Genomic DNA, 72,089 nt, shown 5'->3' with positions numbered 1-72,089 from the left:
GTCAAATGCTTGCTTATTTGGCCTTTTTTTCATGGTATAGTTGGAATCTATCTATAAATTTGAGTGTCTGTTTGTAATATTAAAATAGCTCTTTTTCACTCAATGCTTATGTATGTATGCACAATACTTATACCAAAATAACAAAAAATAAATAAAAAAATTTCTGTCTGTCTGTTTGTTCTGTGTTGTCTGGCTAATCTCTGGGATGGCTGGACCTATTTTGACGGGACTCACTGGCAGATAACCGATATAATAAGGAGTAACTTAGGTTACTATACTATATTTTTTTGTTAAATTCAAACGCGTACAAGGTCGCGGGTACAGCTAGTAGGGTATTTGCCTGATAATCTAATCTAAAATAAAGATAATTTAATCTCATTACAGTGAATTCCGATTAACCGGATCGAATGACACCGGGAATATTCCGTATTCGAAATTTGAAATCCGAATAATCGATTTTAAATTCAAATCGAACAATATTCAAATTATAATGAACTTCTTTTTTTAAATGAAAAATAACGGTTGAACGGTTTTGAATGAAATTTGGCACAGTGATAGATAAACATCTGGGATAGTACACATGTTATTTTTCATCACATAAATATGTAATTATAATCTAACACAAGCAGAAATTACATCACATGATTTTTCACCACGTGATTCCTCGTGATTTCACACATGTGACATAATTTAAATGAACCGACATGGCCTAGCGGTTAGAATGCGTACATCATAATCCATAAATGCGGGTTCGAACCCAGACAAGCACATGTTTTCATGTGCTTAGTTTGTTTTTATAATTTATCTCGAGCTCGGCGGTGAAGGAAAACATCGTGAGGATACCTGCATGTGTCTAATTTCAACGAAAATCTGCCACATGTAAATTCAACGCATTGGAGCAGCGTGGTGGAATATATTCCTTATATTCTCCTCAAAGAGAGAGGAGGCCTGTAGCGATGGAAAATTTACAGGCCGTACGTGTTGTATTTTGTATAATTTAATTGTTATAACTGATACATACATGTTACGGTGATGTATTATAAACACAAATTAAGCACATGAAAATTCAATAGATCTGGCCTGGGTTTGAACCCACAACCGTCTCATAACATACGAGCCTTCTAAAACCTGAGCCATCTCGGCTTTTGATACTATTAAATTTAAATTAAGGCTGTATAAAACTGGTAATAAGCCCTTGTTAATTAAAAGAAAAAAAAAACCATTACACAACGAAAAATCTCGACTCAGTAACTATAGAAACAGTTTTGATACTTGAGACACATTAAAAATAACTCGAACGACGGCCGTGACGTTTATTTACTGAATGTTTTGTAACTTTACGCGATAATACGATAGTAAAAGTGATAACAAGTTATTTAATATAAATTTATATGTCATATACTGGCTGTTACGCCGTGACTTTTGTCACAGAATAAATATTTAAAATAAAAAAAAAAAACGTCAGCAACATTGACCATGGACGAAGCAAGATTAATATTAAAGAAAAAATAACAATTAATGTTAATGCAAACACAAAAAAACATCCCCATAAACAAGTATTACTTACCCTATATTTTTTTTAATTTAATATTTATTTACAAGGTTTTATATCTATGACATTGGCAGTTGATTAGTTCCTTTGTCTGAAGTCGATACTAAATATTGAGACTTGAGTCAAGTCAATAAATAAATATGAGACAACATCACATACATTACTCTGATCCTAATGTAAGTAGCTAAAGCACTTGTGTTATATATTACGGTACCACTAACACCCAGACCCGAGACTACATAGAAAAGTAATGATAATCTACATTGACTCGGGAATCGAACCCAGGACTTCGGAGTGGCGTACCCATGATAACCACACACCACTCGACCACGGAGGTCTCGTTTTGATTGTTAAAGGGTGGACAGGAAACTTCTTTTTTTCTTGAGTCGAATGAATATAAAACTCCAAACCACATTGGAGCAGTACGTTACAAGCTAAGCCGAGCGCGACTACTACTCATTAATAAAATAGTGTTATGATAATTAAAAAGCATTTTAGGAAGCTAGAAAATTATAACGTAAAAGACCCCTGTCTAGCACCCTTGATATAGTGGTACGGTTTTGTAAAGTAAAAAAGTAAAGTAACAGTCTGTAAATTTCCCACTGCTGCGATAAGGCCTCCTCTTCCATTAAAGAGAGGTTTTGGAACATATTCCATCACGCTGTTCCAATGCGGGTTGGTGGAATGCACATGTGGCAGAATTTCGATAAAATTAGACACATGCAGGTTTGATCACGATGTTTTCCTTCACCGCCGAGCACGAGATGAATTATAAACGCAAATTAAGCACATATATATAGTGGTGCTTGCCTGGGTTTGGATCCGAAATCATCGGTTGAGATGCAGCTCACGGTTTTGTACTAGCTTGTTAATTTATTAGATACCATCCACACATCCTATACTGTACGGTCAAAAACCAATACTTAGTATTATTGTATTCCAAAGAGTGATTTTGTCACTGCAAATACATGCACAAAAGACATAATATTTTAGTTCCCAAGCTCAGTGACGCATTGGGGATATAAGTAGTTTTTTTACAGCGCCAGTGTCTACAGGCAGTATTGCATTTGCTACCTGGTCCACTGGCCTGTCCTACAACCTATACCCAATAAAAAAACATGGCGAATCCGGTTTTGAGAAACCACATAACCTTAAGAACGAAAAGTAGTCATAATATATGATTAAAGCACAATGGTGATACTGGCACATAACAAGTGGGTTAATTGAACTAATTAAAAATAATTATAACACCACAGACATCCGAAAATTACAATTGTGTTGCTGGCATAAAATTATGCGTACAAAAATCAATCAAAATAAAAGAAAAAAAATAACAAAAGCACTGACAATATTTCGTTGATATTTTTTTAATAGAACGAGAAGAAAGATAAAAGAAAGATAACAAGCTGCTTACGACTCTTTAAAACTTTTTTTCTTCAAATCGCTACGCACAGATATTGTATATTCAGTCTTGTAAGCCAATATCACGGACAGACAATTCTTTATTATATATGCATGTTATTTGTTATGATTCTTGATCTTATAACTCGTAATAATTTATAATATAATCAATAAACGTGCTTATATCATAGTATTGTTTTTTAGTCATTCAAGCAAGAACGTATTATATACTTCCAGACTAATAAAAATAAGTATTTAATATCATTAATATTATTTTGCTACCAGTATATTTAAATACAGAAAATACAATTTTTGGATTATGTAGTTAATTTTTATTTTATGGATATTTCTTAGTCTAGACAAACTAGAATCTAAACTACTAGTAAACAAAAAATTAAATCTAACTGATAAAGGAAACATTGGGAAATTATTTAAAATTTCCAAAATACTACCAGTAAGCATAAAACATAAATATATTTTTGTCATAAATAACCATAACTTTCAGGAGCACGGCTTGACAGTGCTGAATCAGGAAGTCAGTACATAACCGGTATCTGAGGGTAAATTTGAAGTACCCAAAATAAATACTTTGGAGACAGAATGTTAAAAAAACGACTACCTTATTTACTAAATAGTCTACCAAAGGAAGTCCAAACTTGAGAAAGTATCTTTCGTCAATCTTCTAATTTGATACAGTAAGAATAATATATTTATAATTGAACTATTATTACAAGTAAAGCCTAAGAAGAGACTGATGATGCCACTATCAAACTGTGTTAACAGTTTTGTGGGGGCAACCTTTTCGAAATTTGTTGTACACTTTCCTTTGTGATAATAATTAAATTAAAAAAAGTTTTCCTACTAAATTAAGATTATAGAATGGTACAAATGTATATAATTTATCGTAAAAATCATAACAATTATTTATCGATCTCTTAAAATTTCTAATGGCGTCTGGTCTTTGTGATAAAAACACAGATAAGTCTACATCGATGTCAAGTTTAATGAGCTACGTAATTAACCTACTTATTTAAGATGTTTTAAGTCATAGCAAACATCATAAAGCCATGATCAAATTAAAATAAATTACTATTTCTTGTGTGTATGTAAAATTAAATCTTAATTATTCTTATGTTTGCAAAATATTAAAATGTTCTTTTAATTTATTACAAAATGTTTTTTTCATTGAGAATTAACAGAGGTCTACATGTACACAGCCAAATTGATGTTTCAGAATTTAGGATCAAAGTTCATACCTACTCAAGGCTACCTGACGTCACCGGTCACCACGCAGCCGCAATCCTGGATCCGTATTGCTTGTGACGTAACAAGCAATTTCATTCATGACTGCCCGTAACTTCGATATTTTTATATATTTTTTTGTCATGAGTAGTAAAATATATGTATTTGAATATTATAATTTCATCCTTAGGTTTGTAATTAAAAAAAAAAACTGTTCTGTTATGTAAGAAGAGTCATAATATAAGAAAATTGAATATTGTACGTTTATAATGTATTCTGAGTTTAATGGAGTTAATTAAACACTTTAAAATCTATTACTTTTCATTTATCTCGTGAAAATCTTTCTCTTTTTGATGATTTTATCAAAGGGATGATTTTGTTATCATTTAAGGTAATTTAAATACCAATATAAGTTTTTTAAGTTTCAATTATTTAATTATGTATTGCTTGCTTAACAGAGATATCAATAATGTTCTAAAGTTTAAGGATAACTAAGTAGGCAACAGTAATTAAAACACATATCAACATTTTCATATTATAATCACTCGTTTCGTATGAATTTTATTCAAAAAACTCACACCGAGGAACAAATCACAATATTAATGCGGCCCACTCACACATACACTGTTACCTACTGAGTTACATAAATCCCTGAACACTGAGCACTAGAAATGATATTTCACTCACACCCATAACCATTCAGGATCAGCGTTACATAACAGCTGCCCTCATTTGATTAAGATAATTCACAGCAAAATTTAATTCAAGCATTACATAACAACATCAGTCGCTACACTTGTCACTCCCTTTATGTATATTTAGAGGTTATGATTAGTCTAGAAGAACAGTTAATATATCACTTTGACTACACTAAGATACTTAATGAGTTCACAGTGAACTTGAATCAAACTTTGACCGATATACTAATATGAGGTTGTTACATAACTGTCACAATTATAGAAGAGAATTTTCATATAATTCTAAATTCAAATTTGGAACAATTACAAAGTTAAATTTCAAGTTTTTAATTAAGCATAAAAGAACATGAAAATGTTTTCAATTATTCAGCCTATGTTGAACAATTATGTAACAATAATTTTAAATATTAATGAAACAATTTTTTTCTGGAATCATCGTATAACACTTTATTTAACTAAAAATAAGTTACTAGGATGTTATTTCGCGTCTAAATAATACATGATTTCAGGAGAGTGCCTATCGGTGATTTTAAATCACAATTGAAATTATGGTAACAATTCTTACATTAGATTTAGAGGAGCTTCTTGATCTCGTCATATAAGACGAGTACGAAAGCACCACCTGTGCCTCTGAGGACGTTGGAGAAGGCACCCTTGAAGAAGGCGGAGCCTCCCTCAGTCTTCGCGATGGTCGCCCAGCAGTGGATGGTGTTCTTGTAGAGGATATCGCCCTTGGCACGTCCAGACTGCATCATCATACGCCTACGGACCGTGTCGAAGGGATACGAGATGATACCGGCCACTGTGGTGACGGCCTGTGCGATGGCCCAGCTGATGACGATGGGTGTGTTCTTGGGGTCGGGCAACATGCCGCGGGCGGTGTCGTAGAAGCCGAAGTAGGCCGCACGGTAGATAATGATACCTTGTACGGACACACCGAAACCCCTGTACAGACCGGTCAGACCGTCGGATTTGAAGATCTTGCTGATGCAGTTTCCGAGACCGGTGAACTCACGCTGTCCGTCACCCTTACCGACGTCGGCGGCGAGACGGGTACGGGCGAAGTCGAGTGGGTACACGAAGCATAGGGAGGTAGCTCCGGCGGCACCACCGGACGCAAGGTTACCGGCGAAGTAGCGCCAGAACTGGGTGTGCTTGTCTACGCCTCCGAGGAAGACCTGCTTGTACTTGTCCTTGAAAGCGAAGTTTAGCGCCTGGGTAGGGAAGTACCTGATGACGTTGGCGAAGTTACCACGCCAGAATGAGAGCAGACCCTGCTCTTTGGGAATGCGGACGAAGGCGTCGACGATACCTTTGTAACGCTGGTCTGCGGCGATTTGTTTGCTGACATGCTGGACTTGGAGCAGCAGCTTGACACGCTCGATGGGAGCTACTGCTGTTTTGGAGACCGCGGCAGAGATACCACCGGCGAGGAAGTCCTTAGCGAACGCGACTGGATCGGCGAGGTTCGACATTTTGTTTAGTTGAGTGAGCTCTTCACTGGATGCTTGCCTCGCGGGCGTCGGGTGGAATCTGCGAGTTCACACGCGGAATGACAAAATCACGAAACACGAACTCCCGATCTATTCAATCAGGAGATATAAAGTAATTCCGTGATCTCGGGAGCACAGGGGTAGGTGTGTGCCTTTTTTGAAATTCGATCGATCACGTTCTCTCGCAGTTCTGCCTAGAGGAGCGGCGCAAAAGAAGGAAGGAAGGGGTAGATGTTGCCAACTTAACGACAAAGTACCACGAGGTCAGTGTTTTTACTTCACTGTAACTAATTTCCTTATTTTTTTTTAATTTTATATGGCAACATTTTAAAGTTATTTTTCAGTTTTAAGCAACAATATGATATAATGTAAGTTTAAAAATTCAATTACTTTATGGTTTTATAAAATGTATTGGAGATTTAGTCAATTATTTTCTTCAAATAATTATTCTATCAAAGTTATAAATCCAATTTCAAAAAAAGTCTTGTTATAAATGAAGTTTAACACAATTATTTAAAAAAATATTAATTTAATTTTACTTTTGTTACTTCAAAATATATTTGAAAATAAGGTCTTACCTCATATATTTTTATTATTAAGTATCAATAGTGGGTAATCATGTAACAATTGCAACACTTAAATGATAAGCAATTATGGTTCTATATTATCTATATTTTTACGTTAAGATAATTCGTGATTACGTAACAAAAAGAGCAAGTATATTATATATTTGCTAAAAAAAATAAAGTTATGATCAAAACATGATTTCCCAATACACATTTTAAATATGCAATACTTGTAAGAAGAAAATGAAATCCGTAATCACATTTATATTAATATCGTAGTAGAAACAAAACGCAATTCGTTGTGTTGCCATTATACAAGGCAATCAATAATGCTTGGTCATAGAACTATTTTATCTTCGTTGGTATACTTGCGAAGATAAATTAATAGTCTGGGAAAATTGACATTTCTTTTTTTTTAAGACTATCTGTCAAAAATCCAATTTGTACAAATTCGTAGGTAAGTGAAATCGATGTTTTTTTAAAATGTTCTAATTCTGGTTTTATTTATTTTGTTGTAAAACAATTAGTATGCAGATGAGTCGTATGAGTTCGCCGTCTATCGGGATGGATGAAGACAGCGGCGCTGGTCATGCATTGACCGATTTTCTTCTTCAACTTGAAAACTATAGTCCATCGATCCCAGACTCTGTTGTTGCATATTACTTGAACATGTCAGGCTTCGAATCACAAGACCCAAGGTATGTATAGTATAAAATATTTAGAACGAATTTATTTTTATTTTACATACAAAAATAAAGTTTATTTACAAAGCATACAATAACAACTCAATTCAAACATTTCATTAATCTATATAATATTTGGATTCATATACATACATTTATCGTATCTTTTTTTTATATAATCTATTCTCATTTAATTTTATGCATCTGTATAATAGCCAACAACAACATTTTTATATATTACATTTTTATAAAATTTTTAGCTTATTCCAATCTTAGACTGAAGATAAAATAACCTCAGATTAATAACATTCCATTACAAACAATTAGCTTAGCTATATTGTTCATTAATAATTTGTTGATTCATGTATCTTTATTTCTAAAACAACCCTATTTCATTTCACAAATGAATATGCACTTTAATTTTATTACTAAATGGTAATGCTTAAATTTGATGTCAAATGGTGTTTGGTTATGGACATGTTATGGTTGTAATATGGGCTACAAATATCAATTATTAACTACCAAAGTGAAATGCCTCATATGAAGACTTTCCTTCTGATGCTAGTTTTACATGCTACATCAGCTTTAAAAATGAGGTAGCAGCTGGTGTAAGTTGCCAAGAGCTTGCATCCCTAGAAATATTTAACAATATTTAAACTTGCATGTTTATTCTTTCTATTGTCAAATTTTAATATTCTATAATGGTATTTATTTCAGATTGATTAGACTTATAGCATTAGCGTCCCAGAAGTTCTTATCAGATATAGCGAATGATGCATTACAACACTGTAAAATGAGAACATCGAGCCAAATTAATCAGAGCTCTAAGAATCAAAAAGGACCAAAGGAAAAGAAATATGTCATGACAATGGAGGATTTAGTGCCCGCCCTTCAGGAATACGGAATCTCAGCAAAGAAGCCACATTATTTTGTTTAAGTATAGGTTAAAATTATATCTTAGCAATCAAATACAATATCTAAAGAATGTCGATTTACTTTATATTATAATCACAATCTTTAGATTATTCTAAAAGAACAACGGGCTGTAAGTGGGAATTTAATATTAATATTTAAGTTTTAAATGGCATGCACCCACGTTGAGACTGGTATAAATTTAATTTTCAAATAATTAATTATATTTAACATTTGTGACAAAAAACTGTAAATATAAAAGATTATTAATATTTGTTTTTTTTGTCTTGAATTTAAAAATAGGTTAATGTACTTTTTTTCAATTTCATGTCTAAAAATAACAATTAATTATCTGTATACTATTGTTGTCCTGTACTGATTAAACTTTTTTATGAAACTTTTTTTATTGTACTTTTTGGAGGTTCTGTTTGTAAAAATATAAGGAATACTATTTATTATTTTTATTTCATAAATTAGAATAAACAATTTAAAAGCAGAATAAATCCGTCCTTAGCTTCTTTCAAAAAAAAAATATCTACACACACATTCAAAACTAAAAGATAAGGTATCTTTTTTAAATAATTTGGTAATTTTTGTCGAATCATGGCTCCACTTCGAAAGTACTCTAATTTTTTCTATCGATCTTTATCAGCAGTATGTAGCTGTGTAGTGTAAGTGATGAATGTGTGTCTGGTTACAATTGGAACTCGCAAGCCACTGGGAGAATATCATTCACGTCATAATTACATGACAATAAAATAATTAGAAACAAATTTTTTTTTTTGAGTTTTTAATTTTGCCTAAAAAGTCCTAAGCCATGCCTGATGATTATTACGTAGAATTCTACATACTACTGGTAAAGAACAATACAAAAAAAATTGCAACACTTTCGAGGTGGGGCCGTGATTCCACCAAACACTTAATCATTCAAACAGTCTACTGTACGTATTTTGTTATTTTAAAAAGTTATACAACAGAAAATTACGATTATATATTCAAATATAGAAAAGTAAATTGTTTGTTCATATGTAAGGAATAATTCCTGATACTCAAGGCCAGGTCAATTTTTTTTTGTGGTTGGCATATAATTTTATTCTTAGTGCTATAGGGTTTTTATTATATTTGTCATGTCATTTTCCTTTTATAGTCTGCTCTCATGCGATGCCAAAGCAGATTGCTAGTATTTTATAATTGAATATACTCTTTTTAGTATATGCAATCAGTAATTTATATATTAATATCGTAAGCCAATTTTTGACAGACTGATTATAGGACGATAGCTGCACATAAAAAAAAATTGAGAAAAATTAGAGAAAAAAAAAGATACTGGCCGGTTAGAGGGAATTATTGCAGCTGTATGAGAAAAAAATTAAAACTACGTTACATATTTTTTCATCAAAATTAAAGCAAAAACTTTTAACTTTACAAAAATGTTATTGAATTGTAGTTTTGAATGAAATCAAAACAAAACCTGTCAGTTTTCGAAATTAAAATAAAATATTTTTGAATAAACGCGAAGTTTCGCGGGTGACCTAAAATGGACTTGTTAGTGGGTATTTTGATTCAATCAAAGTAGGAATAAATAAAACCTACTTAAATGATGCTTTAAACAATGAAACTACAATTTTCCTAAACAAGTAACAGATCATATAAACTTTATTTATAAACAAAATACACTCATCATGCAGCAGATAATAAATTAAATTTGTTCTTTACATAAGAACTCAAAATAGTTTTTTTTTAATTATATTAAAGGAACTGACAAATAAGACACCCAAACACTGTTCCACCTAACTACTAATATACAACACTCATAGCCCAATTATTTTACAAATCCATAATGAAAATCATTATTATCTTTTTTTTTTCTACTTGTGCCAAGAGAGCACAGATTATTTCACCAATTTCATGTGTGATGGAGATTGAACAGTACAGGCTAGATTACAGGCTTAATTTAATTTTGAATGCATAAAAGTAATCATTTATATCAAAATCTTGAACAATGAGAATCTTACATTGTGACTTGAATATCAAAGATTTGTGCCTCCTTTTACTCTGCTAATTGGAGTAGGCTAAAAGTATTGCTACTTGGTTGTAGAATAAGATCTTAGACTTTTTTATAAATTGCAGTGAGATGTTCACTCAGCGGTGTATTGTCAGTCTCCATATAAAGTACTACTTGTAAGGTATCTGGCTGCAACAATCGTATTTCCCTTTTGAAGCTTTTAACATAGGGCGGTTTTGCAAAAGAAGCCCTCGATACATTAGCTGTGACGAGTTTTATTTCTTTCTTTTCTGGATCACAGGCACCTTCTTCAAGAGATGTGAGGCCAAAGTTATGACTGATGAGAAAGGCTAGATCATGCGTCCCGGGATTTATTCGGAGAAATCCCCTTTCTTGATGCATAGGCTTCTTCGTTTCAGGATGTCTCGATATTGAGGTGTAATTGAACATAGGCTGCCCTAGAATTGGAGATTTGCATGCTAAATATTATCAGTATAATTAAAAATAATTTAATAACTGATATATATGCACCCTGCATATTTTAGGCTGTTTGGCATACTAAAGCTTTCTCTCCTTTCCAAAATGGGATTTGGTATTATATTGGTCAGCAACATAGCTAGTCCCATACCCATTTCATAAACACATTTGTTCTAGACCTTTTACCTACCAATGTAAGCAAAAATTAAACAAATGAACATTATTGAGTTATGCATGTATTGGGTATTTGTAAAGATACTATTCAACTAATAATAATATACTGTGTTTTCAAACTAAATACAATCAAAATGAAATTGCCAAAAAGATATTTAATATGGGACCCTAATGGAATAATAATTGTTTTAATTGTTGTAATAATAATTGTAATTGTTTTTTTTTTACGTTCCTATCCCAGATTAGTTGCCAGGAGTTGAATTATTTTTTTATTTAAAAATAGGTTGGCAGAGTATGTTATCACCACTGCCCTTATATAGATATAAACATTGTAAAATAAACAATCCCTTACCAATACATATGAATTCTATTTCTTCATGATATTGAAAATCTTTTAAGGTAGGGTAGTGGCCTTTTCCCTCTTCAGTGACCCAGCGTCCAGAGAGCCAAGAGATTGGTGCAAGAGCCTCGTGAATCTCTTCGTTGGATTGCAGCATTTTTATTTTCTGGAATACCAATTATTAAAATACATTACAACATTTTTTTTTTTTAACTAAATGTTTTTTCCTCAAAGCGTCTAATTACGAATTATTTAAAAGTAATTGTTATATTCTAATATAAGTTTAGTATATACTTTTACTTTACTTAAAGTAAGTTTCTCTTGTTTAAAATTTAAATTAAGTAGAAAAGGAAGTCTTACGTAAAACATAAAGTATACAAGTATGTATGCACTCAATTTTATTATAATATATTCTTACCGGTAATTTTAGTTATATGAGATGAGTAAAATGTATCCACTGATAATTTAAAATAAACATAAATTTTTTTTTTTTTTTTTTTAATATATGGCTTTTATTTGTGCCAAGAGAGCACAGATTATTTCGCCAATGTCACGTGCGATGGAGAAGACACGATGGAGATTGAACGGTGCGGTCGAGATTGCAGGCTTAAATTAATTTTAAGGGCACAATAGTAGTAGACTCTCTGTTAACCCATAACCTAAAACAATACAATATATAAATAATTAGATAAACATATTACAATATTATTAAGACATCAAATAAGAACGATCACAAAAATATTTACAACTTAATTTTATTACGCTCAATATATTTACATAAAAATTTACAAAGTGGACTAAACACACACATTAACAAACATTCAACATTAATAGGGCGAGGAACTTTGGGAGGGAGAACGTCATATACGGGGTGGAGGAGATTGGGGCAAGAAAACAGTATATGGGATAAGGAACCTTCGTCAAGGCCACATTCACACAAAGAGTGATCTCTAACTCTAATTTTACAAAGATGAACGGGCGTACATGCATGTCCAAGGCGTAAACGGCAGATAGTTGTGGTGACCCAACGTTTAGCTTGCCTGTGATGAGAAAACCAAGGTCGCCTCGGAATAACTGGTTGTAGACTTGCGTAAAATCTACCTTTAGATTTTGATGAAACTTCCCAAACAGAGTTCCAGGATTTAACAAGATGAATTTTCGGTAGAGCACACAAGTCCTGTGTTGAGTTTTTAAAATGATCAAGAGAGCCAGTCGATATCGCAGATTTAGCAAATGAATCTGCTGCATCGTTGTCGGGAATACCAGAATGGCTTGGTATCCAGACAAGCGATAAATCTAGCCCTTTTTGATGACAAGAAAACAATGCTTCCCTGATCTTAAGGATGATGAAAAACTTTCGTTTACTACGAAACGGATTTTCCTTAATTGCCAACAGACAACTCAAAGAGTCAGTCAAAATTATCGTGTGTCTGAGGTCATGGGAGTGGACAAAAACGATGGCTTCTAAAATTGCAATCGCTTCACCGGTAAAGATGGATGATTCAGGAGGGGATTTAAATTGAAGGACAATTTTGAATTTGGGGATCCAACAGGCTGAGCCGACGCAGCTTTCAGGGGATAGTTTAGAGGCATCAGTAAATATAAGTAAATGATTTGACCAATTTTGATGAAGAAATCTTTGAAATTTAGAGTTTGTATCAGGGGCCCCTATAATAAGACCAAGATCTGTAATGATTGACGGATTATAGACTAGAGATCTAAATGGAGTGGAAAAAAGAGGATTTGACTGGAATCTTAAGATAGGATGTGGGAGTGTAGTAAATTTTAAAAAACTGTCTAATAATAAGGATGGACTTCTAGAGCGAACGCAGAGTTGGGACAGTTCGCTTAGACGGGACCAAAGAGGATGAGAGGATAACTGTAAAGATTTTACTACAAAACGGTCGCATAAAAATTGTCTTCTCAGTTGAAGCGGAGGATCAACACATTCAACCTGCAGAGCGTTAGTGGGAGTAGTTTTCATAGCTCCTAGGATTATTCTGAGGCATTTGTATTGAATTTTATTAAGTTTTTCAGAAACGGATTTACTAAGTGGTTCTAAGACAAATAGTCCGTAGTCTAAATGACTACGAACTATTGCATTGTACAGTAGTTTAAGAGAATAGGGGTGAGCTCCCCACCAGACTCCTGAGACTGCTCTCAGGACGTTAATACCCTTTTCACATTTTTTAATAACATGCTCAGAGTGACAAATTCCATTCAGTTTGTTGTCGAGAATAATGCCTAGAAATTTCGTCTTGTTGGCAAAGTTGATGCGTTGATCCCCAAAAAACAAGTCGAAGACAGGAATTTGTCTTTTTCTAGTGAACACAACTGCCTGAGTCTTATCAATAGACAAAGACAGGCCATGGTCAGAGAGCCATAGGTCAAGATAATGTAAAGCAGAGTTTAATCGCAAAGTTAAATTTTCAACAGATGTAGATTTAAAATATAAAACGATGTCATCAGCATATTGAAGTATGTTACAGAAATTATTCACAGACAATTCGAGATCATGGGTATAAATGCTATAAAGCAGAGGGCTAAGGACTGAACCTTGCGGGAGACCTTTCCAGACAATCCTGGGGGGAAGAATACAATTTTGGTATTTAACAGAAATTGATCTGCAAAAAAGCAGATTACATATGAAATGAGTAATCCTCGGAGGGATACTCAGCTGTTGCAATTTTTGCCTGAGTACCGGAAGAAGAACATTATCATATGCAGAAGTAATATCTAGAAAAACACCCACAAGGTACTCTCCGTTAGAGAAGGCTATTCGAATGTCTGTCGTAAGAATGCTGAGACTATCAAGAGTGCTCAAACCCTTTCGAAAGCCAAATTGAGAGGGCGAGAGAATATTTCTGCTTTCCATTATCCATTCCAAACGGTTTTTTAGGAGATGTTCAGTAACTTTCACTAGTGTAGACGATAAAGCAATGGGTCTATAAGAATTGGGGTCCAAAGGGCTTTTTCCCGGTTTTAGTATGGGGATAATAATTTGGGACTTCCAAGATTCCGGGACGATTCCTGTTGAGAAAAAAGCATTAATTATATTCAGATAGACGCATTTAGCTTTATCACTGAGGTTTATTATAAAGGAGTAGGGCACGCCATCTTCCCCTGGTGACGAGTCCTTCAGTCCGTTCAGAGCTGTGTGTAGCTCTGAGATAGTAAACGGACTATCCATATCATCTGAGGAAGATGATTGAGTAAAATTTATAAAACTATCCCGACATGGAACAAAGGGGGGAGCAAGTTTGGTAGTAAAATCATTAAGCCATACGGATGGATTATAGGCGTTTGGGTTATCAGAATCGAGGGAGCGGCGAAATCTCTTAAGATTTCTCCAAACTGTTTGAGGGGGAGACCGAGGACTAAGGGATTCACAGAAATTGGTCCATCCCTGTTTTTTCTTTCTGGAAAATAGTTTTTTAATTTTGGCATCTATATGCTGATATTTGATAAAATTTTGTGAAGTCATAGATACATTATATGACTCTTCGGCTTCAGATCTCTGTTGGACCAAGGAATTACACTCTTCATCCCACCAAGGCGGAGAGATGCAAATTTTTTTATTAAGATTTTTTTGTGGGAAATGGGAATCAGCAGAGGATTTAATAATATTAAGAAAAAGCTCGTAGTAAGCAAGAGCATTTTCACCGTTCACAAAATCAGGGAGAGAGCTTAACATGACATCAATAGAGTTAGAGTATGCTAACCAGTTAGCATTTTTAAGTTTATATTTAAGGAGAGGGGAGGATTTGGATGGAGCAATGGATCTGTTGTTTAATGAAAGAAGGATAGGGAAATGATCACTTCCAAACGTAGATGGAAGGATATTCCAAGATATTTGCGAGGAAAGGGATGGGGATGCTATGGATAAATCAATAGCAGAATTAGGATTCTGATTAGGATAAACCCTACGAGTCGGCGAACCATCATTGAGAATGCAAAAGTTTACATCATCAACAATGTCCACCAACAAGGGGGCAAATCCATCACAGAAATAGGAACCCCATAATGTATGGTGGGCATTAAAATCCCCCATAACAAGAACAGGGCTTGGGAGGGAAGAAAAAATGGAGTGTAATTCAGGAACAAGTGAAGGGTTAGGATGAGGAATGTAGATAGATAAAAAGGAGATGTTGAAGGCTTTGATAGCTACAGCATTGATTTGCTGGCTAAAAGGAGGTAAGGAAATTTGGGAGAAGGGAATGGAGTGCCTGATCAAGATGGCACAACCTGCATACCCATCATTTCTGTCATCCCTCAAACAAGAGAAACCCGGTACCCGAAAACGAGAGCCGGGAATCAGCCATGTCTCAGAGATGGCAATAATGACAGGTTTAAATGAATTAATAAGTGAGAGGAGTTCAGGTTTCTTACGACGGACGCTTTGACAGTTCCATTGAAGGAATCTGATTGGGGCCATTATTAAGGATTGTAAATAGCTGGGATAAATCATTGGCAACGTTGGACGGTAATGGGACATCATTACATGTACTGAGGATATTTAGGAGGATTTTGGTGAGTAATTCCAATAAATTAGGATTATTATTAGGTGGGGAAGGCTGAGGAACGTTTAGAGCGCAACCATTAGGAGAGGAGGAGGGGCAATTGGCAACTATGGCCTGATGGGCATGTTTATCATACCCCTTTCCTTGAGGAAGTCTAGGGGAGGGAGAGCGGACAACGGTTTGTCTGTAAGATTTAGTAGGACTAGGGGTGGACCTCGAAGGACCAGGGATGGGTGGGACGTATGCAGGAACAGAGAACAACTCTTTTGCTACCTCAGCATAGGATCTGCGGACATTAGGGAAGCGAGAGGCAGCTTCCATGTATGAGACATTATCTTGTGCCATTACAATTTTAATTGATTGCTGACGAGAATACTCAGGGCAATCCTTATCTGTGGCAAAGTGTTTGCCAGAACAATGTAAACATGTAGAATTATCTTTAATAACCTCACACGAATCACCCGTATGAGATTGAGAACATTTAAAGCACCTGGGAGTAGATCTACACTGAGTCCGAACGTGGCCATAACGACAACAGTTTAAACATATTATTGTGGGGAGATTGTATATTTCAACGGGAAGGGATGTATGAAATGAATATATTTTGCTAGGAAGGATTTGACCTTTAAAAGTTATGACTACCGATTGAGTTGGTACCCAAGACACAACTCCTTCGTTAATAGTCTTCCGGTTAAGACGCCTCAATTTTATTACTTCCCCACATCCATGAGGAAGCTCAATTGATTCAATGAGATCCTCCATAGACCAGTCCACTGGGATGCCTTTTATTAGTCCCATTCTGGTAATGTTATAAGTAGGAAGGCTAGCCGTATACTTACACAATGCTAAGACTGGGTTCTTTAAAAAACTATTTGCAGCTTGTGCTGAAGCAAACTGAATTTCTATTTTGTTCCTTCCAACATTTTTGACACCATCATTCATAATAGAACCAATCTTGTGCTTATGAAGAAATTGTCCGAATTTAATGGCTCTAATTGAATTACCTGCAGCTGGATCAGCTACTTCCCGAGAGACGTGGACAATGAAGGGACCTTTGTCGTCATCCGTGTAACTTTTTGGGCCATCAATAAAGGAAGGATTAACATAAACATTCTGGATAGAGGCACTAGCGGTAGAAGGGTGGATAACTGTTTTCTTTGAAGAGGAATCAGGAGAGCAAGAAGACTTATCGCCGGAGCGTTTGCGAGAAGAGGATGTTGGAGGATCAGTTTGACATTCTGAACCCCCGGGATCAGGAGGTTCGGGAGGTGGATCAACATCCATTATAAACTAACTACTGTAACTTAACTAATATACTATAACTATAATCAAAAGTAAATAACACTTACCGAAACCGAATACTGTTAGTAAAACCCAGAAACCATAAAATTAAACTATTTGCACTGAAAATTCATAAAAAAGTTACACAGAATTAATATAAAAACACAGATATCTCACTAACACGTGTGTCAACCAAAGCTAACGCAAGCGAAAAAACCAACATAAAATTTAAATAATAAAACAATACTATTGTCAGCTGTCACTCATGTTATTTAGCCAACTGGGCAACACTGGATTAAAACGATGAAGTGTATACGTCACAAGAAATACCTCTGTTTATTAAAAGCGTTCCGTAAAATGTACGTTAATTTACAAAGCGTTGCCTATAGCCTATTCCAATCCAATCGAAATGAAGAAAAAACAATATATTTTTGTATTCCATGCTATTTGGATGTAATCTGTGGTATTGCAGCGTCGGCAGACAAATAAAATAAACAGTTATTTTAATTTTATTTATTTTCATAATTACTTATTCTAATTAAATACAACTTAATAATATTTTTTTTCCTTTAATTGCTATGTATACAGTGTGTTAAGATATACAAAAGTCTCAAGAATAATAATAATAACAATAAAATTAGAAACACAATCAATAACAGATCAAAATGCTATATTTATTGTTGCCATGTCAGATAACAACATTATGATAAATAAAAAAAAACGCACTCTTCTTAAATTTAACATACATTTATCAATGAAATGAGAGAATAATTCTTAATTCTCGAAGGTCTATTTAGCGCGATTCGCCAATACCAATTTCCGTCGAGAACGGGATTAGTTTTACTACTATACACAAATTAAATACAAGACAACTCAAGCTTACCCCCTTATTAAACCACAGTCTTTGTTTGACATCCGAATTTGAAAGATTAAAAGATGTTATAGTACGATACAACTTAGATGTGACATCGGCAAATTCAATAAAACCGATTACTGTTTAAATAGAATTGAATTATGAAGGCGATCTATCAGGTCCATATTTTGTGCCATGACTGCAATTCGATTTTCGGGTTTAGCTTTTAATTTGTTGATAAAATCTGAGATCTCTTTAAAGTTCACCGGTTCCATTACCTCAAAGAACGCCTGTACTTTAGAGATAAGAACGAATTTTCGATCAATTTCTTCAACAATATTGTTAATTGTTGATGGCATTTCGGAATCACATTCGGATCTCTGATAGTTCGTAGAGGAAGACGTCTGAGGCCTTATGTCAAGCGTTTGAAGATCCGTGGAAGTTGCCAGCAATAGTTCAGGGCCTTGATCGGGTGCATGAAGGGCTATGGGGGACATCTGACGGGCTTCAATTAATTCGTGAAGTTTTGAGTTTTGAGATGACATCGTTGTTTCTTCAGGTAAATCTTGGGAGATAAACTCATAACTCGCGGAATCACATCGTCGACATTGCCCAAAGCTCCGAGGTGCTTCAAATGTTACGTTTGATAAACCGCAAACCGTATCCAGTTTATAAATTCGCGTTCCACCAGAAGATTTATCAAGCACAATGAGAACTAGTTTATACGGCGATCCTGAAGTAGGATGATAAATCCTATGCACCTCACGTACTGGAAGTTTTTGCGACTTCAGATCCTCGAATATGCTTCTGCAATCCAGCTCGACTGGAAGGCCACGGATCATCACTTTAAGGTCCTGTGCGATGTAGAAACCTACTTGCTCCGAACTCAGTAAACATGTCAGTTTCTGTTGTGTGATTAAGTCCCTACATTGTACTGCAATACCATTTTTAGTTGACCGCTCGTATGTGTCACGACGACAAAATTTATACTTTTCAGTAAATTGAATCCAACAAGACTTTTTATGTATATTTATGGTTGGAAGGAATTTGACACATGGATGCATACAAGTCGCAGTTGATGTGGCAGAAGCAGAGGTAGTGGTAGGAACCAAAGCACCATCTACCCGATTATTAGATCTTTTATATGGCGGTTGGCCCTTATTGTTCTTTGCTTTACGCTTCGTGTATTGGGGTGCAACAGACCCGAGTTCCTCCATTAGGTATTTTTTAAAACTTCAGTAAAATGAGAGTTATCTTCAATTTTAATTTAAAGACACATGTAAAACGCACTAGTACAAGAACTTACACGCACATACACAAGTATCTCAACTATTTATTCACTATCATCGAACGGACGAATTGTAATAAGAATGCTAGCTATTAGGCAGCAATTAAAAAACAGTCATAGCGTTATAGAAACGACTGCACTGTTCGGAGGTCAGAGTAAGACTAAATAATGAATGAGTGAATCGTGACTATTTATTGAGCAGTTGCTAGCGTTACTCCGTACCGGTGGAAAGGAGAAGCTCATTCTGTTAACCAATGAACGACGTTAAGCAACAAGACAAAGTCTTTGTTCTATTTCTACCTGTTCATCCTTTTTTTTATTGCTGTATTGTGATCTTATAGTATGTACACGTGTGTTCTAAAGCTCACTGACTGTTCTAGACTTAATTATGGAATTAATGTAATATATAAATAAATAGTTACTGATTATTGCAGTTGTTTTAATATTTAAAAACGTAGAGTTAGTAACTTAGGTTGATGTATACCGGACCACTTAACGTGTCCAATGTTATGTGGTAATTTGACTAAATCTGAACCAATTAGAAGCGTTGGTCAATCACAGCGACTACATTACTATTACTGCTGGAGTCTGGCTTGGCTTTCAATGAGGAGAGAATCGTAAAGAGCATTAAAATATTACAATTTAACGGACACAACATCTTTATAGAGTATTGCTCTATAAAAGTAAAAGTAACAGCCTGTAAATTCCCCTCTGCTAGGCTAAGGCCTCCTCTCCCATAATGTGGGTTGGTGGAATGTACTTGTAGCTGAATTTCAATGAAATTAGACACATGCATGTTTTCCTTCACCGCCGAGCACGAGATGAATTATAGATACAAATTAAGCACATATATGTAGTGGTGCATGCCCTAGAGATTTCAGTTTATTAGAGATTTTTAATTTCCGACTAAATTTAGTCACGGCATGGCACAATGCTGTCATTTTAATTATGCTAGTTCAAGATCCGAATCTAAAACGATTTTCACAGCGCTTATAATAGAATGAAACATATTTTATGTGTTAGGCAACTAGCCTATGTCCTTTCTTCGAGTTCAAGTTTGCTTCATACTTCATACTTTCATCAAATTCGGTTCATCTATTTGGTCGTGAAAGGGCGACAGACACACAGATATACAGAGTTATGTACTTTCACGTTTAAAACATTAATATAGGTTGATTTAGTATATTAGAAAATATGTTGAGAATAGATTGTCTAAAAAATCCTGTACGGCTATTACATTTATTAAAAAAATGTTTTTTTAATGAAATGTTCCAAGGTTTTTTTTTACTCAGACTTAAAGTATCGAACGTATAGGATATTCAGCTTCTGGGTTGCCTATTCTATACCTGGACTGACTGCTCGGTTGTCAGGTATTCTGCGTTCGCTAGTATTATCGTAATCCATACTAATATTATAAATGCGAAAGATACTGTCTGCCTGCCACGCTTTCACGGCAAAATTACTGGACCAATTTAAATGAAATTTGGTACGCAAACAATCTAGAGCCTGAGAAAGGACATAATCATCAACGTAATATTTTAAGTTAATTTGTAAATATATGCATATTATGGTTCATAATATATTCAATAATATGGTATAAACAATCTTTATAGAAGTATTACCTTCGTGCGAAACCGAAACGAATAATAACATAAAAAGTTTTCATGCAATTTTGTATTATACTAGTTTATTCTTGTTATCAATAAAAGCAACTTTTATTAAAAAAAAATAAGCAAATTCGATCCACCATTACATACTTTATTTTATTTCATTTCATTTAAAGCGTTTAAAAGTCCAATTCATTCTTGCCGGTGCAATTACGACAACGACGAATTTTTTGAAAGCATTTCTTTCAGCTGATTTTAAACAAACATTATTTTACAAAAGCTTTTATTTCTCGTTCATTCGTGGTTATTAACACTACAACAACAAGTGCCACTTATATTTCCTGCACAGCTAAAGTGTTTATACGAAGGGGGATAGCGACAGAGGCATCCCGGATTCTGATTCATAATACAAGACGCTGAAGAGCAAGTTGACGAACCTATTTTACGATTACAAGATCCTTTTTTAAGTAATTCTTTTTCGTAACTCAACTTAATTCTTTCGTAATACTTCGAACAAGCGCAATCTACATTTGAATCTTTATCGAGACTGATTTTGTTTGTTCCATATCGCGATCCCTTTTTCTTTAATATTGAATTTCCAATGTTTTCACGACAGCATTCTGGTCCTCGTCGATTCGCAAGGCCGGAACTCGATTTGTGGAAGTCGATTTTGGTATTCGAATCCGATGATTTAGATGTCCGACGTATTAATTTACTTTTACTTTGACAGAGACTGTGGTCTTTCCAAAAGTTCTCTTGAGAATGTGTGGTTTGACTATGGTGGGGTTTTATTGAAGATTCTTGTAGAATTGAACTATTATTACGACTCGGAGTATCATCAAAATGATTCATTTGACGCGATTGATATAATTTAGATGTTTGCGTTGATTTATCAGAGACGTTACGTCGATCTGAACGCACTTCATCGCTTATTTTATCAGACCGAATATTTCTATCATTTATTTGTTCATTGTGAGTTTCAGCCATGAATTTGTATCGAGATTGATGTAAGTCATTATCATGGTAATCATTTGAATTGTATTCCGTCAAACTTGATAACATTGGACTTTCAGTGTTCCTCATACAACTTACCTCTCCTTGTAATTCAGACGTGGTCTGTACTTGAATACAAGAAGGTAGATAATAAGGATTTGATATATCATTAGCAGGATGTACGTCACGATTTAAATAGTCGTTATGAAGTGTTTTATTATTATCACGTTGTGGTATCGTTGATGTACTTTTAATATCTCGTGTATTAGGATATGACCCTTTATCAATATTGTAAGTACGATCTAAATTTTGTTGTAATTGAGATAAATTGTTTTCTTTGACATCAATATCAAATAGACCTTGATTGTCATTGCTGTGTATTTTATCATCAATTTGTTCATTATTGGATTTGTTAAAATTAATACCGAAACTTTTTCTATTTCTTAGTTCTGTCACACCTGTATTATCTGAACTGTTTACTAGTAAGTAATCTTTATTTCTGAACTGGATAAGAGGAGAGTGGGAAATTGGAATGCTGTTATTTTGCGTAGATTCTAAATCTTGTACGACATCTCGATTTAATAGCGCTTGAGAAGAAGTTTGGTTAGCTTGTTGATGGATTAGATTGTCATATTCATTGCTATTGATATTTGATGACCAGGATACTGGTGTTTTCCCTATCCTGCTATCACTTTTATTTCGTTCTGAACTAGACTCACGACCCCATCGATCACCTAGGAGAAATAATTCACCGGTTTCATTGCCTTCCACTGTAGTTTCTCTATCGTTGGCGTCATTTGAACATTCCCCATCTATATCGTCCTCACTGTCGGATTCGTTACAGGAATCCAATGTCATACAATCATCAAAGCTGTCGCAAAAATGTCCTGAACATTCGTCTTGCAGGCAATGACATGGTGGAGGATTTGTAGAACTCGATTGGGGATGAGGTAAAATGTGAGCATTCTTTGATCCCGGTTTGAACGAGGAAGGCCTTGGAATCGGCAAATGTAAGCTTTCAAGGCATGGTCGTCTGGCATTCTTTTTTCTTTTAGCTCTTGATCCCATTTCAATCGAATATCGAATGAAACATTAAGTAATTTTTATATTCGTCCAAGCATGTTTTCGAATTCAAATATAGTTGTAATTTGGTACCTCTCATAATTCGATGGATCTGTTGCAGGTTTTCTATTGAATTATAATTGAATTTTCTAATGGATCGTGTTAATTCTCATTTTTTTATGATCTTAATTTTACAATGATTACTTTAGAGAAATTATCGGTTACATTTTTATAACACATTTCGAAGAGATCATTGGTAATAAACATTGTTAATTGACGGAACTGTCTAAAAAGTTTCAACTTCAAAGCTGTCAATATTAAACAGAATATAAAATTATAAACATATCAAAATAGACAATTATAAAATACCTTATCAATATTAAAATATACTTTATTCAAGTAGGCTTTTACAAGCAATTTTGAATTGTCATTTAACAACTGTACTAAGTGAAGCAACCACAAGTTCAGAAAGTAAATTGAACCGAGAAGTACCAAGAAACTCAGTAGTTGCTCTTTTTCATTTGTATCTTTTTCAGCGAAATGTCGCGGTCAACTTACTTAATTGTCTATTAGAGCCCAGCTTTTTACTAAACTGCATCGTATAATCATTAAAACATTTTTAGTCATATCATTTATTTATTCTGAAGCGTAATTAATTTATTTCTTGGTCTATTATTTAATAAAAAATATAGCGAAAGCAACTTCGTTTTGAGTGCGTGTCACATGACACATTTCTTTCTTAAATGAGAGCTTTAGGGGAAATGCCTCACAATCCAAGGCATGGATTAACCTTTTAACTCAACATGGGTAGTTTACTGCTATTTACCTCAACGTCTCGATTTTTAAATTGACAAAGAACTTTGTCTTAACTAGAAGCCTAGGACTCAGTTTAAATAATCTATTTGTAAATACATGATATCCATTCTTTATTTAGAGTATTAACACGATATAATATTTACATCGCCATTTTGTGATAGCGGCCATTTTGAATTTACAATGACACTTATTTCATTTTATTGTCATCAGAATCAAAGCTCAATTGGTCGAGGAAAAAACACATAGGGGTTAAAAAAGTAACAAAAATGTCCAATAAGATCCGTTTTATAATCACAAAAATAATGATATAAATATACACAAATAAACAAAGTTTAAACAACACATAAGTTTACAGAGATTTATAAATTATTACCTAAGTTCTTCTAAACATAAGAAGCTCAAGTACTTCCTACAATAGACTATTTATGTGGGATCACATTTAAAGAGATTCTGCATCATCTGTAGTCGGAAACTTGTAATTTAAAATATCATCAATAGTCTTAATATGATCTATAACGCCCTGAACGCGTTCCTCGGGAGTGCCTTTCAGTTTAGCACTGAGCAACCTAAACTCATTAACGTCAAATGACTTAAAGAAGTCAAATAACTCAGTCAGGCTAGATCCCATTGATCGCGCAGCGTCGGCCTTATTTGCCAGTAAATCGGGCTCACTCTTGTTCAGTCCCTGAGAAGTTTCGGCGGAACGATTTGAAGTTTGAATTTGGGTTGAATCGTCAGCTGTGTATGTTGGGACATCGTCATGGGATAGGTTTGGTGACTGGACAGCGGCTGATGTTTTTGGACTATCATTGGAAGGGGGTATCTGTATAGCCCGTACAGCTAGAAATAGTTCCCGCAATGAATTGACCCGCTTTGAAGGTGGAGGAGTATTTTCTTGAGGTGTGTATTCCGGTTTCCACTTAACTGTCTTCAAGTAAATAGGTCTTGAACATTTTCTCTTTTTGCTCGGGTTAGAAATGTGTGACCGGGTCGGAACATTACTGATGCCTACCACATCACTCCTCCGATCGACTTCAGTTTCAGCAGACTTAGTCTGAGATGGGGATCTCGGTGCAATGACAGCTTCTTTCTCAACTGCTGTAGGTACCACTATCATGGAAGCCAGTTGATCAAGTCTTTCGAGAGCGCGAGGAAAATTCTTGTGAAGAATCTGAAAAAGCATCTCCACCGATATTTGTTTGGCCGGATCCATAACGGAATGAGATAGTTAATCTTCGATAATAAACTGATGAACCAATATGTGCTTTTCGTTAATTGGAATATGTATACTACGCTCTCTTTTTTTACTATATACTAATTATATATTCTTCGATAAAAGCAATCACAACACTGAATACAGACGAGACGTCCGTACTCCACGAGAGCTAGAGCAAAACTAAGCGTAGGCAACAAACGCATGCTATTTTATGCGACTGTGTGATTACTATTCGGTATTGCAAGCATCAAGCAAATGAATTCATCCACCAATCAGCGCGTTGCATTTCATTTCATACGACAAGTGTAATAACTATTTTAGATTTATCCCTCAGAGTACTACTTTACATATAAATGTAATAAGATAAATATAATAATTAATATTCAATGAAGGGATATCACTAAATATAATTTAAAGTTAAAAGGCCATAACAGTTAATTATAATTTAAGTAAAGTAAATCAAAGATGGCGATTCGAAGCAGATTCAATCTAGAAAACATTATTAAGTTTTTATTTGTTTCATTAAATTCACGGGTTTACTATATATTTGTCTATCTCGCTCTTACAAAAATGACAAAATAAACAGCAAATAAAATTACAATTATCAACATATTATTTCTCTATTCATTATTTTTATCACATATGACATAATTACACGTATAAAGTTATCCGATCTTCTTGTGTTTATTTTAATAATTATTATAAAATCTATAAATTAATACACGAGACGAAATTTTAATCCGTTGTAATTGATGTCGGAAAGTTTAAATTATTGTGGCATACATTGTTAACATGAGCGAATTCCGCGTCACTTAGACGTAGCAACACGCTATGATGGCAGTTTTGACGTTTGCCCGCTCATGAAGTTTCGTATTTAATAAATAATTACATCAAAGGAGCAAATTGTTGTTTTTTATTGTCAATAGTGACGTGTAGTTAGTCATAAAATTTATCGAATGTGATTTCTAAACTACAAATATTAGGGTACCGCGAAGATAACTTTTTTTTTTCTTTTTTGTATCAATTTATTTCTTGTATGTAATGTGTTTATAAAGTTATTCAGCTTAATTCCAATTTTTCATTTAAATTGATTTCGTTCGAATATATTACTTAAAATAATTTTATATTTTTTTTATTAAACCTTTTTAATTAGATACTACATGCAACAAAAACTTGAATTAAATTACTTGCAAAAAAACAAAGATTTGAATATCGATAATAAATTTACATTTCCATCACTTTTTTAATGTGTCAAAACGGTCATCGTATCTTGCCGCTAGTATAGACGTTGTTTCGTGGGGCCACGTGTGTGATCAAGTACTGTTCCTTTATTTAACTTATCTGAGATCACAGGTCAGAGCCAAACTCACTTAACAAAATTACACGTTATCGCAATATTGTTGATATTCCGTCAATGATCGAATAATCGAGATATATTCCTTCCGCTTCCCGCAAAACTTCGCGTTTATACAAAAGAATTTATTTTTAAATTTCGAAAGCTATGACAGGTTTCGTTTTAATTGTGCAATGCAATGATATTCTAATAAACAGATATGTTATAACCATCCTAAACAACAGAAAAAAGTGTACCGCGTCGGGTACCGTTTATTTTTACATTTCGTTAAAAGTAAAAAGGATAGCTTAATAAAAACAATAAGTAAAAGGGATAACTAGATGTTTTAATTACGCAAAACGTATTACTGCGTAATTATGATGTATTATAACGTGTTACTACGTAAAACGACTAAAGGCAAACGTCCCAATTAGGACGTTTTCTAGTCTTTACTTTTTGCGCGTTAATAACATATCTGTTTACTACAACATCATTGGTGCAATGCAAGTCATATTTGGCGCCAAATTAATGTAACCTTTTTATGTGACATTTTTAATGTGTATTAGTTGTAGTTAGAGTTTTTCGATAACAAATTATATACTTTACATTTATTTCCTTATACAGTCGCCGTACAACTCTATCTGGCCAGTAACTTTTTCGCTCTCTAATATTAATTATTTATTAAATCGTAACAATTTAGAAAATTGCAATCAAGAATGCTGTTTATTTTCCCCTACATCCACGACTGGAGCTTCTGTCATTCCATAGTCAAAGTTATGCTATTGATACATAAAATTGTTTCGTAACATCAACACTAGGTACATATTATAAAACAAAGTCGCTTACTGCTGTTTGACTCTAAATCAAACACAATCAATCAAATTCTGTAGTTTATTTAGTATCAGTAATTTACCCACGCGATGCCGGGGCGGGTCGCTAGTATATATATAAATAGAATAAATAATATTAATGCAACTCATATGAGCCTACTTTATATATTATATAAATGCTTTAAACGAGTTATCAATAATATTATTGTCCCCACCTGCAACTGCATCTGCGTATCTATTCGTACCTACTAGCTAGGTAACCTACCTACCTGCGCTTCTCCTTTATACCTGCATGTTTATAGTACCCATTCAACTAATCCTACCCGCAATTACCCCTTCCGTGAAGTTATTCAATGGTCATAAATATCCCGACCTCAAGGAGCGATAAGGTATGATTTATTTCGGTGCATAAAACCTCATTAATACATGCAAAATGTCATCGATTTTGCAATTATATATTGATATACATAAGATAATAAGCAGTTGTCCGCGGCTTCGCTTTTAAGTTTGTTTCATCTTTTTTCTTTGTTAAATAAAATATTATTTTTTACGTTATTCTAAGCCAGCATTAAAATCTGAAAAAGATTATATGGCAAAACGAAACTATAATCTAAATTCAAACTGTGTTTGTTGGTAGCAAATGTTTTTTTTTTTTTATTCTTACTAACTGGACTATTGTATAATACAGATTGAATAAGAAAACCCTAAACCTACTTACGAGAATTTTTGTACCTAACAACAGTCTTGCCATCTGATATAATATTTGTTAAACTAATGTTTTAGACGTTACTACAAATACTTTAAAAAATTAAATAAAAAAAATATTTTCTGTATTATTGTAGTCTTAGCCTTATTTACTTATTTTATAATTTGAACCAAGTTAACCAAAAACTAATGGACCTAAAATAAGCCTACGGAAAAAGTATTCAGATTGCAAACATTATAAAAATATTAATGTTTTATTTATTTTCGTTTTATAAAACTTTGTGGTTTGATCTTGATCTGAAAATAATTTGCAAGCTCAAATCCTAGCTCGAGAGTTCTTACACCGTAATAAATTCTTTAACCTTAATACAATTAATTAGTTAGAAGGAATAAATAAAAGGTATAACAAAGCGTCAACATGGTGCTTTTGGGAAAAATAGTTCCAAGTTAAGCCAGTAAACTTTATCATACAAAAAGTAAACATAAATTGTGTTTCTGTGTGGTAATAAAATATGCAACCACAAAAAAAATTACAAATGAAAGATAGCAATAAAAACAATTTTTACAATCAAAAAGAAAAAAAAAACAGATATCCATTAATGGATGATCAATCGATCCATATTAAATAATAATAATAATAATAAATTCAGTAACTGTAAAGCTATTGTGTCAGAAACAGTCCAAAACTCACCACGTAACATTAAAGAAACATTTTGATAAAAATTTCTTTTGCGATATATTATCGCATAACACTATAATTACTATGAATTTTAAAAGACATAAGCATTAATATATCATAAATCATTTTTAATTATTAAGTAAGTAAGATACGTAGTCAGTTCTTACATATAGCATAGCTGTATTTATTTATAAAAGTTTCTCACAATTATTATTTCAGAGCGAAATAACAGTGAGTTAAATATGGTAATATTTTTTATCATAGTAACGCCGCGCTTGTCAAATTCGACGTGGTTAGGTAACTTCCGTTAAGGCGCTGGTATCGCCTGCCTTGTTTCCTTTAACACTGTGCGTCAAGCGCGGTGCGGTGTGTGGAACGGTTACCATCGGATTTTAGACATGTAAGTTTATATTTATTATAATATTCATCATTATTAATAACACGTTTATATCTATTTTATTTTTATTTAAATAAAACATAACTAGTTATACAATAATTTTCGGTTATCTCGTAAATTTTACCTTACGTAACGATTAATGAAATTATGTTTGCACGTGACCTTGCTCTATAAACTTATGATAGTGATAATTTTAAGTTAAATAATAGAATAATGTTGCTTCTAAAATTGAATTCGAATTGGCAATTTAAAAAAAAATCTCGAAGGCTCTTTTTTTTTTGACATTATAAATTATCTGTCCACGGTTCTCGCCCTGTACGAAGAAGTATTGATTGGATCGAACCAGTTTCAATTTTGGTCTTAAAGTGCTGTTTCAGTGTGTCATGTATTCGAAATGTTTTTTTTTTTGAAATAGGAGTAAGTTTTTTATTTACTATTATCTAACAGTTATTGTTGATATGAGCTCACACTGATGGCATTTCCTGAATTCTAACCTATGGTATTGTTATGGACAACTTCTTAGAGTTTTAAATTAAGAACAAATTTAATTTTTTTTTTAAGAATTTCATTTTTCATTTATTTTTTAGCTGTGGTTATTGAAGTCTATAATATGAATGCAGTAAAGTTAAAAAAAAAATCAACTATTCTTTTTTCGATTTCAGTTTTTTTTCTTTTAAAACGAGTAATTTACTAATTACGTGTTAATTTTACGTTTTATATAATTATCGGACATATTTAAAATGCATTGGTTTAAAGGCTAAAGGATAATGCTCACTGCATTGCAGATCATTATGTAAGGTTGGTCCTACATGTTAATTAATATGAAGATAATGACTAATATCGAACAATATACATTTACAAATTTAATAATGAAATGTAGAAGAAATTTTACTTTGTAATTTGCTACTATGTAGTTAATTAACATTAACTACAACTTACTTGCCTCAATAGCAACATTTTATAAGCTATGGAAGGCCATATGTTGTTTATACTAAACCATTGTTCGATTATACTATCAAATGGGTCTTGATAAGTGACCACCAGCTCTATATGTAGTCGGCGGACGAGCATATGGGCCACCTGATGGTAAGTGGTCACCATCACCCATAGACAATGACGCTGTAAGAATCTTATCACAATTATAAGATGCTCCTACTACAACCAGCTCCATACTCCTACACTCAACTGTGTCGAATCAATCTAATTAAAGATTTATTTTAAGAAAAATAAATAAATCCACCATTTTAATCATGTATGTTTCCTAATTCTTAACCTATGGACAAGTTCTAATAGTTTTAAATAAAAAAAAGTCTGCCTTTTTTTAATTTCATATTTTATTTATTATGTTATCTCGTCTATAAGACTTAAAAGATATTTCAGTTGTAACACTCCAAGTCTGGGTAGATACCACCCACCCATTAATTAAATAAATAACAATACTTAGTATTGTTTTGTTACTACAACTATTGCACAAGGGACATAACATCGCAGTCCCCAGGATCAGTGGTTTGATCTTATGTATGGAATTAATATGTTTTATAGTGCAAGTCTCTATTTGCAGTAATTACCCTGAGGTCATTTTACTTGTGTGCTTACCGAAGCTTTTATACAAAAAGGATACAATCTACCTTGCCTCTTGATATGTATCATTAGTTATAACACCATCACTCCCATATAGATTCCTCATGATATGGAAACCAAGACAAAGCATCAGAATAATTATAAACACAACGCACACGATCGTTAGCTGGTGTTAGTTCTTATATTGAACTTGAGTATCAATCTATGATTCATGTTTCTATATGTATGTTCATTTGTTACAGTAACATGTTCTCATCCCTTCTGGAAGCGGCGCGGAATTCGCCGTTCCGCGGGCCGCTGTCGACCACCCATTGCGAGCCAGCGCTACCAGCTGCTGAGACACAGGTTATAATACATATAACATATCTGGCCTCGTGCTAAAAGGACCTATATCACTCTCAAATGAAATATAATATGAGACAACATTACATTACTCTGATCCCAATGTAAGTAGCTTAAGCACTTGTGTTATGGAAATCAGAAGTAACGATGCCACAAACACCCAGACCCAAGACAACATAGAAAACTAATGGTAATCTAAATCGACTCGACCGGGAATCGAACCCGGGACCTCAGAGTGGCGTAACCATGAAAACCAGTGTACACACCACTCGACCATTGAGGTCGCCAAACTTGTAGAATATCAGACGCTCGGCTTGGCTATGTATAATAAACTAGCACTATGCCCTTGGGCCCTTTAAGGTTCCTTCATACAAATTTAGTTCAATGATATCTTACTTTACAGAGTTGCTTTGCCATTTTGCATTTAGTAAGTATTCTCATGCCAATTAAGCATAAATGATTTGGTGAATGGCAAAATGTGGTATGGATATTCTTATTTTAATGTACTTTAGTCCTTTTAGTACCAGTACAGATATACTATATAAATATATATATATATATATAGCCCGATGATGAGAAATGATAACGGAGGGGGTGTGACGCTGGTCGGGCGTGGTGGTACCACCACTGCGTACATATCGTACGCAGCGTGGCGGCCTGCGGCACGAGTGCCCAATGACTAACAGATTATGAGATCTGAGGGCTTGATCACATACATATTACCATTCTAGAATGTTCCTTAAAACCCATCAATTTTGAGGGTAGGTGTATTTTTTTTATGTTTGCACCTACTAAAACATGATTGGAAATAAAAAGTCAAAGGAACAGCCTGTAAATTTCCCACTGCTGGGATAAAGCCTCTTCCATTGAGAAGACGGTTTGGAACATATTCCACCACGCTGTTCCAATGCGGGCTGGTGATACTCACATGTGACAAAATTTCGATGAAATTAGACACATGCAAATTTCCTCGCGATGTTTTTTACACCGGCGAGCACGAGATGATTTATAAACACAAATTAAGCACATATATACATAGTGGTTGCCTGGGTTTGAACCATATCAGCTCATTGGAAGTAAGTCTTACCCGAAGGAGGGACCTCCTGGCCTAATAAGGCTGGCCGGGTGATGTTGAGGATTCTGACGTATGTCTGTGTGTCGCCAGGGTATGGCCGCGGCGGCTGTGGCCACAGGAGACTCCTGCGAATTCGGCTCCACCAAATACTTCGCACTTTGCGGTTTAGGTGGAATCCTGTCTTGCGGTAAGGAAAATATACTAACAAATATCTATTATATACAATGACACATTTATTAAAACTTTTGAGTTACTTAATTTGACGTAATTGTGTTAAGTGTAAGGCTAAATGTAGATTCCATCGAGAAGAAAAATTACTTGGTGGTAGGGCTCTGTGCAAACCCACCTGGGTTGGTACCACCCACTCATCAGATATTTCACCGCTAAACAACAATACGCACTACTGTGTGAAGGGTGAGTGAGCCAATGTAACTACAGGCGCAAGGGACATAGCAACTTAGTTCCCAAGGTTGGTGGCGCATTGACGATGTAAGGAATAGTTAATATTTCTTACAGCGTCATTGTCTATGGGTGATGGTGACCTACCATGTGGCCCATATGCTCGTCCGCCAATCTATTCATAAAAAAAAGAACCCTCAAGAAACTCAGTAGATACTCTTTTCCAACATTTAAAGTACCAATTGAAGTCAATAAAACGATTTAAATTTATAAGTATACTTTCGAAGCACATTGATGCACAAAAAAGTATCTTTTATGTAATAGAGAATAAGTCACCAAAGATGGTCACCACTACAGAGACCACTTCGAGAGATATTAACCATATCTAATATGAATGCTCTTTTTTTAAAAGGTTTATTTGAGGTAGATTTCTTTTATAGATTTCTTTTAATAGATGTCTTGTTATTTCAATCTCAGACATAGTTTCCCCCACTCCTCATTCATATATCTATACATACTCATATATATAGATTAGCGCATTCATATAAACAGATTCATCATATTTTATATAATACTACATAGATATCGGTGTAACGAAATAATCCCTAGTCACAAAATTATCAAATAATCTTAATAAATTCATTGAAATACATTGCATAACATATATTTATATATACTCGTAGTCGTTTAAGTATATTGTTACCAAAACAGTCATACCCGAACATCGTTTGATCACCTAAAACTTTTTTTTGCTAATAATAAATGTGCAGCCGCTTTGGCTCAACTTAAGCGATGATTCCGGGTTCAAATCCTGCATTTTTATGTTTCATTTATATCGTCAGGAAACCAAACCAAACCTCATTGTGGTCTAAGCTCCAAACCTCCTCAAAAAGGAGGCTAGCTTCGATAAAAAGGCGGGATGGTTATTACTTCAATAAATGTCTAACAACAACACAAGCCTGTAAATTCCCACTGCTGGGCTAAAGGCCTCCTCTCCCTTTGAGGAGAAGGTTTGGAATATTCCACCACGCTGTTCCAATGCGGGTTGGTGGAATACACATGTGGCAGAATTTCTATGAAATTTGCCACATGCAGGTTTCCTCAAGATATTTTCTTTCACCGCTAAGCACGAGATGAATTATAAAGACAAATTAAGCACATGAATCAGCGGTGCTCGCCTGGGTTTGAACCCGCAATCATCGTTTAAGATGTACGCGTTCTAACCACTGGGCCATCTCGACTCGTCTAAATGTCTAACAATCAGCCTTATCATATTTAATAAACAGCTATACTAAAAAATATCCCAATTCAAATATGAGTGAGTGAGTGAGTGTAACAGGCAAATAGAACAATATCAAATTCCAGAAATTGGCAAAGAATGGTTAATCCATCTTGTCAGTCAGCCTACCTATTTTTAAACGAAAAATATAAATTTTCGTATTTAATTCGCCCATCGCTCAATCATCGCTAGTCCTCAATCTCAGGCAAGGTCAGATAGCTTTATCTAATCGAACGTTTTGTACAAAACTCGCCTTTAAAATAATTAATATTGTGTCATATTATTATTTAATTAATTATCATCTGTTTCAAAATGAAGATCATATTCAGGGATCCCACATAAGTTTGTCTTAGTCTTAGTGCTAAAAGGACCAAAGTATCTTTGTTACTTGGATGGATTGGATGCAATGCTGATACTAAATATAGTAAAGTAAAGTAACAGCCTGTAAATTTCCCACTGCTGATATAAGGCCTCCTCTTCTATTAATGCGGGTTGGTGGACATGGCACATGTGACAGAATTTCGATGAAATTAGACACATGTAGGTTTCCTCACGATGTTTTCCTTACCGCCGAGCACGAGATGAATTATAAACACAAATTAAGCACATATATATAGTGGTGCTTGCCTGGATTTGAACCCGCAATCATCGGTTAAGATGCACGCTTTCTAACCACTGGGCCATCTCTGCTCTCATACTAAATATACTACAGATTTTTTTATTGTTTATTTACTATATTGTCCATGTATTCTGTACAAAAACCTTCCTCTTAAATCACTCTATCTATTAAAAAAAACCGCATCAAAATCCGTTGCGTAATTTTAAAGTACTAAGCATACATAGTCACAGACAGCGTTAAGCGACTTTGTTTTGTACTATGTAATTTATATATACTATAACAACATACGCTATCAATACCAACATTATTATGCAAAACAGTATATCTTATAATAAAAAACAAAGCTTTCTGCCGTCTGTCTGCTCGACGTCATTATTACGCAAGAACTTCAAATATTTTTTATTTAAATGACGTATGCGTGACAATTTTGGAAGACTTCCAATGTCATATTGTACTTACAATATAATGAGTCCCGGCTAACTGTTTATGCGCAGCCAAAACTACTGACCCCAGGTGAGCTATCTGATGAAAATGGTCAGACCCTCCCATAGACATAACAACAACAGCCTGTAAATTTCCCACTGCTGGGCTAAGTCTCCATTCCCTTTGAGAAGAATGTTTTAACATTGGGTTGGTGGTATACACATGTGACAGAGTTTCTATGAAATTAGACACATGCAGGTTTCCTCACGATGTTTTCCTTCACCGCCGAGCACGAGATGAATTATAAACACTAATTAGCATATGAATATTCAGCGGTGCTTCTCTGGGTTTGAACCCGCAATCGCCGGTTAAGATGCACGCGTTCTAACTACTGGGCCATCTCGCTTCATAGACACTAGAAAGATATTAAAAAATCCCATACATCGCCAATTACTCTACTTACCTTGAGAACTAAAATAATATGTCACACGTGTTACATTGAACAACAATATTGTATCTAAATATTGTTCTTTGGCGGTAGTATATCTGATTTTAAACGAGACTAAATTAATAAATAATTCTTATTATTCATTAAAAGAGTACCTTTATAGAAAAAAAATAGCCTGGAGTTAGGCTCGGGTTCCATCACAGGATACTAATTATTGTAAAGAACAGCAATGGTAAATCTGTTTATTTGAAAAGAGCACCTATGCGAGTTTCATGCTGTTTCTTGTTGCTAGAGGCTGCTTTAAACGGTGGTAGTATTTAATTATCGACGATTCAAAAACGATTAATTGTGAAGTTAATTTTAATAAATTTCATTTGATGAGTGGGTGGGTGGTTTTTTCCCAAAGCCCTACCAACAAAATATAACCCTCCCCAGAACCCTACCACCAAATATATTAATTTGACGACCTCCGTGGTCGAGTGATGTGTACACCGATTTTCATTGTAACGCCACTCCGAGGTCCCGGGTTCGATTCCCGCCCCAGTTAATGTAGATTATCATTAGTTTTCTATGTTTTCTTGGGTCTGGGTGTTTGTGGTATCGTTACTTCTGATTTTCCATAACACAAGTGCTTCAGCTATTTATAATGGGATCAGAGTAATGTATGTGATGTTGATTCATATTTATAAAAAATATTAAGTCGTATAAGCGTAGACAAATAAACAAACAAACTTCTCAATAATATTAGATGATTATATCGGTTTTAGATCAGATCGTGTACTAGAATTGGCACCAATGTTAAGCACGTTGGCTTATTTATAGCCAACATTGTCATTCCGACCCGATCACCTTTGCAGCCAGCGTGACAACGCCTTGACCGAGGTTTAGTAACAAGGTCTAGGTCGTTACACTTTGATAGGCTTTCCTTTGTTTTTTTTCTAGAATAATTCCAAATAAGATTAAAATTTGAAATAAGAACGAACGAATTTGGCAATTTGATGTTGTTCTAATTTCAAATACTATTGTTGTTTATTATTTTTTTGAGTTTATTCGGCATATGCAAAAATCCAAACAGACAAAACTTTCGTTTACTTTATATATGTGAGTATATTCATACAATGATTTCAATTTTAATGGTCTTGAAAAAAAGTATTAATTAACAGTACATTTTCAATAATTATTGGTAACTTTACCTATGTCATCACTATCAAGTATTTTATTTAATAATAATAATGTTATCACTATCAAGTATATTATGTTATCAGTAAAATAGAGAGCGAAAATATGTCATGGATTACATCACAATGATACTCATAATAAATCAAACGTAAAGAATATATATTATTTTATTAGTTTTCTTAAGCTTTCTTTAGAATATCGTCGAATAATATATTTAAAAAATAATTACATTCAGAGACACCCTACATATCTATTGAATGTGGAACACTTACCATCAAATTTACTTGTTGGTAGGGCTTTGTGCAAGCCCGTCTGGGTAATTACCACCCACTCATCAGTTATTCTACCGCCAAATAACGTTACTCAGTATTTTTGTGTTCTGGTTTGAAGGGTGAGTGAGCCAGTGTAACTACAGGCACAAAGGACATAACATCTTAGTTCCCAAGGTTGGTGGCACATTGACGATGTGAGGACTAGTGAATATTTCTTACAGCGTCATTGATTATGGGTGATGGTGACCACTTACCATCAGGTGGCCAATATGCTCGTCCGCCAACCTATAACATTAAAAAATATATAATTTCACGACATCTCGTATGCAGTAGTACAACCATATGATTGGTTATCATAATATACTACGAGAATAGAATTAAAAATAGAAGCTTGTTGCAGGTATCACACACACCGCAGTCGTGCCACTCGACTTGGTGAAATGCCGTCTCCAAGTAGACCCTGACAAGTACAAGAATGTCGTCACTGGTTTCAAGGTCTCCGTGAAGGAGGAGGGCATGAGGGGACTGGCCAAGGGATGGGCGCCCACTTTCATCGGATACTCACTTCAGGTTAGTTTGAATAAGTTATGATTCCAACCAGCTCTGTGTGCTTATATGTCCATCTGTTTCTGCATAGCTTCTAAACTACCTATTATAATTTGAAAATTTTCCTTAGCTTCTGATCAAAGACATTTAGATCTCATTCTAATTCAATATGGTGCTCTGTAGCACAAAAAAGTCTTATTAAACAGAAAAATATTAATAATTATACCACATCAGGTGTAAATGAAAGGTAATCAGCATATATCGAAGATCCTTACTTTAACAGCCTGTTATAATCAACTGCTCAACTAAGGCTTGGTCTCTTATTTGTACAGAACATTTGAGGTTCACTACACTATACAACTACAAAGCTGTATTTTGATTAAATAACATATGATTAAAACAAAAATCCAATTGTTCCATCCGAAGTCTTTGAAGATACAATAATTATGATTAATTTCCATAAATATGCTAACAAATATGCAAACATACAGATTTTAATACGATTTATTTGTCCAGGGTCTCTGCAAGTTCGGTCTATACGAGGTCTTCAAGGTAGGATACTCGGGTATGCTCGATGAGGAGACTGCGTACACATACCGTACCTTCGTGTACCTGGCCGCTTCAGCGTCTGCTGAATTCTTCGCGGATATCGCCTTGTCACCACTAGAGGCCGCTAAGGTAATATTTTTTATTTATTTAAAAGGTAAACCCATACGGGCTAGATGTAGGTATGTCAACATTACCTATAGATATTTGAGGTGTAGATTACCAATGCCCTTGGGGCTCGAAATATACTTTATTCAAATAGGTTTTTATGATTGTAACTTGTAATTACTTTTAAATTTTCATTTAACAACTACACATATTAAATGAAGCCACAACCAGTTTGGAATGTTCTTGCCGGTTCCTTTCGGTAGAACCGGTAAGAATCTCAGTAGTTACTTTACAACTTTTACAAATACAAAGTCATGTTAATTAAATATGATTATATATTATGTATCATGCTACATACCATATTTCATCAATTTAAAAAGCCCTAATGTTTTACATACTAAAGATACCCGATGATGAAAAAAAGCGCCTGGAGGGAATCGTAGGGGGATATGTCCGTGACGTCACTCATGTCACTCTGTTAACATTCGTTTGCAGCGTGTTCATATCTCCCGTACGCGATCCCAGTGACTTGAGATTATGAGATTTGAGGGTTATCTAACACTATAGTAATATTTAAGTAATATCGGTTGATACTAAAATGAGTAACATTAATATTTGTTTACACAGGTCCGAATCCAAACTATGCCTGGATTCGCGAGCACGCTCCGCGAAGCGTGGCCCAAGATGGTCCAGAATGAAGGCTACGGTACCTTCTACAAGGGTCTCGCGCCTCTCTGGGGTCGCCAGATCCCCTACACCATGATGAAGTTCGCTTGCTTCGAGAAAACCGTCGAACTGCTCTACAAGGTAATGAAATCACCTCAAATTAAATTGCTATCATAGCTTCTATAGTCTATTCTGACTCAAGAGGAGTAAACCTAATCTTTGATATTAATTATGGTTCTGCGACGAAATATCTCCTCTTGGCGTTATTATCGGAACTTAGTAAGTATAATTAAAATGGATACATGTTAAGAGGAATGAATATATATTATTAATGAAATGTTTATAGTGTATAATATGTTAGAGCTATTAGCAAATCGCATTGAATATTAAAATGTAATATTTGTTACTCTACTCCTCATATGGAATAGGGTATACTTATATTATTGTTGCATCTGATTGTAGAGACTAAAAAATACACAATAACTCACATACAAGTACATATATACATAACAATACATACATATAAAAAAAATGAACATATTTACTCACACAAACACAAAATATTGAATTATAGTCAAGTTTGCTATGTAAACTTAAAATCAAATTCGTAAATTCACACACAAACATATAGTAGGACACAAATTAGATGTAGCATCGGAAAATGCAATGGAATGAAAATAAAACCGATTACTGCCGATTTACACAACCAACAGAAATAGCTCCCTATCGCGCCATTCGACGCTATTCGTCGCTATAGATTCACGCGTCAGAGAAAGCAAGTGCATTTAAATCGACGCGTCAAACTGACGAATATATTAGGTCATATGATATTACAAGTTATTACGTTTGTGCAAAGATCATATTCGCGTGAGAAATAATTATTCATAATTTGGGATAGCGTACTTAATTCGGATGTTACGGATTTACGAATTTTCCCGATGCGACATCTAAGTTGTGTCGTACTATACATATATACATAACAATACACACATATAAAAAAATGAACATATTCACTCACACAAACACAAAATATTGAATTATAGTCAAGTTTGCTATTACAACTTAACCCAATTGGTCAATTCACACACAAACACATGTACATACATACATACATGTATATTAAAGGCATGTGTAAGATAAAGTGTCGTGTGTGTGCAGTACGTGGTGCCCAAGCCGCGCGAGCAGTGCTCGAAGGGCGAGCAGTTGGTCGTCACATTCGCCGCGGGTTACATCGCCGGCGTTTTCTGCGCCATCGTCTCCCACCCCGCCGACACCGTCGTCTCCAAGCTCAACCAGGTAAAACCCCCTTTATATCATTTAAAAGTAACAGCCTTTTAACCGCACTGCTGAGATAAGGCCTCCTCTTCCATTAAGGGAGAGGGTTTATATCATTTACACAACCGTAATATAGGTCAGTAATCAAAATTTAAATATGATGCTTAACATGTTATATAAAAAATTAGTAGTAAAGTAACAGCCTGTAAATTTTCCACTGCTGAGATAAGGCCTCCTCTTCCGTTAAGGAGAGGGTTTGTAACATATTCCACCATCCTGTTCCAATGCGGGTTGGTGGAATACACATGTGACAGAATTTCTATGAAATTAGACACATGCAGGTTTCCTCACGATGTTTTTCTTCACCGCTGAGTACGATGAATTATAAAGACAAATTAAGCTCATGAATCAGTGGTGCTTTGCCTGGGTTTGAACCCGTATATCATTTACACAACAGTAATGACCTATATTACTGTAGTCCAAATTTAAATATGATGCTTAAAACATCTTATGTATAATAGCATATATAGCTGGAAGTTTAGGCGGCGCACAATAGTAAAGGTCGCCGTAGCCATGATTTATCCCACACCTTCAACGATTGTCTTTATTTTTCAGCCATAAAATACAACTAAAGTAGAGATTTGTTTCGTTTTTTCTAAGGAATGATTGAATGATATGTTTATTGTAAAAAAAAAAACAATCTTAGACATTGCATATAAAATTTTGGGATCAATGGGAACTTTTCACAATCCATATAGTGGTATCGTGGTATCTTTAACGTTCTTGGGAATCTATGAAATTGTGAATGCTAATCACGACCTGACCTGACTATCAGTCATCGGACATTAAATATATTGTCATAGATATAAAAATAACACGAGATTTTAAATATTGATGTTCTTTTTACAATATTTAACTTTCCTCCCACATTTGAAAAAGATAGGAAGTGTTAACGTATATCCTTTACTGTACCAGAAAAGGCCTATGTAAAACCTCACGATGGTCTGTCGATAAGTTTTGGCGTGCCAGCGTAACCAACAAACAAACACATCTACATCTTTAGAATATTATTTTTTGATAATATAGTGCTCCATATACAAGTGTTATGTATAATTGCAGGACAAGACAGCGACCATCGGCTCCATTATCGGCAAGCTGGGTATGGCTGGAGTCTGGAAGGGTCTTGGACCTAGGATTATCATGATTGGTACCCTCACCGCTCTGCAATGGTTCATCTATGATGCCGTCAAGGTAAATCCGTTGCAATATTCAACTTAAATATATTACAATTTAGTCCCAAATGTACGGCACCTATATGCAAATCCTTCTCTTAAGGAGTTAAATTTTCGTACGACAGATGTTGGATTCCTAACCAAAACCAGAATTAAAGCAATATGGTGAAATAAGCCATAAATCTTCTCTTGTATTTGTTGCTACTTAAGTAACATACAACTAAAGCCACAATAGGCAATCCATCTTAATTGCCAAGGTTGTTGGTGCATTGACTATGCGAGGAAAAAAAAAACTTACATTTCGTCTGTCTATGGATAATGTGATGACCACTTCCATCATGCAGGCCATTCGTCAGCCTGCATATTTATTTAAAAAAAATATATTCAATGATTATTAGCAAACCAATTGTTCCTACCGAAAATAGAAACATGTGGACATTAGACATTAGTATGAGAAAAGCTTCTATAACATTAACAGCGATGTATATGACAACATTTCATTAATACAATATTTCTGACAGGTATGGCTGAGGATGCCCCGACCACCACCCCCAGAAATGCCCGAATCCATGAAGAGGCGCCTCGAAGCTGAAGAAGCGAAGTCTAAGTGAATTAGTTCAATTGCATAGGAAAGTAACACCAGCGGGCTTAGACGAAATACATACTGGTTACCGTTGAAAATACCTAAATAAAACCTTTTTACATGAATTGATCGATAAAAGTTTTCCATCATTCAACTTTTGTTGATTCAATTGGATTAAAACCTGTTAAAATGATTGATGTCTAAAAATAAACAATTGTGTACTGTATCATATATTCCATTAGATATTGACATCATCACGTCACAAATATTAATTCTGTCGATGACTGTGTATCGTTATGTAATATCGTCTAAGCCCGAGGAGTTAAAATTAAAATGAGGACTACAGCCGTGCAACATTATATGTATTATAGATTTCAAATGTGATGCAGTATGTTAGTGTTAAATCATCGCTATTTATTATTATATAATACATTTTATGATTTATTTATTTGTTTATTATATGTATGAGTTGAAAGTGTAACCGGTTGGTGGAATTAAAACACTAGATACTATTTGTTTTGTTTTATTTATATCTGTTAAACCAATTATCGAGTACAATAGAAAAGTGTGTCAGTGTATCTATAGGCACGACAGATATACTATCTTAGTGTCTAAGTTAGTTACTTTCACAGTATAATGTCATACGGTATTATGCTGTGGGGCAACGCAGCCGCTATCCATACTATATTTGTGCTACAGAAGAGGGCTATTTGCGCAATCTATAACCTAGGAGCTAAAGAATCGTTAAGGAATAAATATAGAGAAATCAAGATATTGACTGTTGCTTCTCAATATATATTCCGCAATGTTATGTATGTACGAAAAAATATTAATGATTTCATGAGAAAATGTGATACTCATAGCATTGGTACAAGGAACAAACACAAACTTTAACTCCTTTGTGGGGCAATGTATACGGTTTTACAACAGGATCCCAGAAAGCGTTCAAAATGCCTCTGTTGCCAAATTAAAAAAAATATATTAAGGAACGCTTGTGTGCAAAAGGTTACTATACAATTAATGAGTTTATGATCGATAGCACACCTTGGGAATGAAACGATCGCCTCCTGGCTATTTCATCTCATATTAAATTGTTTGAATAATATATGAGACAAATAAAAAAAACCCGCTGAGTTTCTTTCGCCGGTTCTTCTCAGGTCAGGGTATTTTCTTCTCCGGTGGTAGCGTTTCAATTGACCAACAATAAGAAAGTGTAATGCTTCTATATTGAATAAAGTTATTTGAGTTTGAGTAACGCTTTGACTGGGTGTGCCTTATATTTCTTCCAATTTCAATGACTGACGTGTTCTTTAAGATTTACGTATTTTACGATTATTTATGTTTACGCCGGATTAGCCGTCTTCATGAGTTTTTTGAAAGTGTTTCCAAACCAAATATCAGTTACATGCAAACACGTGTGTTTGCAGAAAAAATGTAGTCTGCTATTAATAGAATCTTTTGAAAATTCTAAATAACATTTGACAAACTCTTTGTTAATGACATATTTTCAAAAATTTTACAATTCAGTATGATCTGAATGCTGTATTACCTATAATATTACATTCCTATATTATTGAGAAAATGAGAAATGGAAACCGCATTATTGAACTTCAAATTGCATAACATCAGGCTCCGGCATAGCACTGGGTACTGTGGAACTGCTGTGGGTGGTAAAATAAATAAAAAAATAATTGTACTATCCATTTTTGCATTATCTCTGTCGTCGCAACTTTGAATCGGATTAAAAATAAACAATAATAATAATTGTTTTAATCTAGATTTGTTTCTGATGTATTGTATGCATTGGGTAAATCAAATTCGAAATAATTATGAATTGTCAGCTTTAATAAATGAGCATGTTCTTCTGAGTGGAACATATTGTTTTTTTTTTTCTTTGAAATAAATATTGTTTTAAAAATAAATAGACAGCTTAAAATAGGTTTGACTCAATTATTTTTCCATTTAATTTTATCGAGAGCTTGGGTAGTCGATTGTTCCAGTAGACAATAGTTTAAATTTTTATATTAATTGTTTATTTTATTTCAATCGAAAAGCCAGTTTGGTTAACCGCTGTATTACGTATTTTTTCTATTATTTGTATAAACAAATTATTGTTATTATGTATGATAAGAAGCTTTAAAAATATTAAGTACATATCCCTTCAAAAATTTTAAAAAATTGCTGGAATGTAAATTTTCGGGTTGTTCGTTCGTTTCCAGAAAAAAAAACAAAAAGTTTATTTTAAAATAAGCATAAATATATCTAAATTATACACTATTTATACAAAATTTAAAATACAACTTACGATTTTTTTATGTTATAGAGGGCAAACAAGCATGAGGCTCACCTGATGGAAAGTTACCATCACCCATGGACATCTGCGGGGCTTGCAGGTGCGTTGCCTGCCTTTAAAGAAAGAGTACGCTCCTTTTTTTCAAGATTCCGAAGTCGTATCAGTTCGGAAAAACCGTCGGCGAAAACTCGCTCAACAGAGTTGTTGTGCAAATTAAATTTTGAAAATTGTCTTAAAAATCGCGCTGTGGTGGATTTTTAAACATCAAGGTGGTGCGGGTGAAACTTTGTATTTTGACGAGATATCCGGAGGTGAAATGAACACTTCTTCGGAATATTTCCCATAGAAAATTCGGTTGAAGATGCAGAGTGACACATCGAGATTTTTTTAAAGCCAACTCGTTAACGATTGTATATTTATTTTCATTCGACTGAAATAGCAGAACTGAATATCGATTTCAATTATTTTTATTTTACATTATGGTGGCGTTTTAATTTTACGTTATCTGTGAATTGTATTATATTGTATATAATCTGTATTGTGGTTTGTGGTACCTCAGCTGTCAAAGACTGGTGCCCACAGCCTGCCCTATGGTGTTTGTTAATTTGTTAGTCTCTGGCTATACTATGAATAATTGAATATAAAATCATAATGCAAGTGATAATTGTAAGTATAGAGTTGTTAATTGTTTCGCATTTTGCCTTAACTATAATTCAGTAATTCCCAGTCTTTAAGAATATAATGTGATACAAACCTGTTTTATATACGACATATAGGCTGCCTATAATAATGATTTGCATTACAACAAAACATATGTTGTGTGTCGAATAAAACGCAGTGTTTAAGATGAAGAAGCTGCTAGTGAATTCTCCTTTAAGGTCAAGGTGGCGTAGTCCGGCATACTTTATTTTAATTTTGGTTTAACTAATCACCGAAAATATATTTATCTCTATATTAATTATACAATTCATCATTTAACTCATACCGAATTGATTTTTCTGCACTTTTTTTTTAAATACGGCAATCAGACGAACTTTCCCAAGTTTTTGGGGGAATACGTCATAAGTTTGCTTTAGACACAAATAAACAATATTTGAGTCGAGATGGCCCAGTGGTTAGTACGCGACAAATTTCATAGAAATTCTGTCACATGTGTATTCCACCAACCCGCATTGGAACAGCGTGGTGGAATATGTTCCAAACCTTCTCCTCAAAGGGAGAGGAGGCCTTTAGCCAGGCTGTTGTTGTTGTTGTTGTTGTAAAACAATATTTTAAATAATGCCTATTTTATTAGTACAACAATGAATATATTAATTAAATGTATGCCTTTGCCTACTGCTTATAACGTACAATTAACAAATTATTTTGGAAAAATGATGAAAAGGGCAAGTTTGTCACATTTCTTAAGAGCTGGTAAATGTGTCTTTAATACACAAAAATCAATTAAAGGAAATTATAGTACACAAATTTTGATAGTATAAAATACATTTTTGCTATTATATTATAAATCAATTATATTTAAAATTAAATTGTTTTTGTTTTACATTTTTAATAGAATTAAGAAATTCTATAGGGTCATGTTATTAATGAAACTTAATAATCACACTGTATGTGCTACATTGAATTGTTGATGATTCAAAAATGCTTCATTGTGAATAGACTTGCAACAAATATTCGGTTACTATTCGGTATTCGGCCTATTCAGCATAATCAATATCTACATATTATTCGGCCGAATACCGAATACTTAAATAATATATTTTGTCATAGAGAAATAATTGGTAAAATGAAAAATTAAAATCTATTGATTACATATATATTCATATTTTCATTTCTGTTATAATCATTTAAGTAGTCATTGGTGCATAACACAGGTACATGATCATCTTCTGAATTGGAAAATGGAGGATTCTATGTATTTGAATTATTGTGGTAATCAAAATTTAGAAGGGTAAGGTTCTCATTTCTTTTATAATCATTTATTAAGTAGTATTTTCTGTATTAAACAAGTTAAGAATTTTTCTATGCATTAGAATTATTTTCATAATCAAAATTTAGAAGGGGAAGATTATGGTGCAGAAAGACTAACTTTTCTGCATTTTTAGGAAGTAGTTTACTTCTTTTTTTCTCGTAGACCATCCCAACTTCAGAGAAAAGGCGCTCTGAATAAACACTACTTCCTGGCGCCGACAAATATTTTGCTGCAATCTTAAAACTAACACGGAAATTCAAATTTCCTTGCTTGCCACCATGTATACGGGTTGTCATGACGTGATATATTACTAATATTTAAGAAAAGATCCATTTCTGTTGAAACTGCATTTTTTTCTGTTTATGTGTTTCCAGAAGCTGTGCTTTTTTCTGCTATCAGCTCTTCGAAGCAATCCATAAAAGTTGAGTGAATAGTCTGATTTGGACTTTGCTCTTCAGTTCTCATCCTCTTGGCCAAAGTAGGAGACGAACTCGCGCTATCGTCGCGTGTTTCTTCACAGCTCATTTTTATGCTATCGATTAATACATACTGCTTCACTTTTTCTTTTTGCAGTTGATTGGTGAAAACATTCATTTTAAATGTTAGATCGAGAAAGGTAGCAACCAAATGATTTTTACTCGTTGTAATATCTTCAAATCGTTCTTGTAACACTTGTACTTCGTGGTAGGGCTTTGTGCGAGCCCGTCTGGGTAGGTACCACCCACTCATCAGTTATTCTACCGCCAAATAACAGTAGTCAGTATTGTTGTGTTCCGGTTTGAAGGGTGAGTGAGCCAGTGTAACTACAGGCACAAGGGACATAACATCTTAGTTCCCAAGGTTAGTGGCGCAGTGACGATGTAAGGAATAGTTAATATTTCTCACAGCGTCATTGTCTATGGGTGATGGTGACCACTTACCATCAGGTGGTCCATATGCTCGTCCGCCAACCTATACCATAAAAAAAAACCTTGTTGTATGACGAGTATTGCCTGGCTTAATTTGGGTGTTAGCTCTTTTAACGTGCTCATTTTATTGTAATATCGCATTAAGGTCTACATACGGAATAATTTCAGAAATGCAACCGTAGCCGGAACTTGTAAGTTTTGTTATCTCCTCAAGTGGTTGCAATAATTTTAAAAGATGCTCCAAAAGCTCCCATTGTGCAGCAGTCAAATTGGCAATATGACAGTCCGTCAGATAGACAGAAATGGCTCGTTTTTGTTGCATTAGCCTTTCGAGCATATAATATGTAGAGTTCCAACGCGTGCTAACATCTTGGACTAATTCATGTTGTGGGAGACCCAAATCTTTTTGGACAGAATGCAGTTTTTCTAGTGCAGTACCAGAATTATTAAAATGAGTTACGATTTTTCTACCTGTAGCATTTGAGTCACATCTATCTGAACCTTCAGACAATCATTGACAATTAATTGAATAGTATGAATGAAACAACGTGCTAAGACCAACTCTGCATCACTAACAGCTTTTACTATGTTTATTATTTTATTTATATTTATATGAATTTTTTCACGGATGTCCCACAAATTTGCAATTTCTTGTAAACTCATAGCTATATTCGTTGCTGTGTGTTGTCCCTCAAAATGCTTGACGCTCAATACTACATGTTTGAGGTTGAATAGGCGGTCAATAAAATGTGCAGTAAAACTTAAAAAACTGTTATGATTATGCAAGCACGTCGACATGTCGGTTGTTACGGAAACATAATCTGTCTCTGAAAGTAAACTTTTAATTTTCTCAACCACTTTACGATAAATTTCTGGAATCACATCGTCTGAAAAGTAAGGACGACTTGTACCGCGGCAAAGCGCTATTAATCAATCTTCTAAAACCAGCCCTTTCTACTACAGTGTTGTTGTTGTACTGCCTCATTATCAAGTGCGATCATTTCAGCAATTAACACATGGTACTTTTTTGCCTTGGGGTCATTAATATCCCATAGTTTATTAATTTCTGCACATTTTTCAAGAGTTAATTGTTTTTTTGACGTTGAAGGTTTATTACTTACATTCGTATCTTGATTTTTAGTTTCTTGCCTTGCCTTGGGAACGTGGGTACCAACTTATGATATTTTTCATTGTGTTTATTTTTTAAATGATTTAACATTCCCGATGTTGTCGCCTTTTTTCCAACGCCACCACGAGAAATTTTTATTTCGCACAGTTTACACACGGCACTTTTTGGGTCATTTACATCATCCTCGAAGTATGCCCATATAGACGATTTTTTTTAAAGGCCATAATCGTTTTTTTTATTATTAAAGTACGTTCGTAATTATTTAATTGTTTATTTGTTAAATTTCACACTATCACACTTACAAACAGATCAAAACTAAGAGAGCACAATAAACTGTACTTAACGTAATACGATATCCACGAAATGAACTTGTCGAAACATGCAGTGCGTTAGCAATATACCGCGCAGAGCAACAGCGGGCGCGCGGGCGATGAGTACATTAGAACAAAACAAAGGAGCGCGAAACAATCACGTCTGTACAAGTTTTTGGCGCTAAAATCCAGCCGAATACTTTTGCCTTATATTCGGCTATTCGGTCAGGGGCCTCGCCGAATATTCGGTATTCGGTATACTGCCGAATATACTATTCGTTGCAAGTCTAATTGTGAAGTTTACTTGAATAAAATTGATTTGATTTGATTTGTAATTTGTATTAATTCAAATGCAAGAAATGATTTTGAGCACATGAAATATTTAAAACTTAAATATAAAACATAATATATTGCAAGTATCCTGAATATAACTTGTTCCTCTAACTGTAATTAATAAAGATTAACCATAAAATAAACGTAATCTTATATATTTTTTAAATCAATATCTAATACTTTTTATCGTCAGGTACACTGATAGCAAACGCTTTACGCTGATTATCACTTCTTTGAATGTCACTCAAATATACAACACCTGAAGAACTGGGAACTCATCTTCGGATGTAGTTTTTTCCACAGGCAATTGGAAATATCATCTTTCACAGTTAATGGTTTAAGCTGACTATTATTATTAATAAGTTTACTTGGACATATTAAGTCTGAAGAACTGGCTACGGGTTGTGGTTTCTTTGCCTTCTCCATTTTTTTGTTGTACCACATCACTATGGGTGATAACTTCTGCTCCGGGTGCAATTGTCTGCTTTTCGAATGAGCTTTCTAATGTCATCCCGTTTAACTTTATTTAATAGTAACTCCTCAGATTTGACGAACTTAGGTTAGGAATATTATTTGTAATTGAAATACTTATGGGAGTTTTGATATCTGTAACATTTTTTGTCAACTATGAAATTATTCTGTTGTTAATGAAATCAAGGATTATTGATGATAAGCTTCGTATTTCTTTATTTTGATCGATACAAGAATTAGTTATTAAATATAGTTGTTAAATGTTGTTTCCACTTTAACAACTTTAAAAGATCAAATTGGTTTTCTTGTATTACATCCTTGTTAAATGGATAAATGCCGGCTTCGGAAATCCATTATGTATTATATTAGTATCTACTTGTAAAAAAAAAAAATTAAAAAAATGCATTATAATTACGAAGACACATGGTAATCTAGTTGACAATTACGGGAATTTTTACCAGTTACGAAACAAAGGCAGACTTGGCACTTCATACATTGTAAGACTGTAAGTTTTGAACACAATCGTCATCTTCCTTGTGTGATCATTGTCATAAAATGACCAACGTTGTCAAATCGTGACGTTTCAACTGGACTGGCTTGTGGTTCTCTTTTTTTGGCGCCTTTGTTACTACCCTCAAAACGCTGGTATTTTTTTAAACCTTTGTAGAATTCGAATTTAAAGTCCTTCAAAGCAATTGACTTTGAAAGTTAATTCGCCCTCTACGCTGTCTGCTACCAATTATCATGACCTTAGATTCAGTGGGGTTAACTAACAGCCCAATCTTTAATTAAAGCAAGATCATTGTTAATTTTTCCAATGGTATCATTTAATTCATTCAGTGAAGCATGTCTGTAAATCTGCAGATCATCAGCGTAGAGGTGGTAGTGTGAGGAAACAATTATAGTAATCTGATTGATAAATAGTGAGAACAGCAGAGGTGATAGAACGCTGCCCTGCGGTACTCTAGCAGAGAGTCTAGTCCAGTCAGAGTGACTCCTCACAACGTTTAACGTTTTAACCTTTAAGTAATAAATTTTGGTATCACATCGTCTTGAATTAGAATTCGTAGTTTGCCTCGATGTAGGTTTCTTATCCACCATGGAAGATATAAATATTTTCTTTTCTTGCCAAGTCATCTGCCAATAGTTATCAAATATTTGAGACCGATTTTTTTCGGTCAAACGTGAACAATACATAATTTTACTAGCGAAACATCTCGCTGACATACAAGTTGGGCCCATTATTCTTGCTGGCTTTGGATCGTTTTGAACAAATTTCGTACCCTCTTTTTTAAATCCAATATATTCCTTTCCCATCATTCGCTGTCTCTTATTTTTTATCCTCTTCCAGTTACTCGGATCTGCTTTGTGTCTTTTTCTAGGTTTATTCAATTTTTCTTCTATTTTCTCTCTTGCCTTTCTTCTGTTGCCTGTCCGTGCGTTATATATAATGCATTTTTGGCTGCTGCTGTGACGCACGTGCTTTATCGATAATGCACGAGCCTATTTTTGAATGGGGTTTTGTAGACTAGACGTGAGAGCTACGTCTATAATATTTTGCAGACGTATGAGCAGTGAATTGGGAATAATAAAACACCAATGTCCTGCCAATTTTTTTTATTGGTTGGTAGCATGAACTGGTTTATTGACATGTTGAGACATGTCTTTGTACATAACAATATCAAATTTCACCTAATTTAAAATACAATACCTACCTACCTAAACCTATTCCGGACAGTGGAAAGTTGTCAAAAAAACGAATATTTTCTAAAACTTTACCATAGAAAATAATACAATATACTTAAATTCAAAAAATGAAAGTACAGAAACACGGAAAAACGTTGTCAAGGGCGTCCACTCATGCGTGAAGTACTATATAAAGCAAAGGGCCGAGGGCTTTACAAGTCACAATGCAAGTAGCAGCGTACCATATAATAACGTGTGTGGACGTCAGCCTATATTAAAGATGGAGGACGGAGATCACACCGAACAGGACAGTCAGACAATAGAAATTCTGGACGAGGAGGGTCAGGATGTCTGCGGGATCAGAGATTGGGACACGACGCCATCATCTCATCACGAAACGCCGCCCAATTCACAGAAGAACCGCAAACGTCAAAGGTCGGAGGACTCGGAGGGCATGGACATAAACATCACAGCTACGCCGACATCTTCGATGACACCGACTCCGACACAGACAGCGAAATACCAAACGCCCAAAATGAAGCAATGGAAACCTCAAACCCAGAATGCACCGAAGAAGGAGAAATCGACCCAGATATATTGGATTGCGAAAGTGACGAAAGAGTGCACGACAGTCCAAGAACTAAATGCTCTCCTTGGAAAATCATCGCTAACCATACAGGCGCCATCTAAACGGCTCCATTACCATCTCATTTATATCAGTACAGCAAAAAATTGGGGCCATAATTCAAAACTTGGTCAAGCTATCCGATCCAAAGAGTACAAATATTCTACAATTACATGTGTTGAGTGCATTGCTAAGTACATTACTACCGGTACTGATCGTAAAACATATAGAAATATTCTCAAAACAAGTGATACAGAAGTATTCAAATGCGTCGCTCATAGACTTGGACTTAATACTGACACCGACCAAAAAAATCAGGATAATGGTACCGAGAAATAATTTACTTCAAGAACAAAGCTCAACACGTGGAGCTCTTCTCAGACGAGTGGGTGGCGGCACTACTGGAGCCGATGAAGAATTATTTCCAGATCCCTTCTACGGAAACATTAATATCAACGACGGAGAAAATGATACTCGAAATGAACCGGGTACCGTTCGCAGGGGAAGAGGAACAGGGTTCGGTGGTGGAACAGCTACAGTCTATGCACGACAAAATCAAAGATTTGTTATGTTTCTATGTGAAAACAACGCTTTTGACGAAGGAGAAGCATCGAAACTACTTTGCGGAACACCTAGCGGGATTGCCCTCCAATTTACTAAAAGGTTTGATGAACGACTTAAGATCGCAGTACATATTGCAAAAACACTGGTATTTCAGGAGACAACAAAACAGAGAATGGAGCGAGCAAAAGCCTGGGCCCTCAAAAGAGACCCAGACGCCAACTCATCCTCGGTAATATACGAAGGATTAGCAGAACTATTACGACACCTCCAATCGAATTATATAAACGAATACGATTTTGCAAGAGAAACGAGACGCCATTTCTTCGGACTAACAGGCAAAAGAAATAATTTATTCTTTTGGGGACCACCGAGCACAGGAAAAACTTTAATAATGAAATCCTTAGTAGAAATGCATTACAATTATGCTATAATCACGGGACTTCAGCCAACATCTCCATTCAACTTCAGTAACGCATTCAACAGAAACGCAGTATTCATGGATGAATGCAAATTAACAGACAACCAATTTGAACAATGGAAACTATTAGCGGGAAGACAACCAATGAACACGGATATGAAATACAAAAATCAACACATTGTTGAAAATTGCATACTATACACGGCCAGCAATTACGAAATAGGAGCATACATCCAGGGAAACTGCAATGACGCGATAAATGAGAGAACAATACAATATAACTTCACACAAAAACAATATCATTACAAAATAAATCCATTCATATGGATTGATTTTTGGGAAAAATATTCCCACAAAATGTACGGTCAAACTATTAACATCGACAACATCGACGACGATCACGAAAATGATCCATAAATACGTGTAAATATTAATTAAGTTTAATTTTAAAAACATTTGTATATATATTATGTTAAATCATTTGTAAATATGTAAGGTTTAGTTAATGTTTATAAAAAAGAAAAAATTAAAATTAAAAAACATTAAAAAAAAAAAAAAAAATTACTAACACTTTGTATATATTGTAAATAGTGTAAATATTGTACAGTGTAAATAAATACTAACGTGCCATAATTTGTGTTTGAAATAATAACCCTCCCCTATAAATATAAGTACACTTAAAACATTTATCAGTATGGCAGAGGGCGGCGAACACACCGGTTATACGTTACCAGGATATAATTACTTAGGACCGGGAAACGAACTAGAAACATCTGGAGAACCAACTAACGAATTAGACGCCATAGCAAAAGAACACGACGAAAGTTACACATCAATTCAAGATAATTACTTATATAAAGTATCAAACACAAAAAACGAAGGAGAAATAAGAAAAGCAAAAGAAGAAGCTGTAAAATTAATTAAAGAAGCCGACGAAAAATTCTTAAAATCAGTAAGAGAATACAATCCGAGTGGAATATACGATACAATAGCAAAAGATTTAGCAATTGTAGGAATAGGAACTAAATACTACGGTGAACAAGTACTGGGACCACTCTACCCTAGATTTAATATATATAAAAATAATTTAAAAAAAAAAAACATTATGGACGACGCAGGAAACACGAATAGTCCCAATATAATTGGAAGTGGAATAAATAATAATGTACAAAAACAAACATTTAATTTCAAAAAAATGTTCAATTTCCACATTAAAAGTACATTATGTACATATAAAAAGTACGGACCATCAAATGACAGTGCAAATGGAATGATACATGTAAAAACATTCATTCACACATTACCATGGCATAAATTATTCATGTATCTAACTCATAAAGAATACGATGACATATTAGCGGGAACACACACGGCACGAGTAAAAAATGTGTACATTAAATTATACAATCTAGGGAACAGAACACCATTCGTAGCATCTTCGGGAAATGTGCAATACGCAAATGCTAATTCACAAACAACTATAGGAATATGGGAAAATATGGACCAACATGGAATGATAAAATTAGGAGAAAATTTAAAACCCGAAATATTAAACGGGACGAAATTAGGATCGTTAGGAAACCAAGGACAATTTAGACTAATTGCAGGAGAATCACAATCAGCAGCCTGTCAGGGCAAATTTATTGATAATCGAATGGACTATATGTATCACAATGGAATAAACGACTTAACTACGGGAGAAATTAAATCACAAAGTATAGAACAATACTCATATTTACCGGCATTAATAGCAAGTGCAAAAGTATATTACAATGCAACAAATAGTATTGGAAAAATATACGAAAAATCATACAGTCCCAAAGATGGGACTTCTCATTATAAAAATGACGCATGGAGATTATTATCATATGACTATTTAAAAAGTGACAATCCCATGTACAATGTAGTACTCAGGACAGGGGAACAAACTACTGTAATTCATAAACCGTCTCATCCAATAAAATACGAATTTGCAACAGTTGATAATTTCTTATACAACAATTGGAATGATAATCCGAATTTACAATTCATTCCACCAATTGGAATAGGAATAATTCCATTACTCAGTACAGACGGAAACCACGAAAATAGCATATTAAATATAATGGTGGAAACAGGAATCACAATTGAAACCGAATCGCACGGCGGAAACATACTATACACGGCAATGCGAAATCCACAACCAAATCCGATGGTTATGGGCTATATGGCACAAGATCATAAATTCTCAGAAATAAGCGTAGGACACCAACCCTTAATAAGCACTACTTCCGATTCGTATGAAGGACAACCGGAACCAACATCGGTAGACACGGAAATAGCAGGAACACGACGACAAGCACGAGCAACAGAAGCGTACGATGACACACCAATTAGAAGAGAACAAGAAAATCTTAAGAGAACTTTAGAAAGAGATGAAAAAAAACATGATAACGATATAAAGAAAATGTGGGTTGTAAATGTAAAATATTTTTTGGAAAAATAAACAAACACTTCTAAATCAATCAACACTCTCTCTTATTTTTTAAAAAAGGTTGTTGTAATATTGTTCGTAAAACTTAGGAACTATATTTGAGGATATACATATGGACGATTGGTAACTTTTCGTTGTATAGCTGTTTTAATATAATAACTTTCACTCTTATATTTCTACTACCAATACGGCCTACTCGAATGTTTGCTACTGTCCACTTGTCTGACTTGTCCCTGCATCGGCATGTCTCTGAACCTTTAGTAACTATCAACATCTTTGGTTACGTTCAAATTAACATCATCAGATAACATCTCCATATCAAAGAAAGAATCAAAATTTATTTCTTTGACAGTAAATGATTCCTCCTATTTTGGCATTTTTATAAGGCTTATGTATTCTGACGGAGTGTATGGTGGTCCAGCTTTTTTTGCATATTTAATATTTTTTTACAGAATGGACAGCATCCTCTTTATTCTGGGTATGTCCCCTAATAAGAAATTTATGTGTGATCGACTTTATAGTGTAAGTAGTAGCGAAGGGTGCCAATTGTAATATTTGGCTGAAAATATATTAAAATTTAAAATTTTAACTTTCTTCGAGGCTAACTAAAAAAATCGGTAGAGCTGGACAATGTGTTTTAAACTAAACAAATCCTCTAAAGAAAGTGCTCCGGAAGTCAGCTAAATAACCCTTCAACATTACAAATAGATTTACTAAAAGGCAATGCTATGTTCAAAAAGTAATTTATTTCAAAAATAGTATACCAAAATAATTTTAACAATTATTAATTATAAAGTTTTAAATTTAAACAATAATATCATGGGACGCCAGGATGTTTACATCCATTTAAAATATACTAAACTTAAATAAATATTTACTAATAGTAAATTTTTTAAAGTTAGCATAAAATATTTCAATAGAAGACTAAGTTATGTAATTAGAAGTTACACACAAGTCAAGAATGTTTCCAAATATATTCAAAAATTTGAAATTTGTTTCAATAATGTCCAAATAATAGTTCAAAAAAATGTTTGAATTATTTGTAAGTAACATTACAACAAAGTATAAATATCATTTCAAAAAAAATGTTTTAATGCGAAATTTTTCATAAGGTTATCAAATGTATAATTACGCAGTTCCAAAGTTGCGGTAAAAATAAATATGTAAAAATTACATACCGAAATCCAGAGGTTAAATAAATGTTATAAAGTTTAACTTCCTTTAAAGTCTCTTTAAATTATATTTGTCACTTTCTGATTTTGGTGTATTAACTCCACGTCGGCCGAATTCACGCCTCCTGCGGCATTTTGTGCAATCACAATTTGTTTTTTACTTTGTTCTTTGCCCATTTTGTATTATGACGTTACTTTTGTATCCTGGCAGAGTCGCCATGTAAGGACGGGACTAGGTAAATAAAGTAAATGTTTAAGGTTTGAAGATAAATTTATTACTGCTCCTCAATACCATGTGTCATCTGCTTATATACTACACTACACTCCAAATATTCATCTCCAAGAAAACTTCTATTCAAATCTTCGAAATATCCAACGAAATAAAGTTGAAAAGTTCTTCAAAAAGATTTGAATATAATCCACTCGAAGATACAGCCAAAGAAAATAATTCAAGGAAAATTATTTCCGTAAACAACTTGAGAAAATAGTTGTCGAAAATAAGCATTGAAAATAATTGTCGAAAATAAACCATTGGAAATAAATTTTGGAAATAGCCTTGAAAACTAAAACGAGAAACAATTCTATTTAGAATCTATCACGAATCTCGAAAACGTATAATTTCACTTTAATAATCTAAACAACTTACCCGGTCAATCCCGGATATTTTCCAAAAATAACGAAATGCATCATGAGAAATATTCTAAAGATTCCCTCTAAAGAACCACAATCGTCGTTACGAAATAGAACAATTGAAATAAATTGAAATTTAGAAAGCGAAGGCGACAAACATCCAAATAAATTTTTATAATCCGACATTAATCCAGTCATTATGTACATTCAAAAAAGAAAATTAATTTATGGATCTAATCTTTTGATGTGTTGTATTATATATTATATACCTAGAAAAGCTTAACTTGAGTTTTTCTACCAAGATTTCCTAGGAGCTTTCGCCTCCATCTTGAAAAAACACACCGTAAAATGAGTAAAGAATTGTCTCCAGAAAATTTTGTAATTGAAAAAATGCCAACACACTCGTCAAAACGGATGCCAGGTTTTTCAATACAAAATAAACGTGTATGGGAAGAAAATTTTTGTTTTGTTCACTCGAGTCACGAACGATAGACTTTTTTCATATTTTTTTTCGCTTCGATGGACCAGGCTGAAGGTCTTCGTCCTAAGTAAGCTTTTCGAGTTGTTGTGTCTGTTGAGACGTTGGAAATTATGCCGGCTCGTTGAGAACTTCGTCATTATCATCGTCGTCGTGAAGCAAAATGTCGACTTTGGCGCCGTTACTGCATGTTTGCCCACTGCAGTGCATGCAAATAACGGAGCAACTAATTCCCGCTTTTCTGCACCCACAGGTGGCCCCACAATTTCATTTACTCTTACAGGAAATGAGTTTCAATAGTTCGGGCGGAGCAGGTTTGGCGGTGCTGGTGATTGGTCCGAATCCTCGATTAGTCTGTCGCCAACCCCAATCTTGTGGATCTTTGAAAAATCCGAGTCAGGTTTGAACTTGTAGATACGTCCGGAAAATGTGTTGACGCACAGCGCTTTTGGTTGGCGGGAGTAGTGAGAGGTGATTCACTTTATTCGCAGTCATTGATTTTGCGAAGAATTAGAATCGCAAAATATTTATCGACTTCTCATGCTTATCACCACCATATAGGGCGATAAGGAATTGCTCTCCCGAGCAAATGAGAACCTTCGGACGGACCTTTTCTTGTTTAAATAATTCCACCAATGACTGCAGCTCTGGATTCTTCTCGAGAGTGTTCATGAACTTCGACTTTCCGATGTTATAGAAAGATGATGTCGTGTCGCAACCGCTAAAAGCGTGATTGAAAAGAATGTACTCCAGAACTGACTTGTCGTGTTTGAAACTGTGAGGCGAGTACAACTGTTCCGGCGTATTTCCTTTTACAGGTTTGCGAAAAAATATATTAGGTATTTCTATCCTGAGCAAGCCCGGCGAGTAAAACCAAAAGAGCGATATCTTCGCCGACAATTTCCACGGAGTCATGACTCGACGCTTCTTTAATTGCCGTGTTCACAATAAGAGTAGCCGCGTCCTCAAAAGCCTGCTCCATCTTTTATTCCGGTAGTTGTAAAGTAACGACAAAGCATTTGTACCAGTTGGTTCTTGTTTTGGTCCCTTGTAAGAAATTCTCCTGGCTAACTTTTGGAGTAGTTGTTTCATCGAATGTGAACTCCAGCGATTGATTTTTTCTCGAACGTCGTATTCTTTCTGAAGTTTTGGTTCCTACGAGTGTCATATCAGTCGGATAACCGTCGAATATGATTGTAACCTTTCCTTCGAAGTTATGTTGTACGTATTTCTGGCAGATAATGTCAAACGTATCAATTCGACCCCAAACAACTTTGTGCAGAAAAAATCCACCGTCGATTATGCAATGATGTCTGTTGGAATGTTTTAAATTTTCCGTCAAAGGTTCGAAGGCTTTGTATAATAATGACTTTGTTCCTTTTCGCATTCCTTCTTCGGTGAACAGCGACAACGGGAACGGAGCAAGTTCGTATGCCAGAAAATATTTCAGATCAGTCTCGGAATTTTTAGCAATGCACATTCTTTGAAAAAGTAGCAGTGGGTTGATCGGAACTGGTGACGAGTTGATTTTAATGCTGGTAGTTACTGCTGATAAAGGAAGCACTTTATCCTTTCTCTTGAAAGACAAGCATGCGTAATTTGCTCCGACGATTTTGGTCACCATCACGCAACGAATTTCGTATGCACGATGACAATTAATGTCCTCGTTTGCGATAACTCCTGTCCCGATAGACATCATTTCTTTTTGTTGAGGAAAAGGATCATGACCTGCGAGGTTTTATTTTTTCGGCCAATATACGATTTAACTTGAGCCCAAATTAATTCGATTGGGTTGAGTTCGCGATGATATGGAGGAAGACGATAAATTGTAAGATTTTTAGCATTTGCTATATAATCAATATATTTTATTTTAAATATTTCTATCGATCTTGCTTAGAAGCTCAGCTTTTATTTCGCTTCGTTCGAAAGCTATTCCTTTATTCGTAAGCCAAGCTTGTATGTCGTCTTTCCTCCAAGACATATTTGGCAGTCGCTCCACTTGGCGTGAGTGGTACGAAGCATTGTCCATTACGACGACCCTGGTTTTAACTTGTTAAGTATACCGAGGAATCTTAATACAAAAAAAAAAAAAACATATTATTAGATACTATTACTGTAATTTATTAATAAAATTATTATGAACATCAAGGAGAGTGATATATCTCCATGGTAATCGCCTTCTTGCTTTTTTGCCTCAAAAATGAGTTCACTGCCATCGAGAAATGCGTCGTCGCTCCCTATATGAGCAACTATGATGCGTTTTCCTTTTACAGGATTTTTAAGGCCTGTTGTAAGCCCACTTAAATAGGCTCGACGGGAGTTCTCGATGTCGTTGTCGCCCCAAATATAATTAGCAGTGTGTTCTAAAAAAATTTAAACGTTTAAGTTTAATTTATATCTATTATATGAAATAACAAGACAACTCACCTTCATTGACCCAAGTTTCGTCTAAGTAATAGATTTTTCGGTTTTCCCGCCGATATGCTTCTATTTTGAGCAAATACCTCTTCTTCCAAATTTGCAAATCTGGTCTATTATATACATAGTGGTCCTCGATAGTGACGGAAAATCGGGATCAGAATTGACCGTTTCATAAAATTATGTCGACCGTTGGGAGTTCACCGCGGTAATAAAAGTCGTGAACTTTACTTCTGATCCCAGTTAGCGTAAAATCATCCAGATTTGCTATAATTGATCTCGAAGGTTTTGTTACTTTTGGAGAAGTCTATTTTGTGCTCTTTCTTATATTAATTGAGTATTCTGTAAATGGATTGCGCCACACCCATTATATTGGCCGTAGTCCAATTCGAGGCCGTTATCCAACGCTACCGAACACCTTCAAATGACCTAATTGCGGTTTGATATCATTCCATAACTCATATAGTGTATTACCCGGAGTCTGGCTTGAAGAAACCCTATTTAATATGAAAACTGCACAGCTCACCGCTTCAGCCCACAGCTCCAGTGGAACATCTCTTGCATACAAAATGGAGCGAGCACTTTCTACTATGGTTTTATTTTCTCCTTCTGCTCACCCATTTTGTTCTGGTGAATATGGAGCAGTTAGCTCATGTACTATCCCCTCTTTTTCTAAAAAACTTTGTTTACATAATATTCTCTACCATTGTCGGTATGTCATATTCTTATAGTGTGTATTAGCGAAAATTGTGAAAAAAATGGATAAATGCGTGCTACCTTTCACCCGGAACTAAGTAGACGCATTGAGACAATGACGCGTGATCGACTGTTTACGCCCTCTTTCCCCACTCCTTCCCCCGCACTGTATGCACCATTATCATAATATTTTGGTTTTATTATTATTTGTATTACGTCTATCTCTGAATATAAGAACGTAATATTACTTAACGTCAAGCAGTTTATACAATAGACTCTGATAAAATAAATTCAATTTTAACATTTTTTTCTGAATTTTCAAACGTCATGCGCGCGTAATAGAATTTAATATTAATAAAAAATAAATATATATGTTTTTATCTCTCTATCCTGGTCATGTTTTCGGCACTATTAAAAATCGAAATTCGGAAAAAAATATTTTCGACCCCCCTGTACCACTCCCCCCCCCCTCGGAAACACATAGTTTTTGAGATATGATTTTTTTAAATCTTGGATTTCTAACCTAAACATGTATGAAAAATATATTATAGAGCCATTTGAACTATAGTACTTTGGTAAAAAATTAGTAATCTGGCTTTCGAACGTCTCCAGCGCTGCGGGAAGTGCAGCCCCTTCGCCCTTGCGTAACAGTCTGCAGCAACTTCATTCTCGTCTACGCAGCTTCGGCTCGCATGGTGCCTGTAGTCTGTTACGGCGGGCGGGGGCTGCTCTCCCTCCGCGCCTCCGGACTTTTATATACACTCTAGGGGTAGGGCATACTAGTATCATGCGGGGTCGGGGTTGACTAATTCGGCTCTATCACTAATTTGGATGATCTACATACAATTATAAGTATAAATTTTTATTTATATATATATTTTATACATTTTATTACTTCTTCGAAAGGATCTAAATGATTTATTTTAATTTTTCGCCTCGACATCACCTCTATTAGCCATTCCGTAAAATTTCCTTTATAATTTTCATTGGCATATAATCTTTTCATAACTCTCCAGTGACTCTCTATTCTCTGTGTATGGACCCCGTCTGGTGCTACAAATTTATTGACGGGGTCACTATGGTTTACTTTTTTATGTATGTAGCCAAGTTCAGGAAGGCAATCATATCCTTTCCAAAAATCAGTATGTATTGTGGTGCCTTCCTGAACATGTTTCTTGATTAGCCCCACTAACACATCGGCATTACGCTCGTTTCCGGGGCATACTTCTAAGCGAAGATCATCACTTCCGTCTTCAATGAGGCCCAGAACCCAATGTCCTTCTGCATTCCGTCCTCTGTTATATTTTCTACGTTCAAATTTGGACTCATCCACCTGAAGGCGCGTACGAACACGAACATAGCGAACACAAATACCAGACCCGAACATTTGGTTCGTACGTATGGACGGCATATTCGAACACGAACGCAAACATAGTTCGAGTCGAGTTCGCGAACAACAGTCGTGAACTCTATCTTAGTAGCCATGACGGCGCCGTTGGAAGTGGTCGATTGTGAAGTAGCGGAGAATTTTTTGATGTTCGCAGTGATTCACGAAATGTTGTTTCCTAAAGCGGATCCTAGATGGTGGGAAACAGTATTGTACAAAAAACGAAATGAAAATACATAACTTTTAGACTTAAAATCACAAGAAATAAGTGGACACTACAAAACTCTGCTAAAAATGTCAAGTACAGATTTTGAATATCTATTAAACCTAGTTGGGCCAAGAATCGTTAAAAAGAATACGATAATGAGAGAATCCATATCTGTGCAAAATCGTTTGGCAGTGACCTTGCGCTTTCTGAATAGTGGTGATTCGTATAGTAGTTTGCAATATTTATTTAAAATATCGAAACAAGCACTCAGTTCCATTATTCCGGAGGTGTGTGAAGCACTGGTAGCAGAATTGAAAAGCAACATAAAGGTAATAAAACATTTATTTCTATCACTTAGAGTAATTTAAGAATTCTTAAACGAGAAACTTATAATGGGAATAAATCATCAAACGAATCATTAGTATTAGTATCACTGTTGATATTTTGAATAGTTGAAACACTATTCTCGTCGGAACGTTGTTGTGGTGAATAATTTGAACTACCAACTCGTGTCGAAACTTCTGTCTGTACTTCACTTATTCGATTTTGTTCTTCAGTAGCGTGTGAATCGGTTACGTTATCGGTTACGTTACTTGAGTTATATCCATAACTACGACCATAATTATTATTATAATATTCGTAATATCCACTGTCTGCTTTACGAAATAAATCAAAAATTTCGTACTGAAGCATATTTTGGGTATTTTTTGAGTATTTTTCTAACTTCGATGCAATAAATTTGCAAAAATGTTGTACTTCAGGGTCACCACTTCGCTCCTCCATATTTTTTTCAGATGATTTTTTTAATACACCCAACGCTTGTTTTAACAAACCCAGACGTGGAGATTCCTTCTTGGTTCGTTTAGCAGATGTCTCGCCTTGATCAGACAATTCCAATTGTTGCGATTCCTCGTTTTCCTGTAAAAATATAATAAGTATGATTTTTTCCAGATACCATCAACCCAAAGCGAGTGGCTGAAAATATCGGAAGAATTTGAACAATCATTGAATTTTCCTCATTGTGTTGGATCACTGGATGGGAAACATGTTGTATTGGAATCGCCTATTAATTCTGGATCTGATTTATATAACTATAAAGGAACGTACAGTATTGTATTAATGGCCGTCGTAGATGCAAGTAAAAGATTTATATTTGTTGATGTGGGATGTCAAGGGAGAATATCAGATGCAGGAGTATTCAGAGACTGCAAAATAAACTCTATGATGGAAGAAGGTACTTTGAATTTACCTTCACCGATACCATTGCCAGGCAGAAGAGTCAATTTGCCATATTTATTTGTAGGTGACAAAGCCTTTCCATTAAAAGAAAATTTAATGACGCCATACGTTGGTACACATCCCAGGGGCTCACAAAAAAGAATTTACAACTATCGTTTAAGCCGGGCTCGTATTACTGTCGAACATACATTTGGTATTATGGCATCTGTTTTTAGAGTTTTGAAGAAACCAATGCTGTTGCAGCCACACAAAGCGCAAATAGTTTTGATGGCCATTGCACATTTGCATAATTTTTTGAGAGAAAAATCTGAATTGTATCATACATTACGTCCGAACGAGACCGAAGAGTATACTCGTTCCTGGTTGCCACTTCGTCCTATGGCAACAAGAAATAATTCAACACCCAAAGAAATAAGAAATGAACTCTCTGATTACTTTATGAAAGAAGGCAAACTTCAGTGGCAAAATAAATACTGTTAATTTTACTTACAAAATCGAATTGTGTGCATTGCGTAGAATCTCGCCGATTTCATGGTTTATCACGATCCATCAAAAAAGACATTGCTTCATAAGCATACCATTTACTTTTATAAACTTCAGATGCTCCTTTAAAAAAGAAAAATCAAAAATGAGTGTGTTAATTACCTACTACTAATAGTAACATTATAATATAACTACCTACTTATGTGATAACTAATTAGTACAAAAAAAAATTACCTTTTCCAGTACCTTTGCCTTTCATGGTTTTATTTTTATCCCTTCTAAAAGCGCTGAGAAGTGAGGTCATTTTATGTTTGCAACTTTCCACATTTGTGTTCAAACATTTTGCTATTTCTGACCAGGCATCATTTTTCAAGTCATTTTTATAATAATTTATATCAGTCGGATCCCATAATATTGGCTTTTGTTTATAACAATCTATAAACAAAATTGTGTTCTCCACGTTCCACTGAAAATTTTCTTCGTCGGCCATGACTGGGAAACTTAGGGATGTTTTTAATAATAAACATAGCACGCGAATAACCTTGACGGCTACTCGTCGAGAACTGAGGTACGGGTAGGACCTCTGCCGCCCCGCACCCCGCCCAGATCTAGGTACCTATACGAACAGTTTTGTTGCGTAACATTTATTAAATCTCTTCGAACACCGTCCATACAGAACACACTACAAGGATCGCCGCGAACATGTTTGACGAACAGAGTGTTCGATGTTCGATAGTGGTACGCACGTGCGAACCAAGTTGTTGCGTGTCATGTAACGCAACAAATTTGTTCGTACGTGCGTACGCGGCTTGAGCAATTTTGCCTGGGCCTCCAATTTTCTGAAGACTTTTTCTTAATTTTCCAAATAATATACTACGATTGCTTCCCGGCAGTAGCTGTACCAGTCAGCAATCGTAGCTTGAGATACTACAGCTTCTCTCCAATGTTTCGTCTCCTTTCGTGCCAATTCGTAAGTATATTTCTCACTAAATAAATCAAAGGTAGTGGATACCTTGAGTTTTCGAACCATGTTCCCAATGCCCTACTGTAGGATTTGGTTCGGCATTTGCCTTTTCGGCAAAAAAAGTTGCCCATTTGACCATGACTCGTGGTTTCACTGAATTTCATTGGTTGCTTGTGGTATGTACACATTTTGGAAGTTGGCAGTAAGCCTCGCTGCTCAGCGAAAGCAATACATTGCTCATGAGTACCTGAAACAATATGAAGAAATTCCACTGTTATATACCAAGTTCAAGTACTTTATAGTGAATATTTTGATGACGTTCATTAAGTTAATAAGTTTATTACTTAAGGCTTAAAACTGTGAATTTAGATAAAGGAAAGGTTAAAATGACTAACTTACCAAGTGTCGAAAATATCATATAAAGGTTCCACTGCGAACGAATCTCGTCCGCATACAAGTTTATGCGTCGTCCACTGGAACCAGAAGACGACGGCTGCTCTGGCATATCCCGGGACGAACCAGGTGTTGGTTCGGCGGAACAAACAGGTGTTGGTTCGGCGGAACGACTAGAGTCCAACTGCTCTACAGTCAACTCTTCGGGGGACGATGGCGTAGACAACGAGGCTTGGAGCTTCGGTGAAGACATGCTACATACAAATATCGACAGGAGTACAAAAAGATACTCTCAACTGCGCGACTATAAGATGACTGATGTTTAAAACATTGTTTGTTCGTTTGGTATGAAACAAAATGGCGGTCACCGATTGTCACCCAAAAAAACGTCAAAATTGTTAGTAAATTATTGTATTTTTAATTATTAATTACGATCAAACTATGTGATTCCGAAACCTAATATTTTGTAGAAATACTTAAATAAATATAATCTTTCGAACAGTAAACATTTGAAACAGAAATTCGTGGCTTTCCAATCTAAATGTGAGGCCACGAGGATTGAAAGCGTGGAATTAAATTACATGATGTCGCAATTACATTACAAGTCAAAATTACAGTAATTTTGACATTTCAAATAGAGTTAAAGACGCGATTTAGGCAAGGTTTTTGATTTGACAGTGGCATTCGGAATACCGTTTTTAGCCAAAAACGCGTCGCGAGCTCGTTACAAGATCGTTTGTGTTTTCGGCGGCATACAGAATCGGGGCCCTGGTGGTTTTGAGAGTTTTGGTCTTGCTAGGGCTATTGAATGATCCAGATAAAGTCTAGCTAAAAACCTAGCAACATCATTCCCATTGGGAGATATATGATCAATTTTATTCTCATTACACCACTGAATCTATCTTCTGATGGGTGGGGCATAAGTTGATAATGTGGATGGTCTTCAACTAGTTGACAGCCAATTTCTTTCTTCTGTATCCCAGTGTTCTACTTTGTTTGCCCGACCCCAATTTTCCATGCCAGAAATTCCTGCTTTTTCATCTGTGAGGCTGACAAGTCTATTAGGAACATCTCCAAATTCTTTAGTGGTTCTGGTTCCGCCTGAGTTTTCGACTGCAGATCTGGAAGCCAATATTGTGGCTGGCCAATGGCCAAAATGTTTAGTGTGGTGCTCTCAGAATGTACTGGGATACGTGGGATTAGATTCGACGGAGGGAATATCCATGCTAGATCCCAATTCCACTGACGGCTGAAAGCCTCGCAATATTCTGCGCAGCCATCTTTTGAATACAAGGTATCTTGGAACTACGGTGCTTCTTTCTGATGCGAATAGGTCTATTTCCGGTGTTCCCCGTCTTTGAAATATGACCTCCGTGTCCTGGGGTAAGAGGTGCCTCTCCGGTAGAGGCCGACCTCGTGACAATCGGTTTGCAATTTCGTTTAGCCTTCCTAGAAGGTAGCAAGCCGACAACGTCACATTGAGCTGATCGATCAGGTGATTTATTTGGGTGGTCAGGCTCAAAAGTGCTATTGACCTAGTCCCTCCCTCGTTCCGTATGTATGATATTAAGATTGGATTGTCGGTCTGGATCAGCATGTGAGCATTCTGAAGTATGTTCATGTAACTTTTTATTGCACCATAAACAGCAAAAAGCTCTTTGACAGTCTGTTGTTTTGAAGTCGACGACAGGCTGTATTAAATAGTGTTTTCATGCATTCATTTCAGTCCAAATTGTTTTCTGGCTTTTCATGATTTAAAGTATTCTCGTATTGTTGTTTCTGTTGTGGTGGCTTCCCGTAGCTCGGTGATTCTTAGCACCCCCCGTCCCGCTGTTACCATCGTCGCCACCATGACGAGGAATAGCAGGGCTGCCGGGAACTGGGGCCGTGGCTTATGTGTGTTGTGCATATAGGAGTAAATGCCCGTGGTTGGCGATCGCAGAACGTAGCTTCTCTCAACGGTGACGCTGCTGCCCGTCATCGGCCTGTGGTATTTAGTCTCGCCTATTTGTTGGTTATACCGCCATCAGTCGGTCACCAGAGCCTCGTTTGCTGGTCGGCAGGATGCACCACGGGCAGGTGAGGTTGGCTTGGGCGCTGAGATGAAGTTTGTGCCCCCTTACATCCCTTGAGAAGTAGCGAACCCTCATCTTGAGGTCTGCTTCACCAACGCCTTGCAGGGGGTGTTTATTCTGCGATTTCGCATAGTCTGTGATCCCTTCGTTGGTGAAGCAGGCCAAGACTCCCCGCACACAGACGAGTGGGTCCCGATTTGCTGGCTCCTTTATGTTGAGGTCCTTGTTGGTTTGGACCCGGCTCCTCACCAGGTTTAAGTCCTCTTTGGTTGCGCACCTGAGGACGACTTTTTGGTCCCTGGCCTTTCTGACCCTGTCCACTCTCGCTCGTGTAGATTTTAGGTCCAGGGCGGCCCTGATCTTGCTGATCACCTTTTCACTAGTCTCTTCCGGGTCTTTGGAAGAGATGATCAGGGTGTGGTTTGGGGGTTGGGCGGACTTTGGTTGTTTTGCTGCCGCTTGTGCGAAGGTGAGCGGGCCCGTTGTGGGCTTCTCACTCAATTCCGTAACCCATTTTTAATGGTGGCCAGGGTCTGTTTGACGGTCTTGGCGGCGAGTTGGTCTTGGGCTTGGCATTGGTAATGGCGCGTACCTCAGAGGACATTTTATCCAATTTTTCTGTTATTTTTTGGAGGTGTGGAGTCGGGTCTTCTGTCTGTTTTTGTGATGTGCTAGTTAGTTGTGTGGTTTCCTGTTGTCTTTTTAGATGTTCTGTTAGTGTTTTGTTCATTTTTGTATGATTGTTTTTTATATCGGTGAGCTCCTCCCTGAGGTGGTCATCAGTCGCGAGGGGGGTCTGGGGTAAAGGCGTGGTCTCTGGGATGTTCTGTATAAGACGATTAGTTTTGTTTAGGTCTTGTTTCAGAACATCCAGCTGTTTTCCAAGGCTGCCGATGGTTTGTTGCAGCCCTCTGATGCCAGCCTCAATTTTTGCGCCATCAGCGCTTTTGGCCCCAGAATCGATGGTAATCGGGGTTTGCGCTTTGAGCCTGTTTTCCAGTCCCTCCTGCGCCTCCCGGATCTCCTTAATTGTCCTGAAGGGGTCTGCGGTTTCGTGGCCGAGCCAGCTGCGAACCGCCTGGGTTTCCTTCAGGTTTCCGTTAAGATCTTTCCGGACCGCCTGCAATTCCTCGATGATGCTGGTTTTCATCTCCTGGATCTCGCGTCTATGGGCTCTCTCAACTCGCACCAGTTCTCTACCGTGTCGAGAGCGCTCCTGTTCCAGATTGCATTTGTGGCGGTTTCTGGAGTCCGAGAGGGATAAGACCGTCTCGTAAAGCCCTTGCAGACTGTCGTGGCAAGTGAGCTTGAATTCTCGCTTCATCGTTGAAGCGGCTTCCAATGCAGCCTTGCCCTTCTGCAAGAACTCATTTGCCACCCCCGTGACTAGGTCCATTTCTACGCCGGTGCCTCTCTTCGGTGATGTATACAGGAGACTTACCCTCCTGTTGAAGGCTGAGGCTCCGGATGCAATGGACGAGGTGTCCATGTCATCAAAGTCCGACTCGTGGGTCGTCGGCTCATCGGGTCGGTCATATTTGGCGGCTATTTCTGCCACTCTCGTTTGTTGGTATGTGGGTGGCAGGTCAGTGGACAGTGTCGGTCGGGTGTGGCTTGAGAGTCAGGCTTGGGTTTATTTTTAGTAAGTACCGTTTTCCTTAAGGATTTTGAGCGGGACGGTGCAGCATCCGCAATTTTGCGCGAGGGCGCAACGGTATCGCTCTTAGAAGACATATTTAATAATTTATTATTTGGGTTAACTTACTTAACTTAAACAAACAGAAAACAAATTTTAGGTCTAGTTATCAACTTTAATATTTATACTTAGTATTAATTTATTATGTATATTTATGTATATGTATAATATATGTTATATACATATACGGTTTTTTTTTTTTCAATATATATATATTTATTTATTTTTTTGTCAGTACGGGCTAACCTTTCGCTGATGAGATGCGTCTGGAGTCCCGTTGCTTTGTACGCCGTACACGCTCCGCGTAAGCAGTGGCGCTGGTGGTGGTTGGGCGCGGTGATGTTCTGCGCTAGTGGTAATACAGTGACTTTGTGTCCTCCTGGTCCGTGGGTGATGGTTGTTGTGATTCCACCGGGGCTAAAGTGTAGGGCTGGTCTCAAGGAATCGATAGAGCCGCTACACGACCCTATTGGAATATCTCTGGATATAATGGCCCCAGGGGGGGGGGGTGAGGTACGGTGACCAGGGGTGTGGGCGGTGTCTGGTGTGCAGGGGTGTTTTTATCTGCTGTAAGGCTCTTTTTTTTTTTTCAGAACCGGTCTCTTTGTGTTCGATGCGCGGTTGTTGGTTTCCGTTTATCCCGGTGTTCCTGTTCGGGATTCCTGGAATTCGCTTTGGGAGAAGTCCAGTTCCTATTGACCCCAGCCCTCGTTTCGCCTTTATGGCTCTTAAAGTTTCAGAGATACCACAAGGGGTGGGTCTGGGGTAGTTGGTTGGGGGTTGTAAGGGAGGTTAAGGATGTGGAATACCACAAAGGATATGAATGTATTTCATTTTAAATTAATTGAAATGTGGGGGATAATTTTTTTTTTTTTGTAAGGGATGGGGTGCCTTTCCTGGGGGTGAGAAATTTAGGATGGCCGTGTGATTACGAGCGGGACAAGTCCAAACTCGGGTATCCTACGACGCTTGGGTGTGGAGATCCCTCTGTAGTATCTTACCTGCCTGATGTCGTAGGGCTAGTCTGCGGGGGCAGAGTCTCGGGGCCGGCTCCGAAGTCTTCAGGTAAGGCCGAATTGGTCCGCTGCGACGAATTTTCAGCAGCGAGTCGCGAGTGACGTAGGCTCGAGCTTGGACGCGAGTTTGCCTTGACGTCACACCGACTTGCTGTACGTCTTAACAAGGGTAATTTGGCGATGTTCTCTTACCTGTATCTCGATTATTTGAAGTCCGATCTTCGAAATTGGGACGTCAAACTGCAGGTCTTGGTGCAGGCTTCCTGATGGATTTGCGAGATAATTCGAGATACTATCCCTTAGAACGTTATTCCTGTTGGAACTTAAGAGCCTTATCCCTTAGGAACTGTAGGGAATTTTTCAAAACTTTCACTTCTCCCGGTTAATTGAATGATTACGAACACGATTAACACACTTTTGGACACTTAGCACTATTTTTACCACTTTTTATTTATTTTAAACGCGGAGCGATATGTTGTTAGTACGGGTGATGGATGGTAACTCCTGGATGGATGGTAACGATTGGAATAGATTAGAATTCTTGTCCTCGTTGACTGGCGTTTGATCCTCAGAACCAGAAGCTACACTTAATAAATCGGAATCACTTTGAGCGGGGGGAATAGTTGAAGAATTTTCAATCTGAATCGAGTAAATAATAGGATGAGATTTTTTTAGGTGCTTTAACAAATTAGTTGTGTTTTTGAAATCTACAAATACGGAGTCACAGTTGTCGGTCATATTTGGCGGCTATTTCTGCCACTCTCGTTTGTTGGTATGTGGGTGGCAGGTCAGTGGACAGTGTCGGTAGGGGGGGTGTGGCTTGAGAGTCAGGCTTGGGTTTATTTTTAGTAAGTACCGTTTTCCTTAAGGATTTTGAGCGGGACGGTGCAGCATCCGCAATTTTGCGCGAGGGCGCAACGGTATCGCTCTTAGAAGACATATTTAATAATTTATTATTTGCGATAACTTACTTAACTTAAACAAACAGAAAACAAATTTTAGGTCTAGTTATCAACTTTAATATTTATACTTAGTATTAATTTATTATGTATATTTATGTATATGTATAATATATGTATATATACGATTTTTTTTTCAATATATATATATTTATTTATTTTTTTGTCAGTACGAGCTAACCTTTCGCTGATGAGATGCGTCTGGAGCCCCGTTGCTTTGTACGCCGTACACGCTCCGCATAAGCAGTGGCGCTGGTGGTGGTTGGGCGCGGTGATGTTCTGCGCTGGTGGTAATACAGTGACTTTGTGTCCTCCTGGTCCGTGGGTGATGGTTGTTGTGATTCCACCGGGGCTAAAGTGTAGGGCTGGTCTCAAGGAATCGATAGAGCCGCTACACGACCCTATTGGAATATCTCTGGGTATAATGGCCCCAGGGGGGGGTGAGGTACGGTGACCAGGGCTGTGGGCGGTGTCTGGTGTGCAGGGGTGTTTTTATCTGCTGTAAGACTCTTTTTTTTTTCAGAACCGGTCTCTTGGTGTTCGATGCGCGGGTGTTGGTTTCCGTTTATCCCGGTGTTCCTGTTCGGGATTCCTGGAATTCGCTTTGGGAGAAGTCCAGTTCCTATTGACCCCAGCCCTCGTTTCGCCTTTATGGCTCTTAAAGTTTCAGAGATACTACAAGGGGTGGGTCTGGGGTAGTTGGTTGGGGGTTGTAAGGGAGGTTAAGGATGTGGAATACCACAAAGGATATGAATGTATTTCATTTTAAATTAATTGAAATGTGGGGGATAATTTTTTTTTTTGTAAGGGATGGGGTGCCTTTCCTGGGGGTGAGAAATTTAGGATGGCCGTGTGATTACGAGCGGGACAAGTCCAAACTCGGGTATCCTACGACGCTTGGGTGTGGAGATCCCTCTGTAGTATCTTACCTGCCTGATGTCGTAGGGCTAGTCTGCGGGGGCAGAGTCTCGGGGCCGGCTCCGAAGTCTTCAGGTAAGGTCGAATTGGTCCGCTGCGACGAATTTTCAGCAGCGAGTCGCGAGTGACGTAGGCTCGAGCTTGGACGCGAGTTTGCCTTGACGTCACACCGACTTGCTGTACGTCTTAACAAGGGTAATTTGGCGATGTTCTCTTACCTGTATCTCGATTATTTGAAGTCCGATCTTCGAAATTGGGACGTCAAACTGCAGGTCTTGGTGCAGGCTTCCTGATGGATTTGCGAGATAATTCGAGATACTATCCCTTAGGACGTTATTCCTGTTGGAACTTAAGAGCCTTATCCCTTAGGAACTGTAGGGAATTTTTCAAAACTTTCACTTCTCCCGGTTAATTGAATGATTACGAACACGATTAACACACTTTTGGACACTTAGCACTATTTTTACCACTTTTTATT

General features: G+C 35.8%; 5 protein-coding genes across 6 annotated transcripts; 3 read left to right on the top strand and 2 right to left on the bottom strand.

Annotated features, from left to right (window-relative positions):
* Positions 1-4,718: 4,718 nt before the first annotated feature.
* On the bottom strand, positions 4,719-6,619 carry LOC124541411 (ADP,ATP carrier protein). The gene has a single exon (XM_047119268.1). It carries the CDS (start codon positions 6,366-6,368, stop codon positions 5,466-5,468), a length of 903 nt encoding a protein of 300 aa, XP_046975224.1. The 5' UTR covers positions 6,369-6,619; the 3' UTR covers positions 4,719-5,465.
* A 505-nt stretch (positions 6,620-7,124) lies between these two features.
* Positions 7,125-8,944, top strand: LOC124541735 (transcription initiation factor TFIID subunit 10-like). Of its 2 annotated transcripts, none has more exons than XM_047119677.1 (3): positions 7,125-7,409; positions 7,487-7,650; positions 8,353-8,944. In XM_047119677.1, the coding sequence occupies exons 2-3, from the start codon at positions 7,487-7,489 to the stop codon at positions 8,570-8,572; spliced, it is 384 nt and encodes a 127-aa protein (XP_046975633.1). In that variant the 5' UTR covers positions 7,125-7,409; the 3' UTR covers positions 8,573-8,944. The 2 variants fall into 2 exon arrangements, with proteins under 2 accessions (XP_046975633.1, XP_046975632.1); XM_047119676.1 differs by having other exon boundaries at positions 7,129-7,409; positions 7,480-7,650.
* A 1,275-nt stretch (positions 8,945-10,219) lies between these two features.
* LOC124541561 (peroxynitrite isomerase THAP4-like) lies at positions 10,220-17,625 on the bottom strand. Its single transcript, XM_047119480.1, has 4 exons — positions 17,566-17,625; positions 11,962-12,019; positions 11,556-11,709; positions 10,220-11,010 (listed from the first exon to the last, which is right to left on the bottom strand). The coding sequence occupies exons 3-4, from the start codon at positions 11,698-11,700 to the stop codon at positions 10,655-10,657; spliced, it is 501 nt and encodes a 166-aa protein (XP_046975436.1). The 5' UTR covers positions 11,701-11,709; positions 11,962-12,019; positions 17,566-17,625; the 3' UTR covers positions 10,220-10,654.
* An 11,369-nt stretch (positions 17,626-28,994) lies between these two features.
* LOC124541451 (phosphate carrier protein, mitochondrial-like) lies at positions 28,995-42,208 on the top strand. The gene is made up of 9 exons (XM_047119338.1): positions 28,995-29,126; positions 30,947-31,049; positions 32,212-32,308; positions 37,141-37,310; positions 37,803-37,964; positions 38,568-38,747; positions 39,765-39,902; positions 41,001-41,132; positions 41,635-42,208. Exons 2-9 carry the CDS (start codon positions 30,951-30,953, stop codon positions 41,722-41,724), a joined length of 1,068 nt encoding a protein of 355 aa, XP_046975294.1. The 5' UTR covers positions 28,995-29,126; positions 30,947-30,950; the 3' UTR covers positions 41,725-42,208.
* Positions 42,209-44,220: 2,012 nt separating this feature from the next.
* Positions 44,221-63,587, top strand: LOC124541479 (protein ALP1-like). Its single transcript, XM_047119394.1, has 2 exons — positions 44,221-44,655; positions 62,820-63,587. The coding sequence occupies exons 1-2, from the start codon at positions 44,641-44,643 to the stop codon at positions 63,585-63,587; spliced, it is 783 nt and encodes a 260-aa protein (XP_046975350.1). The 5' UTR covers positions 44,221-44,640.
* Positions 63,588-72,089: the final 8,502 nt, after the last annotated feature.

Source organism: Vanessa cardui, chromosome 28, assembly GCF_905220365.1.
Source record: "Vanessa cardui chromosome 28, ilVanCard2.1, whole genome shotgun sequence".
Lineage (NCBI taxonomy): Eukaryota > Metazoa > Arthropoda > Insecta > Lepidoptera > Nymphalidae > Vanessa > Vanessa cardui.
Note: the sequence above shows the minus strand (reverse complement) of the source record. Positions and strands in the feature narration are given on the sequence as shown.

What these genes read in the sequence shown, in the direction of transcription:
- LOC124541451 (XM_047119338.1), top strand. Translation starts at nt 30,951, where the DNA reads ATGTTCTCATCCCTTCTGGAAGCGGCGCGGAATTCGCCGTTCCGCGGG. An exon ending in CACCACTAGAGGCCGCTAAG is followed by an intron (nt 37,965 to 38,567) that starts GTAATATTTTTT and finishes TTGTTTACACAG; the next exon opens with GTCCGAATCCAAACTATGCC. An exon ending in TCATCTATGATGCCGTCAAG is followed by an intron (nt 41,133 to 41,634) that starts GTAAATCCGTTG and finishes TATTTCTGACAG; the next exon opens with GTATGGCTGAGGATGCCCCG.
- LOC124541411 (XM_047119268.1), bottom strand. Translation starts at nt 6,368, where the DNA reads ATGTCGAACCTCGCCGATCCAGTCGCGTTCGCTAAGGACTTCCTCGCC.
- LOC124541735 (XM_047119676.1), top strand. Translation starts at nt 7,481, where the DNA reads ATGCAGATGAGTCGTATGAGTTCGCCGTCTATCGGGATGGATGAAGAC. An exon ending in TTCGAATCACAAGACCCAAG is followed by an intron (nt 7,651 to 8,352) that starts GTATGTATAGTA and finishes TATTTATTTCAG; the next exon opens with ATTGATTAGACTTATAGCAT.
- LOC124541561 (XM_047119480.1), bottom strand. Translation starts at nt 11,700, where the DNA reads ATGCTGCAATCCAACGAAGAGATTCACGAGGCTCTTGCACCAATCTCT. An exon ending in AATAGAATTCATATGTATTG is followed by an intron (nt 11,011 to 11,555) that starts GTAAGGGATTGT and finishes CTCCAATTCTAG; the next exon opens with GGCAGCCTATGTTCAATTAC.